Source organism: Mytilus galloprovincialis, chromosome 3 (assembly GCF_965363235.1).
Source record: "Mytilus galloprovincialis chromosome 3, xbMytGall1.hap1.1, whole genome shotgun sequence".
NCBI lineage: Eukaryota > Metazoa > Mollusca > Bivalvia > Mytilida > Mytilidae > Mytilus > Mytilus galloprovincialis.
In genome coordinates, this window is record NC_134840.1 from 53,159,420 (window position 1) to 53,231,508 (window position 72,089).

A 72,089-nucleotide genomic window follows, 5' to 3' on the forward strand; every position below is an offset into this window, starting at 1 on the left:
TATGTGTATTGGTATACATACTATATTTTTATGCTTTTACATTTTTCTCACTGATACACATAGTTAATATGGCTTCTACTAACGAAAGCTCCATTTGGAGTTAATGCGTTTAGAGAATACTTATGTCAGTACACCTTTCCTATATTGCCTAAATTCTATAATGTTATTTGTAATTTGGATTGTTTTATTGCTGACTGTAACCCCATTTAGTGCCACATTCAAATATTTTAATACAGCATTTTGCAGAAACGATTTATTCATGTCATAACTTTATTACTGGGAATAATGTGCCTAGGTAAGTCAACTGGAATTTTGATTTTATTTGATACATAATATCATTGCAGTTTTTTGTGAAATCAAAATAATTTAAATCCATTTTGTCCATTCTTTAATAATTGCAATAATAAATACAATACAGTTATCTCCTTAATATACAGTACATGTAATGTTTTAGAAATTAAATTTCCTGCTACTGTCTTAAGTCTTGAACCTTGTTAGCACATGTAGTTCTTGTATGTAGTATTTGAATTGATTTCACTTGGAGAAAATTAACTGTTTACGTCAGATCTATGATAGGTTCTGTAAATTTTGTTTTCATCTTTTGAGAATTCTTGACGACTAAGAGCTAGACATATTACCCAGACACTTGTTTATTGTTGAAGACTGTATGTTGCTCTCTAGATGTCTTTTGGTGCATTTTGGGGTTATTGTCTCATTGACTTATACTAATTTATATTAATTCTAATTTAGAAACATGTCTGCATTGAATTTTCTTTTTTACAAATAATTTTTTTCTAGAAACATGTTGTATTGAATTTTCTTTTTTATATAGCATCTTCATTGGAGGTAGGACTATTGCAAAATTTGGTTTTTTGGTTGCAGAAATCTTAAAACTAGTCCAGACATTTTCTCAAGTTTGTCTGTATCCTTTTGTCTCATGTACATATCTCAAAAAGCTGCCCAATATAATTTTTCTAGTAAGGGAATGCTATGAACTTTCAAACTAAGCAAAGGAAAGTCATCATAGTAGTTTTATTCTTTTTGTAGGTATACATATTGCTCAGTAAGTTAGTATATTCAATGTATACCAGAGTGAGTTAATAAATTAGAAGGAAAAATACACAAAATGTCTTACTCATTGCCAGAGCACTATCTATTTCTTCATTCTTCTACAATAGAAAAAGTTTAATAATAAAATATTTTCCTAGACCCTTAGTTCTAATTGCTCCTTTAATCCATGGCTACCATCACATGTTAAACAATTTTAATACAGTAGAATCAATAGTTTTGTAAATAAAGGACATACAGAATGATATCAATAAAAATAAGATTTGGTATAATTGCCAATGAGACACCTCTCCACAAGAGACCCAATGACATAGAAATTAACAACCAAAGGTCATTGTACAGCTTTAACAATTAGCAAAACCAATACTGCATATTCTGATAAGCATAATTTGACATGTTTCATTAAGAGAAAACTTATTTAATATGAAATGTTCTGCAAATCTGAAGCAATAAAGTAAGGTTTTATAAGTCTCCCTTCTTTAGCGATAAGAAATAAAAAAACTTATTTTCCATTAAGTCCTTTATAATTCAGGTACAAGTACCAGTAAATTAGTCTACATATATACATGTATTACGTAGATCCCTCTCTTTTTCAGAGCACCATAAGATCAACCAAGGTACAATAGAAACTGTACACTCCCTATGAGGATAAATAGAGATGTGACACCACTTATATCAATTGCCTTTTTAATCCAAGGAAAATTCCAAACCCACCAGGGAGTTATAGAACACTCAGATAAATGTTATTATGGTGGACGACTCAGAAGTTCTAATAGAAAACCACTTGGCTCCTTGGCAGGAAGAGATGAACTGAAGAGATATCTGCAGATTGATCTCAAGGTCAAAGTCAGGGACCATTTTTACCAACTGAGACCCAAAAAGTATACATTCTAGTTTAAACTTGGTTTTGGGTACCAGAGATGTATGTGGGAGGGTGAAAATAAACCTACTAATGTACTGAAATTTCTGTCGAATGCTAGGCATGGTCAAACCCAGGAACTTCAGAACTGTATCAATTGGTCCTAATGGTAACCACTTAATAGTTGAAGAATGATATACATCAATGAAGTTTGGTTATTACATCTTGTCTATTGACTTAATATAAGAATTTTGCCTGGATTTTGAAATGGTATTAGACTAGTTTGTGGGCAAAGCAAATAAATCCAACCATATGTCACAAACAGATATTAGTCAGGCTGTTAGGGGTCTTTCTTTAAAAGGACCCACAAAAATGTTGTTGAATATATTCTTTTGGCTAAACTATTTTGTATATATTATTTTGGCTAAACTATTTTGGCTAAACAGTAATCCAGGATTCATGCTCCCTGGGGAACATTATTTTACACATTGACATCATAAGTAGATATGGTATGAGTGCCAATGAGATAACCCTTCATCCAGTTATCACAACTGTATAAAGAGTCAACAATTAAAGGTCTAAGTAAGGCCTTTAACATAGACCCTTGGCCAACACCAAACAGCAAGCTATAAAGCCCCCAAAATGATAGAATGTAAAACAATTCAAAGTTACAGTATTGTAACAATATAGTTTTACTTTGGTAATGTTTGGTCTCAAACACAATGATAAATATTGTCTTTATAATCATATTTAAAATGTTAGAAATGGAAAACAAAATATTAATCACACATAAGAGAAAACTAAAGAAATTTTTCCTGGTCAACAAAAAGGCCATTTATGAGGTCATGTATATTTACACAGTTAACATGAACTACATCATCTTTAAATCATTTTAACCTTTGAAATTATTAAAATGAACTGTATTTGATTTATTGAAATATTGTTATAAGAAAAATGAAGAGTAACCATTGTACATTTTTTTGAAAATGTCATGTCAAGGAAATATATGTGGATCCACATTACAATCTTTGCTTTTTTGAAAATTCACTATTCTATAAAGTCCTTACCAAGTATGCCATAGTTATATATGACAATATATCACCACTGCACAGCTCTTTAACAAAAAAAACTGGAAGCTACTGAAAAGTTTGCGTCTATTAAAAACTATCAATCAACCCACAAGTTTCGGTTTCGCTATAAGTTTCAACTCTTGGAATTTTGTTAAGGGTATTCCCCTTTGAGGTGTGTAAACAGGATATAAGCAATGCGTGAACGTAAATAATTTATTCAGTGCAGGTTGAACTTAAACACGATTAGAAATTATACATTAAATATCTATATTTTATTAATTGATTACATCAAGTGTTTTCACAATTTTAAACTATCGCTAAAATATTTGTTTATTTGAAACCCTTTCTGGCCTCGATTTGATCTTTTTTTAGGTGGAAAATTCCCAAATGTCGTAATTGAACTATTTTTAGCCCGTAGGCGAAACCGACTACGGAGAGGGACTGAAATATTCGGGTAAGTTTTAAAAACAGTCTGTATCTGGCAATGTATTTGTTCAAAGTCTTAAACAAAAATGATTGCTTGGCAATATCATAAAATGTACTTTCTAAGATTTTAAGTGCTATTTTGTTTTGAATAATTTTCTGGTAGTCACAGGCGATTTTGTACAGGTTTGATATTTTTTTCATTGTTTGCTCTTAATTATTCATTTCTCCTTAAGTATGGGGACTATAGTCTCAGTTATGGATAATAAAATAAAGGATATTTTCACTAATTAGAGTGGATAATTTTATTCTCAAAAAGGTAAGGCAAGCTTTATAGTTGAGTTCTGTATGTGTTATCCAAATTCTGTATGGTATTTATCCAATGCAATGGTCATCAGTCTATTTATCTGCTGTTTTTAAGTCTGGTGATCCAAGTAAACCAGATAATTATCGTGGCATTGCCATTAACTCTTGCGTTGGTAAATTGTTTAACTCTGTTTTGAATAACAGACTAGATAAATTTTTGGTAAAAGAATCAGTGATTAATCCATGTCAAATTGGATTTTCAAAAAAATGTAGACCATCTGATCATGGTTTTGTTTTAAAAACCATTATCGATAAATATATAAGTAAAAAGGGGGGTAAATATTTGCCTGTTTTGTAGATTTTAAACAGGCTTTTGATAAAGTGATCCATGAGGGTATCAGATATAAGCTTTTAACAAACAATATTACTGGAAAGTTTTATTCTATCATTAAAGATATGTATAATAAAAGTGACCTCTGTGTTAAAATTGATAATGAAATGACTCCATGTTTTACATCATTTATAGGGGTTAGACAAGGTGATGTTTTAAGCCCAAATATTTTTAAAATATTTATCAATGATCTACCTGACAAGTTTTTATCTTGTCCTGATCCAGTAAATATTAATAACCGTAGAGTAGATTGTCTTATGTATGCTGATGATGTAGTAATTTTCTCAGAAACACAGGAAGGCTTGCAAAAGAGAATTAATATGTTACATGAATATTGTTTAGATGGTGTTTGATGTAAATTTAAAAAAGACAAAAAGTATAATTTTTAACAAGCCAGGAAAATTTTTAAAATGCTGTTTACATTTTGGAGGTAAAGAGATCGAAAGTGCAAAATTATATAGATATCTTGGAATCACATTTACATCTAGTGGTATATTTAAGCAGTGTAAAGATGAATTATACAACAAATCTTTAAAAGCTTGTTTTAAGCTACAGAGATGCTTGTCATCATCTAACCCTAGTATTGCCACTTTTTTACATCTTTATGATCATACAATTAAACCCATACTATTATATGGCAGTGAAATATGGGGAATGTTTAGAACGGATTCAGCTACTTAAGTGTAAAAAAGATAATGATTATATATTAGAAAAAGTCTTTGGTCAGGATTCTTCTGAAAAAGCTCATACCAAATTTATGAAATATATTCTTGGTGTAAACAGAAAGTCAAGTAATATAGCTGTAATGTCAGAGCTTGGTAGATTTCCTATGTATTTTACTATAATTTTATCAATGTTAAAATATTGTCATAGACTGGAACATTTGAAAGAAGGATTATTATTTGATGCATTTATATGTTGTAAACAATTACATAGCTCTAATGTAAATACATGGTATTCTAGTATAGATTATATTCAGAGAGAGATTGAATTACCAAATTTTGAACAATCAATTGGTTCTTTATGTCAGTATGTTAAAAATAAACTATGTAAAAGTTATTTCACATTTTGGAATAAAAAAGGGAGGCTTGTTACTTATTTTTCTATAAAAAATTGTTTTAAAAAAGAAAAATATTTAGAATTGCAGGACTTCAAAAAAAGACAGTCAATTTGTAAATTAAGAATAAGTGCTCACTCTTTAAAAATTGAGACAGACAGATATTCAAAAAAGCATATAGAAAGATCTGAGCGTCTTTGTTCTAATTGCTCACTTGGTAAAGTTGAAGATGAGCTTCATTTCTTATTATAGAATGCCCTCTTTATGATATTCAAAGGGACGATTTTTTTCAAGACATTTCTAACAATTGTTGTAATTTTGTAAATTTAAATAAATCTTCTAAATTTTTATGGCTCTTGACCCAAGAAAATGTTACTCTTATGGAAAAACTGGGCTGTTATATTTGTGACTGTTTTGAATTAAGGAGATCATGTATGAACACTGACACTAAGTCAAGTAAATAATTTGAGAATAAATAGATATACATGTATAATCTAATTTTATTATTCTTTTATTCACAATATATATGTGGTTTTTAGCTTGATTCTGACCAATGCTTATATTCCAAATATATATATGTATATGCCTCTATTGTTGTTGTTACCAATTATGTAAATCAATTGTATCTGATTTTATGCCCTTTATGGGCCCTGTAATTTGGGAAATAAAAATATTCTATTCTATTCTATTCTATCCAAATAGAAAATTATATTTAAATTAAATATTCAGTGCAAACAATGAGAAAAAAATCTAAATTCTAGACCCATGTACCCTTGAGTGCAGAAGACCAAGAATTATATATGTACTTTTATATAACTCATTGAGTAGTCCAAATTATAATGACATCATTATTATTTGGATTACTCAAGTAGTTATATAATATTCCCAAATTTATTTAGAAAGCTAGTATTCATTTTGTTTGCTTTGAAGTTTTCCTGCAATGATGGATAAAAATAGATAAATACCCTCAGCATAATTATCTGTATTAGACGTAAAGATGAACAAATTTAAAATTGGTTTCAAATTATGTAAAAAGGTTTAATCAGATCAAGTAATATATATACCATGGTTCTTACGAGTTAACACATTTAAACAAACGAATCCGAAGGATGAGTTTGTTTAAATATGTTAATGAGTAAGACACATGGTATATAAAATTTGTAGTCCCTTTTGCGCCTCTTGCTTGTATGCCATAAGGGAGCTACCATTTGATTTTTATGGGGGGGGGGGGGGGGGGGGGGGGGGGGGGGGGGGGGCTAGGATGAAAAATTTTGTCCTGCATTTTTTTTAGCGGTAATCTCTGTCCTGCTTTTTTATTTTTCACTCTGTTCGGTCCTGCCTTTTTTTTTTTAGTTTATCCTGACTTTTTTTTACCTAAATTGTCGTCCTGACATTTTTTTTTTGCAAGTGTCTCATCCTGCCTTTTTTTTTTACTGAAAACTCCTGTCCTGACTATTTTTTTCAAATTTCATCCTAGCACCCCATAAAAATCAAATGGTAGCTCCCTAATAGACCCCAGAAATTGCAGACAGTAAAGAAAATGTCGGATTTTCCCGATTTTTTAGTTTTGCGCCCCGTGTATGATCGTATACGCAGGTAATTTCATTAATTTTTATATCATCAAAGTGAACAAAAATGTCGGATTTGGCGACAAGGATTAAATAATTATTCTAATGACGGTAAGAATTGTTTTTTTTCCCTTGGTTTTCAAGGTATCATACAAATTAATCATATTTTACAGGTTGTTTATCTCATTGAAATTGCATATTTATCATGTTTCTACTTTTAAGGTTTTCGTACAAACTGCTTCTTCCGTTATTTTATTAATCCAGATTGTTGGATTATTTATTCAAACACAATTTTAAAGATAAAACACTAAACAGTGGCGGATCTAGGGAGCGTAGATAGTGTACCCTATTTGATAGCAAAAAGAAACATGTTTTTTTTCCACAAATTTGTATAGCCGATATTTATTCCTATTTCTTTAATTAACCCCCCCCCTTTTTTTATTCGCAATTTAATTGAATTTTGACAAAGGAAATGTTAGTACATTGTTATATTACATTTTAATTAATTTTTTTTCAGAACTGAAAGAAGAAACTTTTAGTAATTTTCCAAAATTAAGGCAACTCGTAACAATCCTATATAGTTTGAAAAAGGTTCTTAAGATGTGGTACACATGATTTATTGTTTTTGTTATAAATGAAAACAAATGAAGATCTTTTGACCTTTTACGTTTTTCGGTTTCCTAAATATTTCAGAGGCAGATACCTTTAAAAAAAAAAGGTGGAGCTTCAACCATGGAATAACATGAACATGAATACTTTGTACCATAGCTAAGCTCCGCCTTCGTTCCTTTAGATTCTAGTTGAGTTACATATTTAATTAGCAAAGTATGGTACAACATCAATTTGCATATAATATACCATGGTTTTCCGTAAACACACTTTTTAAGGTGGTATGGGAGTCTAAAATAAAAATGATAGAATTTGTTCATACTTTGCCAAAACGTAGTATCTATTGATATATGTTGAAAAATATAATAAAAATGATAGGTCACCGTGCATTTTCTCAAGCTACAGGACGTGACAAAATGACACATTTTGTATGGATTATACAGAAAAAAACACCATTTTGGGATTAGAAACGATACAAAATGATAGAATTGTTAAATACGTAAGGAAAAGATAGCTTTCAGACAATGCTTTGAGAATATCAAAAGAAAAGATGGGGTCACCATACGTTTTTCCCGGCTAAAACACAAAATCGGAAAATTCCATGTAGATTCCTTCAGAAAATACACTGTTTTAGAGTTCCCTCCCCTTAAAATGCCAATTTAAAAAACAATTAAAAACAACAAAAATTAATCAACATTTGCAAAAAAAATTATATTTATAAGTTATATTCTTATAAATTGGTTCTTTTGAATGAAAATTCACACTAAATATCTGCATTCCTGCATCAAATTTTGCTGACTTGATAGAAAATCTGGACCTTTGATTCTCTGTTTTTTACAATCCAAGATGGAGGAAGACACCCATACCACCTTAAGCGAATTATTGCATTAAAACATCAAAAGAAAAAATACAATTTATGTTACAAGAATGTATAACTAATCCTTGACCAGATGTATGTAAACAATGTATTTGTCTAAAAGTTATATTTACAAGATTTTGTTTTCCTTATATTGACCAAAAGCTGATGATTTTATAGTATTCCCAGGGGTGTCTTACATTGGATTTTATCTTATTTAGTACCCATTGGTTTAGACTGGATAGATGGCTTAAATAAAAGTTTGTTGGGATACCGACCTTGAAAATGTATAAAATATTTGCCAATAGATGCAATCAATGATCAATCCAGTGGCATACCCATGGGGTGGGGATTCTAGGGGTTATAACCCCCTTTTTTTGTGATGATCAATCCATTTGAATGGGGACATATGGTTGGAATATTTTCAGGGGCAGAATTGGGGGAGGAAGAGGGGGCCTTATGGAGCTAAATATATGACAAATGCATATATTTTACAAGCATCAGTCCAAATGTTGGCCAACTTTTCAATACTGAACAAATATTTTTTTTTTAGATAAACTTCAACTGATTCAAATGAAAGGTTTGATTACCTTTGCAATGAAATCTATTTCAACATTAAAGTTTTGATGAATATAATGTCACAATAAAGCAATGTAATCATATACACAAATACTATTCGGTGCATGATTAATCTACAAACCCGACATTGCATTCAGGCAATTAGTCTCAATAACAATAAATTTTCTATACATGTATTGTTACCTTTTCAACACAATCCTATAGTCAGACCCTTTCATTTTCATCATATCAGTTAAAGATAAAGGAAACTGTGCTCCAACATGTAAATGTTGCAGTCCAAAAACACGAACTCTCAGTTGAGATCATACTTTATTTCCATTATATTTTTGTTCACTTGGAATTTTCAGAGTCTGTGTTGATTTCCTTAAAAATTTGACTAAAACTCTGGTCATTTTAGAACTTAACAAATGTTACTGACACTGGTGTAATATTTGATGTTCTACCCTAGTAATAGACTACCTTAGCTGAATTTGGCAAAATCTTTATGAATTTCAGGTCCTCAATGTTTTTCAACTTCATTTAGCCTTTTAAACCTTTTTTATTCAAGCATTACTGATGAGTCTTTAATAGACAAAATGTGAGAGTTGAGATTTCACAATACCCTGTTTAACCCTGACGCATTTTGCGCGTGTCCAAAGTCAGTATGTCTTGTATTATTTTTAATTTTAGTTCAGATATATGTTATGGAGTTTAGGATGACGTCCATTTTCACTGACCTATACAGTATGCATTTTTGTTTAGGAGCCAGCTGAAGGACGCCTCCAGGTGTGAGATTTTCTTGCTGTAACGAAGATCCATTGGTGGCATTCGGCTGTTTGTTTTTTCCTCTTTGGTCAGGTTGTTGTCTCTTTGACACATTCGCTATTTCAATTCTCAATTTTAAAATGTGCATTAGATGTACAAAATTTTAATCTTGGTATCTATGATGAATTGCATTTGTTCATACAGCATTTTTTTTTGTAATGGCATGCTGCAACCTTTCATAATTAAAAGTATTCAGACATTAACATTGATTAATCTATTCTGTAATTCTTTTAAAATTTTCACAACCATTAAAAAATAAACATGAACAGTGAATGGGACACTTTATTTCATTCCAGTTTATTCAAAAATATCTCTCAGCAATTTATAAATTCGTTCTTCTAGTCCATGATTATATAAATAGATATGGTAGAATATCAACATTTTATCTGCATAATATCAGAGATAAAAGACGACAAACAATACATGTCATGATGATAGGCTTAAAATGAGTCCAGTTTTTATGCAAATGTTTTACAACACAGAAGGTTTTTTTGTTTGCCAGCTTAGCTGAAAGCTTATTGAACAAGTCACATGATACATTTGAATTAGTCTAATTCTTGGTTTATAAATGTTGGTGCACCATTGGATGGTGTAAATAAATCACACAGTCCCATATTATGAGGTTCTACAGAATCTAAAGGCAGGTGCTTCTTCCTGGATACAGTGAACAATGTTGGAAGATCTCTGTAGTGAATTTCTCGTTTGAACATCTGTCCAATACTTTTCTACAACATAAATATATATAATTAATAATACAATTAGCTCATCTTTCCTATAATTCAATTTAGTATTACTAAAATAGAGATCCTGTGTACCTTCTGCCCTCACAAGGATCTGTTTTACTTTCTGTTCTAAAGACCTTTTACAGAATCCTCTGGATTTGCCAAAACGTTTGCATAACATAAATTATTATTTAATTTTTTATTAAAATTAATAAACAGTGCAACACATTTTTTTTCTTTCTAAGTGACAAAGATTCTAGACTTCAATATTTAGAAAAAAATAGTTATTTCAAAATTGCATACCCCTATAATATCAGCTACTAGCTTTTTAAATGCATCTTTTTTCTTCTTTTCATTAAACTGTTTCTGGTTATTTGGTTGTAAAAGTTTTACATCAAAACCCTGCAAAAGAATATAAATTGTAATATTAAATAAAAAATATATAACTAATAAAAAAGGAAATAAGAAGAAAATCAATCTGATTTCAATAAAAATATGTTTGCTTTGACTTCTTTTAGAGGGTCAATAGAACATTTTTGTATTTGAGAATTTGCAACACTTGAACCGAGAATCTGTGACTTTGAACTATTGATGTCACACAACAATTACTTTTCCTTTGAGCTGTCAGAAACTTTCTATTGTGACATCAAAATTTTACTGGAACCTTTGTGATGTGCAGTAAAAGAGGACAAATAGTGATAAGGTGTGTATCCTCATACATAAAAGGGGGAGTGAAGAAATCATTTTTATACTCCCTTGAGTAAAGATAACCTAAGACAGTTTAATCGTTCTTTTAGGCCATTTTGATTTTGATGTCCTCACATATTTTGTGTAAGCATAACCAGTACACTTAGAAGGTTATCACCTTTAATAACTATAGTAGAGTCAAAAAAGGTTTCATAGTTCTGTAATTGTAAAATTGAAGTCAGATTAGATTAAAAAATTTCAAGAATTTCCATTCTACAACTACAACATGTACTGTCTTTATCCTTTAAACTAACAAGTACCGTCTTTTACCCTTTAAAGGCCTACTGAAAATAACTATTCTCGCTTGGTTGACACCTCAACCAATAATTTTTTGTGAGGGATATATACCCCTGTTACACAACCAGAATGCATTACTTTTTAAATTTTTTCAAGTTTGTTTTATTATTTCATCCGAACAATGAGGATTACAGATGTATTATTTTAAACTCAATATATTACACAGGCTTGTATAAAATACTGGTAACATATTTACAGTTATTTTACTGAAAACACAAACATGATATATAAAGAGTAATTATCCATATTTGTGTCCGTCGTTTTGCATTTGCACCGATCTTCATTTCATTTGCGCTGATTTTTTACAGGTAAATTACAGGTGAATATATATAAGAAGAGGTGGAATGAGTGCCAATGAGTTTCATATATCATTAAAGGTTGTACATATGTTATGAATTATCACTTCTTACATCTATATAACTGTTTTGAACTCTGAAAAGTATTGAAAAAAGTTCAATTCTAAGTGATGAATGATGAATTTAATAATGATAGAGCATTGCTCTGATTTAACTTCTGTTGGTGTAATGTATCACACAAATTCCTAGAACTGTCGTTTGAAAGTGTAGAACCCATTAGTTTTCTGCAGTAAACAATTAATTGGCTTAATGTTTCTCTATTTTGAAAATTTATCAATCCCAACTCTATTGATTACAGACTGTTTAAATGGGGCATAAAAAGTCCTTCAGACCACTCCCAGGGATGGACATCTAGTTTGAAAATGTTGAATGTTTTCTTCCTCAAGTTTGCATAGCAGACAATTTGGGTCTGTACTTCCTATATTAAATATATCTTTAGTTACTTGTAAAAGGTAGGTCTAAAATAGTGTATTCTAGCTTTTGTTATGGCTTTTTTTGTATTCCCTGGAATTTACATGTAAAAGTATTAACTTACCTGTAACTTACCTGTAAATTTAATTAGGAGAAAATATAAATCGGCGCAAATGAAAAAATGAAATTGGAGCAAATGAAAGAATGAAAATTTTCAAAATCGGCGCAAATGTCATACGCCCTTTGTGTCTAAACAATGTAGATTGGGGAAATATAATCTTAAACTCAATACATTGTACAGCTTGTATAACATATGTGTAATATATTTATAGCTATTTTTACAGAAACAACAAACATAATATTTCATATAAATTATACCTGTATTAAATCTTCTGTACAATTAGGCACTTGTAAAAGTACTTGGGTCAATTCTGGATACTGAGGTCTCTGTAAAATAAAAGTTGTTTTTGATTAATGTAGTATAAGATAATCTCTTGCCATATTATATCACCAAACCCTCCCAAAAAAAGCTATACATTTTTGACATTAGTATCTTGAAAACCAACTAAAAGACCAATTGAAAACAAGCAGTTTAGTATCTGGTATTCATTTTATCATATTTCTGAAAAAAATCTGATGTAAACTACATTTTAACAAAGTATTTAAAATATTGCAATAAATACAATTATAAATCTAATCTACCAGTAATTCATAAGTCTGTAATCCCAGTAATAACAATGACGATTGAAGTTCTTCATGTTGTCCATGTGTATGTAAACCTTTCAGGACTGATCTAAAGAAGTATAAAGCTAAGTCATTGGTGATATTCTGATCCGCATGAAACTGAAAAAAAAACCAACATAATAAATGTTTGTTACAGTAATTCATCAATTTTTCCTTGCTTCTTCATATATTTTGGTTTTTTGTAAATTACTAAAGCTTTGGAAAATAAAAAAAAATTATATATACAAAAACACCTTGATTGATTGATTGATTGTTGACCTTGAGAAAAGTCTATAAACTGAAAATGGTACTACATTAGTTTAGACCCTTTATATCTTTGTTTCACATGATATTGTGGGAAAACAGTGAATGACTCATAGATATATACCAAAGAAGTCCTTTAATTCCTATCAGTTTACATAAAAAGTCACCTTTAGCATTAGACATGTTGTGTTAAGTACAAAAAACCAAAATTTTTCAATTGGTAAAATGGATGAAAAAAAAACACAAATCATTAAACTTCAATATTTACTTTAAAATTACTTATTAGCCCTGCTGCATTTTTGCACTTGTCCCAAGTCAGGAGCCACTGGCTTTTGTAAGTCTTGTATATTTTTTTAATTTTAAATCATTTATATGTTTTGGAGTTTAGTGTGATTTCACAAAACTAATACAGACTTTTATTTAAGGGCCAGTTGAGGCCCAACTCTGGGTGCTGAATTTTAATGCTGCGTTGAATACCCATTTGTGGTCTTCGGCTGTTATCTGATCTGTGGTCGGGTTGTTGTCTCTTTAACATATTCCCCATTACCATTCTCAATTTTATCTGTTAATACTTTGAAGTCTGATCTTGAAATTTGTTTCCTCATAAATGGGTTTTTTTCACACTTGTGTTTTTGTTCCCACTTAAAAGTTTTTAAAATTTCATAGGTTACCTGTTTTAATGTAGAATAACACAGTCCTGTAGCTCTATTTGCCACAGAAGTATCACTCCATGATAAACAGCTGTATACAAACATCAATAAAGAGGGATAGATACTCTGAAAAAAAAATATACAAATGTTATAATAAGAACCTGTAACTTTTTTGTCAACTAATCAACAAAAATTTATGGAATATTAAAGTTTATATTTAGGAAGAAATTCAATTATTTATTTTACTTTAGATGTCTTTAATACATAATTATTAACTATAATCTAGATGTTTTTTCATATGAAAGTCAAAAGATTGAATGAAGTTATATTTGTAAGGAGTTCTGCAAACAAAACAAACTAATGCAAAAACAGAAAAAAAAAACTTAAATATTTTTAAATGAATGTAAAGAATTTCAAATATATTATAAATTAACTCATCATAGATACCAGGATTAAATTTTGTATTTACGCCAGACGCACGTTTCGTCTACAAAAGACTCAGCAGTGATGCTCGAATCCAAAAAAAAAAATTAAAAGGCCAAAAAAAGTACGAAGTTGAAGAGTATTGAGGACCAAAATTCCAAAAAGTTTTGCCAAATGCAGCTAAGGTAATCTTTTCCTGAGGTAGAAAAGCCTAAGTATTTCAAAAATTCAAAAGTTTGGTAAACAGTTAATTCATAAATATGACCATATCAATGATAATTCATGTCAGCACAGAAGTGCTGAATACTGGGCCGAAATAAGTTATATAGTTTGGATAATAAGTTACATGTTATAATTTCCTGGGTATCAAGTACTAACCTCATTTTTGAGACACATTTGACCTAGGAGAGACAGAGTTTCTTCCCTTGGATTAGCAGGTGTCTGTATTACTTCCTCGTCCCCTATATCGTCACTTGATTCTACTGTCTTTCTGTCATGGGTTACATTAACTAAATCATAAAAAGATAAATATAAATAGATAATTGGTAATGAAACTGTAGGATAAAGAGTGCCAGATATTATAATTAGTTCTCTTTAACAAATACAATATTTGTAATCTATCTTGTAAGACAGTCCCTACCATACAGATATTCATTGGTAGGTTGCCACTTGAAATAGTCTTTATCCAACAGATATCCCCATTCCTTGGACAGTTGCTTTGTGAGACATAGACCAATAAATTTCTTGGTAAGTTGCCTTGTCAGATGGTCCTTAGACTCCTTACCTTTCATATTTAAAAATTCTTTGGTAGGTTGCCTTGTGGGATGATCTTCACCCAATAGATCTAAATACTTCTTGGTGAGTTGCCCATTGAGATGATCCTTACCTAACAGATATAAATATTCCTTGGTAAGTTGCCTTGTGAGATGATCCTTACCTAACAGATCTTAATAGTCCTTGTTTAGTTGCATTGTGAGATAATCCTTACCTAATATATCTAAATCGTCCTTGTTTAGTTGCCTTGTGAGATGATCCTTACCTAACAGATATAAATTTTCCTTGGTAAGTTGCCTTGTGAGATTATCCTTACCTAACAGATATAAATATTCCTTGGTAAGTTGCCTTGTGAGATGATCCTTACCTAACAGATAGAAAAACTCCTGGTAAGCTGCCCTGTGAGATTGTCCTTACCTAACAGATCTTAATATTCTTTGTTTAGTTGCCTTGTGAGATGATCCTTACCTAACAGATCTAAATATTCAATGGTAAGTTGCTTTATCAGACGATCCTTACCTAACAGATCTAAGAATTCCTTGATAAGTTGCCCTGTGAGATGATCCTTACCTAACAGATATAAATACTCCTTGGTAAGTTGCCTTGTGAGATGATCCTTACCTAACAGATCTAAGTATTCCTTGGTAAGTTGCCTTATGAGATGATCCTTACCTAACAGATATAAATATTCCTTGGTAAGTTGCCTTGTGAGATGATCCTTACCTAACAGATATAAATATTCCTTGGTAAGTTGCCTTGTGAGATGATCCTTACCTTACATATCTTAAGTCCTTGTTTAGTTGCCTTGTGAGATAATCCTTACCTAAAATAACTAAATCGTCCTTGTTTAGTTGCCTTGTGATATGATCCTTACCTTACAAATATAAATATTCCTTGGTAAGTTGCCTTGTAAGATTATCCTTACCTAACAGATATAAATATTCCTTGGTAAGTTGACTTTTGAGATGATCCTTACCTAACAGATCGAAAAACTCCTGGTAAGTTGCCCTGTGAGATGGTCCTTACCTAACAGATCTTAATATTCAATGGTAAGTTGCCTTATGAGATGATCCTTACCTAACAGATCTAATTATTCCTTGATAAGCTGCCTTGTGAGATGATCCTTACCTAACAGATATAAATACTCCTTGGTAAGTTGCCTTGTGAGATGATCCTTACCTAACAGATCTAAGTATTCCTTGGTAAGTTGCCTTATGAGATGATCCTTACCTAACAGAAATAAATATTCCTTGGTAAGTTGCCTTGTGAGATGATCCTTACCTAACATATATAAATATTCCTTGGTAAGTTGCCTTGTGAGATGATCCTTACCTAACATATCTTAATAGTCCTTGTTTAGTTGCCTTGAGAGATAATCCTTACCTAAAATATCTAAATCGTCCTTGTTTAGTTGCCTTGTGAGATGATCCTTACTTAACAGATATAAATATTCCTTGGTAAGTTGCCTTGTAAGATTATCCTTACCTAACAGATATAAATATTCCTTGGTAAGTTGCCTTGTGAGATGATCCTTACCTAACAGATCGAAAAACTCCTGGTAAGTTGCCCTGTGAGATGGTCCTTACCTAACAGATCTTAATATTCTTTGTTTAGTTGCCTTGTGAGATGATCCTACCTAACAGATCTAAATATTCATTGGTAAGTTGCCTTATGAGATGATCCTTACCTAACAGATCTAAGTATTCCTTGTTAAGTTGCCTTATGAGATGATCCTTACCTAACAGATCTAAATATTCCTTGGAAAGTTGCCTTGTGAAATGGTCCTTACCCAACAGATCTAAATACTCCTTGGTAAGTTGCCCTGTAAGATGATCTTTACCTAACAGATCTAAATAATCCTTAGCTAGTTGCCACATGAGAAGATCCTAACTCATAAATCTAAATATTCCTTGGTAAGTTGCCTTGTGAGATAGTCCTTACCAAACAGATATAAATATTCCTTAGTTAGTTGCCTTGTGAGATGGTCCTGACCTAACATGTCCCAATATTCTATGGTAAGTTGCCATTTGAGATGATCCTTACCTACAGATCTAAACATCCCTTGGTAAGTTGCCTTGTGAGATGGTCCTTACCTAACAGATCTAAATATTCTTTGGTAAGTTGCCTCGTGAGATGGTCATCTACAACTTCTTGTGATTCCTTATTGTCATCTTCTTCACTGACAAAAATAAAGAAGAGATAACAGACACAATTAAAAAAAAAAAAATTTAATTAATTTCTGAATAACAATGTGTGGATGGCTACCTTTCAACAAGAGACAAAAAGACATATTGTGCTTTTAATATTCAAAAATACTTTCTAAAATTTATTCAATTTTCAGAGCTGAATACAATATATTTACATTGTAATATCCTAACATTTATCTTAAACATCCATTGTGAGCTTGTACTCAGTGCAGGCGTAAAATTTGATTGGGTTAATCCAGTCTAACCACCCTGTCTATCTAGAACATATGTTGTATAAGTAAGACACCATACCTTGTTCTTTGTATGATAAGCTGCCACTTAGTACTTAATATCTGAAAACAAATCAATGAAATACATTACCATTACCATATGTTTTCATTATGTTACACTAAAATTAAAAGAAAATAAGAAATTCCCCTTCTGTGTACACTTGATGTATAATTTTGTAGTTTTTAAAAAGAAATATAAACAGATCATTTAATTATTAAGATTTCACTTAAAGGTGGGTAGTGTTTTATTAAAATATTAAAATTCAAGGTAATCTGCTCACACTATCCTTTCATTAAAACATTACCAGCAAGTAGATTGAAACAGCAAATTTATATGAACCAGTGCATAAATTGAAATTATTAACACAGCAAATTTATATTAATTCTTCAGGGCAGGTAAATATTTCTTGTATTATTATGGTATAATCATAAAAACAAAGTAAACACTGCAATACATGGTTTATACTGGATTTCAGGAAATCATGATTAAATGCATAGATAAATACAAACCTGATAAAATGTTGGACAAAGAACCTCTAAGATGGGTATAACTGCAGTAGAGTAACAATCCTTTGGACAATGCTGTACATAAGGTTTCACAAATACTCTTATAAATGGTTAAGGATAAAATGTTGGACAAAGAACCTCTAAGATGGGTATAACTACAGTAGAGTAACAATCCTTTGGACAATGCTGTACATAAGGTTTTACAAATACTCTTATAAATGGTTAAGGATAAAATGTTGGACAAAGAACCTCTAAGATAGGAATAACTGCAGTAGAGTAACAATCCTTTGGACAATGCTGTACATAAGGTTTCACAAATACTCTTATAAATGGTTAAGGATAAAATGTTGGACAAAGAACCTCCAAGATGGGTATAACTGCAGTAGATTAACAATCCTTTGGACAATGCTGTACATAAGGTTTCACAAATACTCTTAGAAATGTTTAAGGATAAAATGTTGGACAAAGAACCTCTAAGATTGGTATAACTGCTAGAGTAACAATCCTTTGGACAATGCTGTACATAAGGTTTCACAAATACTCTTAGAAATGTTTAAGGATAAAATGTTGGACAAAGAACCTCTAAGATGGGTATAACTGCAGTAGAGTAACAATCCTTTGGACAATGCTGTACATAAGGTTTCACAAATACTCTTAGAAATGTTTAAGGATAAAATGTTGGACAAAGAACCTCTAAGATAGGAATAACTGCAGTAGAGTAACAATCCTTTGGACAATGCTGTACATAAGGTTTAACAAATACTCTTATAAATGGTTAAGGATAAAATGTTGGACAAAGAACCTCTAAGATAGGAATAACTGCAGTAGAGTAACAATCCTTTGGACAATGCTGTACATAAGGTTTCACAAATACTCTTATAAATGGTTAAGGATAAAATGTTGGACAAAGAACCTCCAAGATGGGTATAACTGCAGTAGAGTAACAATCCTTTGGACAATGTTGTACATAAGGTTTCACAAATACTCTTAGAAATGTTTAAGGATAAAATGTTGGACAAAGAACCTCTAAGATTGGTATAACTGCTAGAGTAACAATCCTTTGGACAATGCTGTACATAAGGTTTCACAAATACTCTGAGAAATGTTTAAGGATAAAATGTTGGACAAAGAACCTCTAAGATGGGTATAACTGCAGTAGAGTAACAATCCTTTGGACAATGCTGTACATAAGGTTTCACAAATACTCTTAGAAATGTTTAAGGATAAAATGTTGGACAAAGAACCTCTAAGATTGGTATAACTGCAGTAGAGTAACAATCCTTTGGACAATGCTGTACATAAGGTTTCACAAATACTCTTAGAAATGTTTAAGGATAAAATGTTGGACAAAGAACCTCCAAGATTGGTATAACTGCAGTAGAGTAACAATCCTTTGGACTATGCTGTACATAAGGTTTCACAAATACTCTTATAAATGGTTAAGGATTAAATGTTGGACAAAGAACCTCTAAGATTGGTATAACTGCAGTAGAGTAACAATCCTTTGGACAATGCTGTACATAAGGTTTCACAAATACTCTTAGAAATGGTTAACGATAAAATGTTGGACAAAGAACCTCTAAGATAGGAATAACTGCAGTAGAGTAACAATCCTTTGGACAATGCTGTACATAAGGTTTTACAAATACTCTTATAAAAGGTTAAAGGATAAAATGTTGGACAAAGAACATCTAAGATTGGTATAACTGCAGTAGAGTAACAATCCTTTGGACAATGCTGTACATAAGGTTTCACAAATACTCTTAGAAATGTTTAAGGATAAAATGTTGGACAAAGAACCTCTAAGATAGGAATAACTGCAGTAGAGTAACAATCCTTTGGACAATGCTGTACATAAGGTTTCACAAATACTCTTATAAATGGTTAAGGATAAAATGTTGGACAAAGAACCTCTAAGATGGGTATAACTGCAGTAGAGTAACAATCCTTTGGACAATGCTGTACATAAGGTTTCACAAATACTCTTATAAATGGTTAAGGATAAAATGTTGGACAAAGAACCTCCAAGATGGGTATAACTGCAGTAGAGTAACAATCCTTTGGACAATGCTGTACATAAGGTTTCACAAATACTCTTATAAATGGTTAAGGATTAAATGTTGGACAAAGAACCTCTAAGATTGGTATAACTGCAGTAGAGTAACAATCCTTTGGACAATGCTGTACATAAGGTTTCACAAATACTCTTATAAATGGTTAAGGATGACTGTCTAGATAGATTTAAAAGACCTTTATAACATAACTTCAATTTAGCACATTTCGGCTCATGTTTTATTTAATAAAAGGAAAGAGGACAAAACACTCAAACTGCTGGGTTTTTTTTAACACTGGAGAATAATCTATAAAACATTTAAATATTTGATACTATAGAATAATAAAAAAAAAAACCAGGTGCTCTGCAGGGCACAGCTTTATACGACCGCAGATGTCGAACCTTGAACAAGTGGGGCAAGTATGGACACAAGTTTCTGACACAAAACAAATGTCAAGATCTTACAAATCTATTGCACAATATTATATTGTGAAATTAAAAGATTTCTTCTTCAAGCTTTTCAAAAATTTGGAATTTGAGAAATTAGGGTAAAAAAATTGACAACTACTACCACGCCCCTTTTTTTGCAATTAATCCAAAACCTGACATTCCTTTATACATAGTTTACAAGAAGTGTAAGGGAGGTATATCTGAACATACCCAACATTGCATGTTAAATATTTTTGAATAACCTCCCTTACACTGCTTTTAAATTGTCTTAATTGTCCATTGACAAGAAAAACCTAGTTTTTCCTCCATTTTGCCACTAATTCCAAAACATTTTGAGCCATAACCCCCAAAATCAATACCAACCATCCCTTCATTGTATGGAACCTTGTGGAATAATTTCAGATAGATTGATACACTTAAACACAAGTTATTGTTTGAAAAACTGCAAAAATGCTCATTTTGGGGCCCCTTATTACTTAACTATTTGGACCATAACCATCAAAATCAATCCCAACCTTCCTTTAGTGGTATTGAACCTTCTGGTAAAAATTTATAGAGATCCATTCACTAAAACTAAAGTTATTGTCCAGAAACTAAATGCGTCTTCGGACGACGACAAAGACATGATAGCATTATACGACGCAAAAAAGTTTTGCGGTTGAATAAAAAACAATTATAAACAAATCCATAATTGAAGGTGCACTCGGTTATAGACTGTTTTTGGACGTCGGACTATACATAAAATGACAACAAACATATATGGTGAAAAGGAATAAACACAAAAGTGATTTTTTACAGGAATTGTTTTCTTTCCCAAATCATTACTAGGAAAACACACAATATGGGTTTCATTGAAACCCTTTCACAAACACTAATAGATTTATGAGGTGACAAACAACTGATTACATAGAAAGGATATTAATAATAAGTTTTGTCCTAAAATCTGGCAGGTTTTGTAAGTTGGTAAATACTGTATTGAGTAGTAGTTGTGAAAGGTTTGGTTCTTTGTAGAACTCATATCCTAAACACTGACCAGCATTTCCTAGGATATGGCAACTGTAAAATACAAAAATATTATTATTTTCATCATGTAATTTGTTGAAAGAGAAGTTTTATACCTCTCCCTATATATGGAGATTCTGCTTAAATAGTGAATGCAAATTACTTTAATTAAATACAAAAAAGTTAATTTTTAAATACAACACTGAATGTGTCCTTCTGTTTAAGGGCATACGATAAAGTTTTGATCCCATATTGAAAATTTGCTGACAATTTGCATATAGGTGATATTTTTGCCTGATTAAATCAAATATGTAATGAAAAATATACCTTCTTGTGCTACTTTTTGAGTAAAATGAGGTCAAAATTTTATATATTTCCAAAATTCAGATTTGTGGACATATTTTTCCTTTCAACAGAAATACATAACTTTTTTGTTTTAAAAGATTAACATAAGCTGTTTTTTGTTAAATTATTTGTAAATTCTGTTTTATATCAATGTCCTTTAATTTTGTGCAAATTGTTTTTTCAAATAGCTCATATTAATCAAATGTTCAAGAATGTAGAAAAAAATCAAAATTTTTTGCTGTATATTTATCAAATTTAAAAAAGAAAATGCACTATTGATGTTTTTGGCAGACATAATCTTCTTACGTAATGAAACCAAATGGCATTTTAAAAAAGAGGGGTCCATGAACTTGTTTTCAAGTTAAATAAGTTTGAATGATAAAAATCAGTTGAAAACTGAATCTTTTCGCGATAAGTCATAGTTTGATGTCGCGAAAATATCAATTTACGTTAGCAACGTCATTACCTCCCCTGTAACTGTATCATATGCCCTTGAAGAAATCTGAATGCATCAATCTATAAAAATTGTACAAATGTGATGTATTAAATGTAAGAAGTGATGTTTGAAAAGTAAAGACATATAGTATGATGATACAACTATATACCAGAATCCAAAGGATGTCTTTGTAAGTAACCAAATGTCACAATACAGCCTTCAACAATAAGCAAAATACATACATTGTAGTCAGCCAAAAAATTACTTGACTTAATCAGATTGGCACAATAAAACAAAATTATAAAGACAAAAAAACACAAAGTACTGAGGTAAGAGAAACAACAAAAACTGAAAGTTAGGTGAAAGCCATTTACAACTTATAAACAAATCATGTCATCCCAGACTAAAGTTACCTATTATCATGGGTTGTGGTTAAAAATATTTGCATTCTGTCTACCGGCTTCTTTGAGTCTACACTCTGTGTTAAATCTGCACATGGAGGTGGTATACCTGGAAAATACATACAAAATAAAACATTGTCATGGTTAGATTTATTTACTGTATAAGAAATGACGTAGGTGGTATACATAAGAACAATACAAAGGTCAGGTTGATCAAGAACTACACTAGATCTTGACTTGGATGTGGAATGCAAGATAAAAAGAAATCAAGGCTCAAACGTATGGTTGGATTTGTTTATAAGGTGCTTTTGCCTATGTCGTTAGGCAACTTCCATTTATCTGATTATTCTGTCTCTTAACAGATAGATCTAAGAGTTAAGATTGTTAAAAGTAAAACTGGCAACAGCATATAACTAAACATAACTGCAATCTATTTGTTGGTTAACTTACCAGTATGCTACAATGTAAAGAGATAATAGTTTGGTCAGACTTCATTTTACTTGCCTATCTAGACTATATTGAAATATATACCATTTTATATTAATCAAAGTTAGTATGCTATTTCCTTATACTCTTCGTTAAGTAAATTGAAGAGGAAACAGAAATTGGTAAATATTTATCTATACAATACACCTTATTGCTATTTGTCTGCCATTACTTGACATCACACAGGTTCCCGTAAAATTAATACAAAATATCTGACGCCACAATGGAAAAAGTGATTGTTGTATGATGCCAATAGTTCAAGCGCGACTGATTCCCGGTTCAGCCGTGAATAGCGATAAGGTGTATACAACAAGCACTGATACTGTATAGCAGGTTATTTTCATGGGGTGGAAATTTTCACAGATATAACAAAATCGCCAAAATAAACTCCGCCAATTTAAATCTGTACATGCAAAGGTAATGATAAAAGTTTTGATATGCAAAATATTTTGTATACCTTATTCAATGAAAATCGTGAAATTTTACACCTGCGATAATAAATGCTATACAGTATTTGTTCACTTACCTAATATGGTTAGTTTCTCAATTTCATTCATCTCGTATGATTTGGTAAATTCAGGATGTCTTCCCTGAAGGTAGTCTGGATGATATAATGCATTCATGGTTCTGTAACAAATCAATTATTTCATTTACCTCCAACATTGATTGTTAATAAATTTACAAGGTCAACATAGAATTAGATCTTTTTCATTAAAAACTAGAGGCTCCAAAGTGCTAGCATGGCTCACCTTTAATCTATGCATAATGTCTTGAATGGTTAATTTTCAACCAAAAAAATCAATCTACTTTCTTAAAGTTGTGATCATTTGGTTTTTAACAAGATATTTATCAAATCTAATTTACAAAATTTAATTGAGAAAATATTTTTCATTTTTGTTAACTTTTTGTGAAATTTTCATTTTTAGACTCATCTTCAAGTGGTTGTAATTAAAAAATGTGAAGTGTATATAATTTATCTCTAAAAGGTTGTCTTAAATAAAGGGGACACAATTTATAAACATGAAAATATGATACTACATTTGTTATATTAATATTTAAGTTACAAATTATAGAAATACTAATGGCACTAAACAAACATTCAAAGTTCATCAATTAACTCAAGCAGTACTTTTAAAAACAAAGAACAACCTAGATTTATAAACATGAGCAAACACTTTTTGAAAATTATTCTGACACTGTTTTTGACAAAACTTCAAGTAGAAGTTTGCAATCATAATACAAAAGTATCAACATTAAAAGTACACCAAGTACACAAGTTACTGAGCATGTGTAAATATTCATAGGAAGATGTGTTATGAGTGCCAATGAGACAACTCTCCATCCAAGTAACAATTTATAAAAGTAAACCATAATAGGTCAAGGTACAGCCTCCAACACAGAGCCTTGGCTCAAATCAAACAGCAAGCTACAAAGGGCCCTAAAAATTACTAGTGTAAAACCATTCAAACGGGAAAACCAACAGTCCATTTATATAAAAAAAAAGCAAGAAACACTTATGAACCACATAAACAGATGACAACCAGGATAAACAACTTATTACTAAAGGACTCCCACTGAATATTGACTAACCTGACAAAAACAAATAACAAAACATCATAGTATGACACTGTTGTAGGTTTTTCAAGATTCTATCCAGAAAACATTGTTTTTGTAGAGACATAGCAAAAATACTCCATATTTAAAAAAAGTTGTAATTACTAAGAATTAAGGATATTCTATATAACAAAACAGCTGACATTGTAAGGGTTAAAATATACTAACTTCATTAGATATAACAAATTTTCCAACAAGAGGCTGACATGTGAGGTAGCTGGGTTCCGATACACTACAGTTCCATCTTGTAATGAACACATTACAAATCCACCATTGCTGGCCTCCTGGAATGTAAAGGGAACATTAAACATATGTAGAGTTCAGTTGTAATCGTGTGTAGTTGTATATTATATTTACTTTTCCCTTTTTTTTTTTAATTTGTACATAAATCAGGTGGTTGGATTTCTATTTTCTTGGGGAGAGTTGATCCCCATTCTGTTTACCCTAAGCACCATGCTTTAATTGGTAAATAATTTACATGTATAAGGTAGTTTGAAATGGCCATGTGTTAGAACTATAGTAACTTCTCATTAGCCAATAACCACAATATTTTCACTAGTTTTTTAACCATTTTTTTAGCCCACTGGAACACTTAAAAAATATAAACAGAAACAAATTAACCCTGTAAATTACAGGATCTTTTATAAACAATGTAAAAATCAAACCTGTGGATTATCTGGCCATTTACTTCTTTTCATAACAGCAAGTATTGTATTTATACAGCATGATATCTGGGAAGAAATAAAATACACTCAGTTAATATTTTTAGAAACAAGTATTTTTAATTTCATATTACAAACAAAAAAAACCATTTTATAGTAACAAAGAAAATAAATAAATAGGTTCAAATTTTACTAAACAAAATAAAAATGACAATATAAATATTTTTGAATTTTGGAAATCTAAACTGAAAGGAGCAGAATTCTTTGGTTAATTTTCAAATTATGTTCATTTTGTTAGTTGATAAAATATGGTGCAAAATATTGCTGAAAGTAGTGTATACTGACATGTGACCTATTTATACCACATGTATCAGCAGAGCTAGGTTCTACAGGAGCACGGTCTACACCAATGTAGGACATGAACTTTTCTGTGGACCAAAAAGCTCTGAAATAAATATACAAAAACTGTAACTTGATAACAAAGAATCTTAGCATGAAATAACTGTTCTGTCATGGAAGTATTATTCCACAGGATTAATATCTGACTTTAAATTGATACTTTTAAAAAATTAGAAGCAGATAATTTCATTTACATGTCTTTAAAAACCAGTTGAATAAAAACTACCAAAATTGTTATTTTGTCATATAATTTCATTCTTACAACCAAGATAGGAATAACAATTACTTTTTATTCATCTTTATAAAGAAAAATATCTATAAGGAATTTCAGAAAACTTACTCTTTAAAATCCTGAGATATCCATAGATCTTTGACAGGTTTCAACATTTCATCTATAAATGCACTCTGTTTTTCAAAATTACAGAATTTATTACTGTAAATCAAATAAAGAAAAAAAAGTTATAATCAACCACAGTAAAGAAATTTAAAAAAATTTAAACAATCTATTATCTCACATTTAACAAAAATAATGCTTTTTTGGTAAAGACTTTCATTCATGGATTTAATAATCAAACAATTCAATCTTAAAAAACTTAATTTATTGTAAAATAAAGAGTTTTGAAATCATGAAGTTGAAATCATCCTTTCATCAATTTAAAAGACCCCATCACTAGTTGGTTGACAATAGATTTAGAATTGATATTGGATTTGTACAAACATGAGTAACACAACATGGAGTAGCATCTTTGTCCCTTTTGGAGATCACCCCCTAGTTTGGGTTGGTTACGTGTTGCTTAGTCTTTAGTTCTCTATGTTGTGATATGTGTACTATTGTGTCTGTTAGTATATTTTCTTTTTTAGCCATGGCATCGACTTATGAATTTGAATGTCCCTCTGGTATCTTTTGCCTCTCTTTTTAATAAAATACCCCAACCACTTCATTCTAAGTTAAGAGGTAAATGTTTCTGAGATTTAAGAAATACCACACTTATTCATACACACCTTACTAAGATCAAGGCTTCCATCAATATACACTTTTCCATTTGAGATAACTGTTCTGAATCCCTTCCAATCTCCCTGATATGAGTATATAATTGATCAAATACTGGCTGAAAAAAATCACATTAAATCTTTTAAATACATGCAATTTATGTACAAATCTGGACATTTCTTGCCTGTTTTGATGGGAAAGTTAACAAGTGTGCACTTGTCAAAATGTCTAGTCTGCTTTACCAACCATGATTGATTTCATGTTAATAGTCCTAAAGATAAAGTTTAACTAAGAGAATCACATAAACAACTGAGAAAGAGGTCAAGATCAGATGAACCCTGCACGACAGACATGTACACTAAAATTCATTTCATACTTCAAATAAAGTTGACGACATATTGTTTAAAGTATCTATGAAACAGACTTAACCAGGAAAACTAAATATTCTGATGTGATAATAATTTCATGAGGATATCTGATTGTAGAACGTAATGCATACATCCCTATCATACAAGATTTCAAAACAAAACCATGATTTCTGTTTCACTTACAAATATGAGGTCTGTATACTGTTTGGAAATTTTAACTACAATTGAACAAGCATGCTGGCGAACATTTTTTACAGCCCGGCTCCTAGTAGCTTTAGTTTGACCATCTTGTGAAAATGTAACTGCTGAAAAAATCTAGAAAAGAAATAAAAACAATTTTCATTTAAATCACAGTTTAACATGAAAGAAGAACATTTATTGCATATTTATTCAGTATACACCTACAAATTTGTTCAATTTGTGTGTTTTAATTTTTTCCAAGTTAAACTAAATTTGATGAGTTATTAAGTAAGAAATGATCTGTCAAGTACAACTCTTGCAATGAAATCCATGTTTAAACTCTATTTAAAATTTGATGAAGACTGAATTTTAGACTTCAGCAGCTGGATATATCCTGGCCTTCCGGCAAGAAGGATTTTCCCCTAATCTTTTTTTTTGTCCTCCTGAATGAAATTTAATGTTGATGGCTATTCTTTGATAATTGTGAATTACATACCTTTTTGAGAACTACAGGTAAGGTTTGTGGAGTCTGTGATAAATAAGGAAATAATGCTGATATACAGGACAATAAAGATGATAAAACCAGAGGATCCTGAAAATACAGTAAGAATGGACTATACAGTAAAACTTGTATAAACTAAATATTGCATTATCTTGTAAAATTCCTCAAATAAACTCTTGTATCAGGAAATACAAAATCTCATAATATATTCTAAATGAACAGAACACATGGCCAGTAAATACAAAATATTTAGTTTCAGTGTATTCCTTTTGCAGCCTGAATACTTGACCAGTTTTGATTTCTAAGGATTCTTTGATTTCATGAGATTGATGGTTTATATTAGAACAGATTTATTTTTATCTATTAATTCATTTTTTATAATTATATCCATCTTCAAACTAAGGAATTCATCAAATACATGTATAACCAATTGTGGTAGTGAAAAAATATATAAACAACAAATTCTGAGAAAATTTTCATGACCAAAAAAAATCTCACATTTGCTTCAAAGTTGAGGACACTGTGAAGAAGATCAACTCCTAGGTGAAGTTCTGGTTTGTTTTCTGCCTTTGATACAAACAGTCTGGACATAACACTTTCTAGAAAACAAGATGCTGCGTCCCACTCTAGGAACGATGGAGAAGACAGTGTACAATGATTGGCTGCATCTATCAAAATATAAAATATTTAACAACAACATAAACTGACATTTTGTTCAAGTTATGATTTGGTTTATTTTACACATTTAAGGTCTTAAATCTTATAAAGTAGATAGTAAAATCATTTATATAAGTACAATTCAGATAAAACTAGATGTGTCAAAACTACATGAACGGCCCGTCTCAAAAAGTTGAAAAATCTGCAATTTCAATAACACATGTGGACACAAACATGATAGTAGTCTTACATATAAAAAAATCAGCTGAAAATCTGGATGCGTATAGAAAAAAAGTCTGTAATATGTGATTTTCAACAATTTTCAAAGTTGTAAACCCTTAATTTTTGCAAAAATTAGCGGAGCGGAACAAAACTTAAAATTGATCTGTAACTCATCATGAGTAACTCACATACCAAAAATCAGCCCAATATCTGAGAGCGTTTAGAAAAAAACTCCGTATAATGGTTTGTTGCGGAATTTCGGTATTTCGGAATTAAGGAATTTCGGAATATCGGACAAGGGTAAAACTATATGGCACCGACAACTTGGTTGCGGGGCCATAAAAAGTAAAGAAATCTAAATAAACATAAATATATACCATTCCCACTATCTATCCCCTTGGACAGAACACTCTGTAACCACTGGTTGGCGAACTGGAAAGCAACGCCAGGATTTAATATTGTAGACAGACGTAAAACATTGCTCCATTCAGATCGGTATTCTGCAAATACATTACAATTATTCTATAATGAAATAAACAAGTGGTGAATGTGTCCATGAGACACAGATAATGCCCCTGCTTGCATATTATGTTATAAAGGGACATAAAAAGAAAATTGTAAAAATGACGCCTTCAAATTCAAACTTGATCTGTGTTTTATGGTTTTAACCATTGTGTATAAGTTTAATGTTATTTAGTTGAGGTAAACTTTAGTTACAAAGAGGAAACGAAAAAATTTTCTATTTGTAAATTGGCAGTATCCAGTACTCTAGAACGGTACAAGTGACGCCACCCTAATTCAAATCTGATCTGTGTTTTGTGGTATAAAGCATTGTGTGTAAGTTCAGTAACATTTGTTTGATGTAAACGAAAGTAAGAGAACGGAAACTTATTTTTGGACGTCTGGATGTATGTACAAATACAGATAGGGCGAAAACTTAATGCTTCCTCCGCTGCAGTATGAACATAAATAGTAACACATGATGCATTGAAGTTAAACAACACTATTTTTTCATCTGCTACATTATTTTTCTCCATTTGAACAATTTTTATGTTTTCATTCATAATTAATGTTACTCATTTACTTCCACAACTTTACTTTTTTTATGAGTTATTGTTTCCTCCACTAAAGTGTTTATTTTGAAATATAATTGTATACTTTTTAAATAACTTAATTATCACGAGGTCTGACAAATGTACTATAGAAAAAAACATTGAATTGCTTGCATAGATATGCAGAAGCAATAATGCTTTCATAAACGAGCATTACAGAATTACATATAACAATGAATAATTTTGCACAGAGCTGCAACAACAATTAATAAATTTAAATGTCTTACTGGCAAAAAACATATTAAATTCTTCATCACAGTCAAATTCTAATCTAGAGTAATCACAGCTTGGTGAGTTGTTCTGTGATGGAAATCCTACCTAAATAAAAGTTACAAATTACCAAAAATTACAATACATGTTAAATCAGAAAATAAAGTAATACAAATTTATCATAAATTTACTACAAGTTATTTTAACATCAGTTCAACATATGGCCAATGTCATGAAAAAAGATATCAACCATTTCCAGAATTGGACACTCGTATAAGGAAAAGCGGCTTGTTTTCTGGCACACAATAAAAAATCAAACTTTTGTTTCAGAAACTATGCAGGTCAGCCAACAAAGAATACAAAACAATGAGAGATTTTACATAAAAATACAGATAGGGCCCAGGGTAAGCACTTCAAAATCTCATCGATGTGTTGGTGTAGTAGAACATGTATAGTGAAAGTGTAAGAGGAATTTTCAAATTGCCTTTAAAAACAGTTACCAATTGTGGAAGTGTCTTCACTGGGCGCATGTTTTTGTGTCAACATTTAGTACTTTTTTGGTGGTTTACAATTATTTATTTAACCAACACTATTTTTTATTTTTTTACTTGTTTCATTGTATCTGCTCTGGTCTTGTTTGTCCTTTCTTCTTCACCTTCTTAGACTGATTTTAAAACATCAAAGAGAATGCATGCTTTTGTCAGAAAATTATATGCAAACTCTCTTCAAAACAAAATGAACAATAACCAGATGCTCCGCAGGGCACAGCTTTATACGACCGCAGAGTTCGAACCCTGAACATTAGGGCAAGTATGGACACAACATTCAAGTTTGATACAGCTCTGAATTTGGATTGTGATTAAATAGTTGACACAACACAGGTTTCTGACACATAATGAATGTGGTCTAAGAACTTAAACTTTAAATTTTAAATTGGACATTACCTATTATGGTCCAATATCCAAAATCTAAATACATGGTTAGATTAAGCATATCAAAGAACCCCAAGAATTCAATTTTTGATGAAATCAAATAAAGTTCAATTTTGGACCCTTTAGACCTCAATGTGGACCAATCTGATAACCGGGCATAAACATGAAAAATCTATATACATGGTTAGATTAAGCATATATCAAAGAACCCCATATATACAATTTTTGTTGAAATCAAACAAAGTTTAATTTGGGACCCCAATTTGGACCAACTTGAAAACTGGGCCAATAATAAAAAATCTAAGAACATGTTTAGATTCAGCATATCAAAGAACCCCAAGAATTTTTCTTAAAATTAAACTTAGTTTAATTTTGGACCCTTTGGACCTTAATGTAGACCAATTTGAAAATGACACCAACAATTAAGAATCTACATACACAAGTTAGATTCGGCATATCAAAGAACCCCAATTATTCAATTTTTGATGAATTCAAACGAAGTTTAATTTTGAACCCTTTGGGCCCCTTATTCCTAAACTGTTGGGACCAAAACTCCCAAAATCAATCCCAACCTTCCTTTTATGGTCATAAACCTTGTGTTTAAATTTCATAGATTTCTATTTACTTATACTTAAGTTATGGTGCGAAAACCAAGAAAAATGCTTATTTGGACCCCTAATTCCTAAACTGTTGAGACCTCTACTCCCAAAATCAATCCCAACCTTCCTTTTGTGTTCATAAACCTTGTGTTTAAATTTCATTGATTTCTATTTACTTAAACTAAAGTTATTGTGCGAAAACCAAGAATAATGCTTATTTGGGCCCTTTTTTGGCCCCTTATTCCTAAACTGTTGGGACCTCAAATCCCAAAATCAATCCCAACCTTCCTTTTATGGTCATAAAGCTTGTGTTTAAATTTCATAGATTTCTATTCACTTATACTAAAGTTATAGTGTGAAAACCAAAAGTCTTCAGACACAGCCGCCATCGACAGGCGAAGACGATGACGACAACGTGATACCAATATACGACCAAAAATTTTTCAATTTTTGCGGTTGTATATAAACTTCAACTATTTTGGCTAAAACTCACAGTCTTACCTTGTAAAGTGTTTTTGAAGCTGTTTCAAATAGCCGGGGAATGAAAGACAATAGAATTTCATCTTGGGATATGACATTATGTTGTAGGAAGGAACACCATAATGACAATGTATAGCTACTGATCATCTGAAAAATAAAAGAAGAATCAGGACTAAAACTGTGAAGGAGATTTCTGATGCACTGTCCAAGATTTTTTGGGTCACAATGCCTTCTACCTTGATACTTATATAATGAAACATTTATTTTCAAGAAAGAAATATTACAGAAAAATGCTTAAAAAAATAAATGCTTGCATAAAATATTGAACTTATCCAGGTTTTTGGTAAATTTTTCTAGATATTAAAGACTCAGAAAGATTTGATTTAAAGAGAAAGTACTTACAATAAAAAATCACTGCCTTTTGTGCAACATATGGCATTTATGAAAAATTACAAAACAGGATAGCAAGATCCATGAACTATCTAATCAAAAACTATGAACCCAGAACTTTCATGCCCAGTAATTTAACAAGATGTAGTGTACATGGATTTGAAGTTTTAAAAACAAGAATGTGTCCTCAGTACACGAATGCCCCACTCGCACTATCATTTTCTATGTTCAGTGGACCGTGAAATTGGGGTAAAATCTCTAATTTGGCATTAAAATTAGAAAGATCATATCATAGGGAACAAGTGTACCAAGTTTGAAGTCAATTGGACTTCAACTTCATCAAAAACTACCTCGACCAAAAACTTTAACCTGAAGCGGGACAGACGGACGGACGAACGAACGAACGAACGAAAGGACGCACAGACCAGAAAACATAATGCCCCTCTACTATCGTAGGTGGGGCATAAAAATATGAAGATATGTGTTTTTTTCTACATTTCCCGCATATAAATTCTACATTTGCTCACCTGGCCTGGGTGTTGTGTAAAGGCTAAAACAGCTTCCAAATATTTATTAAATGTATCTGGCTGTTTAACATCCACAACTGGACCCTTCAATAAAATGAAATTTCAATTATTATAAGAAATAAAAAGATTCTTACCCTTTAACCTTGAAGAATATACATTCAAAGACAATTTCAATAGAACATAAATCCAATACATTTTTCAATTCAAGTCAAAGTATATGTTGTGTTCAATTAATGATATCTGACTCTATACAACATTACCTTAATAAAAATTCCGACACAAGACTTTCAATGATAATAATAATTGTTCATTTTCAACTTAAATATATAATTTAAAAGTGTTTGTCAAAAGTGGAGCAGTTGTTACTCTGTGATATTAATTTATAATGGCAAAATGGAACCCGGAAGGGATTGAAAAGAATAAAACTGGCATTTCTTATTTTGATACAGGGCTTCCAAAACGGTCATATATTCCGGACATTTGTGTAATGTCCGGTAAAAGTCCGGTTGGGCAAAGCATGAAACAGTCATATACATTTTAGTTTTCAAGGCTTTTCGGTCATTTTAACATAATTCACGATCTTTTTGACCCAACCTTTTGCCTTTAACATCCACACATTTCCGGTCATAAAAGTGACATGATGATTAATTACTATCAAAACAACCCTTCTTCAATACTTTCTAATTTTAATCAAGGCTAATTAGTTGTTGGACAGGGGATATCTACCTGTTCAGGTGACAGGTAAATTATGTTCAGTACCGGACATCGTATAAATTGATCGGTCTATTCACAATTTTTTTCTTACATTTCAGCGGTTTGTAGCTCATTGATTTAGTCCAAAAGATTAAAATTATAAGAAATTAGTTTATCTACATGATTTGATGGAAAATTTTAAACGGTTTAAATGAAAAATCGTCAAAACTACGTTGAATGAACTCGAACACGTGTGCGCATGTGCAAAGGTGGGAAATTTAATTATGCATTCTTTATTTCTTCAAAATGCTAAAATTATCATTGATACCTGTAACTAAACGTTCATTTCAAGTATTTTGTTGAAGAAATAACGTGGAAAGGGCTTCTTCACTCAGTCATGCTTTGTAAACGTACACGGATTTCACATATCCGTTTATGGTCCATGTTTTACCAACAACTAATTAGCCTTGATTAAAATTAGAAAGTATTGAAGTAGGGGTTGTTTTGATACACGGATTTTACGTATCCGTTTATGGTCCATGTTTTACCATTGTCAAGTCAACATCCGGTTTTAGAAAAACGTGATTTTAAAAACGAAAATAAAGTTTTTGACATGTCTTTTTGCACAAATAAAGAGTCTATGGCAGATATGAGCACGCTGATGTGAACACTTTGAATGATGCACTGCCAATTTAACAGTTTACATCCAAGCATCAAATTCATAGCAAAGTAAAAATTTAAAATCGTTTTTTAATCTAATGTCATTATCATTGGAATGGCCATCTGATTACCATAATTGCCTTTTGTGACTAAGTCTTAAGGGATTAAAATCGGGATCAGATATAAAATGTCCGGCTGGCTCAAATGTTTTTTGGAAGCCTTGTTTTGATACCATGAACAATATGCATCATATTCATTTTGAAATTTTTACATTAAATGAAGAAGACAGTGAATGATGATATGTGATATCATTATAGTACATTTAAAGCAAAGGGAACTTTAAGCTTAATAAATTAAGTATTAAGTAAAATAACAAAAAAAAATTAACTTCAAGGAAAATTCAAATCGAAAAGTCCCTTATCTAATGACAATAGCAAAAGCTCAAGAAAGCCACTGTTATATTCCTGACTTGGTACATACATTTTATTATGTAGAAAACGGTGGATTAATCCTGGTTTTATGGCTAGCTAAACCTCTCACTTGTATGACATAAAATTTCAATATATCAAAAAACAATGTGTGAACAAAGTATCTGAATTATCTACAAATAAATTCATCAGAACATGTCACATAGTACTGGTTTAGAGAAACCTTACCCACATTGCACAGAGTTGTTTGCCAAGTTCAATTATTACTTGACATAACCTCTTCAGGAATAAATAATAATGCTCCTCTTTGGATGTGTGATCAGCTTCACTAAAATAGAAAATAACAAGAATGTGTCCCAAGTACACGGATGCCCCATCCACATTATCATTTTCTATTTTCAGTGGATAGTGAAAATGGGGTAAAAACTCTAATTTGGCATTAAAATTAGAAAGATCATATTTTAAAGGGAACATGTATACTAAGTTTTACTTCAACTTCATCAAAAACTACCTTGATCAAAAACTTTAACCAAATCTTTAACCTGAAGCGGGAGGAACGGACGGACAGATGAACGGATGCACAGACCAGAAAACATAATGCCCATAAATGGGGCATTATTAAAATATTATAAAATTGCTGTGAGTCATATTTGTTTTTCATTTATTGTTTTGTCATAAATTAGGCCTTCTTCATCTTGTTAAATTAGTTGGCAATCAAGTTGGCAGTGGTGGTACCTAATTACCATTAAATTCACACTTTCATCTTCAGTAAAACTACTTTGCTAATAACTGAATCTGGAAATACTTAGCATGAAAGCACTTTAAATCTCTTCTTTAATTTTTGTTTTGATGAAAATGAGTCATTTTCTATTATGATTTACTAGTTAAAAAAAAAACACTGCCAAATGATTTGAAACTTTACAACGTTGATGATTGGAAGACTATTAAAAGATCTTAAAAATGTCAGTCTGACATGAGGCAACCATTGCCAAACACATATTTACCATTCATAACTAAAACAAAATAACCCTTTTCTTTTCTTTTCTGATACTGCGCATGCTTGCCCATCTTTTAAAATACTGTATTTATCTAATCTATTAGCCAAAAATTGTAATCTACGGTAAATGCAAGAAACTCAAAGAATGATTGACACCCTTACTTTCATTGTCTAGAAGTAGAAAAAATACTTATAAAATTTAAAAAAACAAATGTCTGTATAATGTAAAAAGTTGGAGATAAACAATCTTTTTCTTGGTTGTTAATAATTTAGTATTGTATTTGTATATCATTGACATGAAATTCACAATGCAAATTTTATTTTGGCTATATGGCATCTAACCTACCCATACAGTGTTCCATACTAGTGATGTGGTATTGTACTTACATTGCAGAATTCCATATCAGAGACATGGCATTTTCACTAAACAGTATTAATAATGGCTTTCTCTCTTCAACTTTTCCCTAAAAATAGCAAATTAAGCTGAGACTTTAAAACTAACAACAAAATAAGAGAGGAAAACTTTAGGTGCGTTTCTGCATGGTGTGATTTAAATATGGGGGATGGTGTCTTAGAACCTGCATGCATGTACTATTTGTTTGGTTCTATTTATTAATTAAAGACAAAATAATGTAAAATATTTATGAATTTATACATGTAGCATGTTCAACATTGAAATTGAATTGTGTAATTGCTATTACATGCACATAATATAGCTGGAAATTAGAAATGCAATCAGTTCAACAGTATTCCTTCATTTTCCTTGTGAGTTCATTCCACATTCTTGGGTCCAACATACTCAGTCTGGAGCATACATGAGTACAGATGCTTCACTGAACAATCATATCATCAACCCTAAGATCCAGGGTAGAAGGCATATACCAACTTATCATAACTCTTACAATGAAGCATATCAAAAGTCAAAGGATCTTTAAAGTAAACTCTGTAGGTTTAAAACTTTCAGATTTCTAGAAAAACAAGTGTTTCATGTTTGATTATTCAGAAAAAAATACATGTACCTTTTTTCATTTTGCACTTAAACATATTATACTGATTAGAAAACAATGATGGCATGTGATGTTGTATTTCACTTACTTTTCGAGTAACTATCAGCAGCAAGCATTCTGCAGCACTCAGTTGTAGATGTTTGTTACTTAGCATTAAGCACAGCCTATGTAGCAAGTCTTTACTGAAGATATGACTCATATTCACCCAGTCTAGGTAACCAGTCAAGGTAGATAACACAGCTCGACTGACCTCTAGGTTATTATGATATTGTGTCCACTGTGCACCATCACTAACTATGGGCTAAAAAAAAGAGTCATGTATACATATTTTACTGCACATAGGAATGTTGAAAATTGCTGTAATACCTAACAAAGTAAACAAGCTGTGAAACTTTATATCAGTATGATATTATACAATTATTGACTTTTAATGAGGTTGATACAATGATTTATCAACCTCAGAGATATAATATTCACCAAGGTCAACAGCCAATATTTTCTAGTATTTGATCAAGATTCTTTTAAAATCTGCTCCCTGTTTTTATACTAAATAAACATGTGCTTTTGTAGGTAAAAATTTTTGAAAGTTGAAATATTCAATAAAGTTGACTAAAAACAAATACATAAAAACAAGAAGAAGAGAAAAATTACACCAAAAACAAGTAAAGAAAAAAATATTTTTCTGCAATAAACCTACATTATTGAGGTTGCTTTGAAGAATCTATATTTAGGTACAAGGACGGAGTTCCAAATTTAATATTAACCTCTCGTGATTTTTGACATGGTGAATATAATGTTTTATCAAAGAGGAATTCCTATGCTTTTAACCAATGAGAATAAGGAAAATTTATGGTCCTATACATGTAATAACATCATTTTAAGATTCAAAATCTAAAGGTACATGTAATCTATCCAAATTTCATTGTTATAATCCAAACACTAAATTATGTAAGATCATTGATTGAATTTCCATGGTTTTGGAAGTTGTAAGTAAATCATGTCTTAAGGGCATACGATACAGTTTTGATCCCGTATTTACATTTTGATAAAAAATTCCATATAGACTATTTTTTATCTGATTAAATCAAATATGTAATAAAAAATATACCTTTGAGTGCTACTTTTTGAGTAAAATGAGGTCGAAATTTTGTATAATTGCTCAAAATTCGGATTTGTGGCTGTATTTTCCTTTTCGAAAAAAAGACATAACTTTTGTGTTTAAAAAAAGGGGTCCATGAACTCGTTTTCAAGTTAAATAAGTTTGAATGATAAAAATCAGACGAAAACTGAATCTTTTCCCGATAAGTCATAGTTTGACGTCGCTAAAATAACAATTTACGTTAGCAACGTCATTATCTCCTCTGTAACTGTATCGTATGCCCTTAATGTACACTTTTAAAAACAATTACACAGTATGCAATGAAAAATAAATATACACTGTTATATAGTAATCATTATTTGGATTAAATTCAGGCTATATTTTGATAGTTTTTATTTCATAGGATATTGACCATATGCATGGACCACCATAATCTCACACATATGTATTTTTGATTTTTTATATTTTGTTTGTAAAGGTATGGTTAATCTTTATTAGAAAGAAACAGACCTTAGATTGTATTAAAACATGGTTAAAAGTAAACTATTATTCTTTTTTAAATTTTCAACTCAAATCTCATTAACGTAAAACAAACAGAAGATAGAAAAGTGTTAATCTGATCATAATTTGCATATTTCAAATAAAAATTTATTTTTTTAAATAATTTTTTTGTGTCAAATTTAGGCTTTCTCAGTCTTACTCCTTTTCCTGGAATCCATTACATGCTTTTTTCAATGTAATTAATTAAATTACCATTACATGTAATTAAAAAAATGCTCAATTACACATTACATTCAATTACATGGAAAATTGTAATTTATTACACTTAATTACCATTACATTTTCAATTACTCCATCCCTGTCCTGGATAATGTTTTTTTGTTTTTTCACAAGATATTAAAATTTGATTTGAAATCATGACTGTATGATTCTTTATAAACTATAAAAATCCACAGCTATATAGAGTAGTATAATTTCACACACCTCAGTTTTGTAGAAGTCAATTCTATATTTTTCTAATAAATTCAGGAAAAATTCAAATAAATCCTCCATTTTTCCTGTAAGTCCTTGTAAAACTTCTCTTCTGCGTGTAGTAGGAAGATTCATAAAGCTGACAACATCTTCTACCAAGCGTAGGTATATCTTTAGTACTAACTCAGTCTGTGTTGCCTATTACAGATCAAAACAACGGTAAATAATTCAATTGTGGTTCATTATTATTTTAAATATAAATTATCTACTACAGACTGAAGACACTGTACCTCTCAACTGGCATCTAAACAAAAATAAAGCCATCTTAGTACCATCAAGTTTAAACAGTCTTCCAGAGTCAAACATCATAATTATAAGAAGTGATATTGAAGCTGTATACATTTGATATGATTTCTGCTTGTAGAAGTACAAAATTCCGCATCTTATGCATGTTCATATGACAGTTGTTTTCTATTCCTTTGATGTGTTTGAGCTTTTGATTTTGGCATTTCATAAGAGACTTTCGGTTATAAATTTTCCTTGGAGTTCATTACTTTTGTTACCGGCATTTAACTTTTCCCCAAACATTTGCATTCTAAATGCACTTCAAAATCTATGAAATATCATCCATAGTTATGAAGGATTAGAATAATTCTCATAACAGCATGGACAAGACCATATCTTGGCCCATTCAGGTTATCAATTGACTGGGTGAGATTAGATGAACATTCGTCTTTAAAGCCTTCTTGTCATATCGTAAGTGTTATAAACATTTTAACTGAGAGTCGCCAAGGGTTATAAACACCTAAATAAAAAAAATTAAAAAATAACTAGCAGAGGACTTAACCTTGTGTGTTGATTTAAATGTTGAATTCTAAAGTTATTATTTATCTTCACGTACATCTGCATGTCTTTAATCTTTTATTCTATCTAAATCTCCACTGGAAGGCCTTTGACAGAATGAGTGAGCATAAAATCACTGTTATCGCTAAACGATGACAAACAAATTAAAGGTAAATGATTCAGTATTATTACCAACATATATATTGCTATTGTCCACGCTGTTATAAAAATGATTCTAATGTTACACAACTCACATCTTAACAACATATAAAATTCTATATCAATTACCATGACTACTGGAAATTTCCATTACCATGATTACATACCCCATGCTGACAAAGGTTGTATAAATCTGCTAACAATGTTGGCCACAACTGCGGCCACTCTCTCTTAATGATTTCTACAATTATTCTGGATATCACATCCTTTATGTATATTTGTTCATGAATTATACCTAATGTGCCCTGAAAAAAACCGAACTTTTGAGCATAAATATAGTCTATATAGATTAATTCTAATATAATGAATTGAAGCTCACAAATTCATATTTAATACATTTTTATAAGATTAAAGGGGATTCAATAGCTCCTTGAAGGGAACTGATTGTTGCTAGTTTTGTAATAATATGATGCCAAAGAAAAAAAACATTGAAAAAAAGAATACAGTAAAAGATAAACCACCAAATAATTTAAAAAATAAAACAAATACCAAATATGTGTATTCAATATATGATTATAGTAGATCACCTGAATTAGCCAGAGGACAAATTTTCTTTGGTTATATCAGAAATAATGATTTCAACTGAAATATATAAGTTAAGTCAAGATATGTGCTTTATACTTTATTTAGAGTTTAAAATGATAGATGCATTCACAGTAAAAAATTACAAGAATGGAAGTCTGGGTGAAATGCACTTTAGAGATTTGTCAGGAAAAGTGAATTGCAAATATTTCACTATACACGATTTTCTAAGCTAAATTCTATTTGAATCTCTGTTTAAAATTCTGAATGAAGAAACTACACTTTTGATAGATGAAGTGATATCCATTCAGTAATTACTAACTTATATATGGTTTAGAAAAAACATAGCCTAGCTACTATGTAAAAATGTGGGGACATATTATATACTTCCTATTGCTAGCTAATAAAATAAAATGAGTAAAAACAATGAACAGCAACCTTTTCTATTATTTCTAAAGAACTCTTCTTTAATTGTTCTTTCTCTTCTTCTGTGAAAGAATTCCATCTGAATCTGAAAATCCAAAAATCAGCTGGTTACAAGGTTTGTTTAACAGTTAAAAATATGTGACTCTGTTTCACAATTTCTGACATATGTAACATGTTAAAATAAACTAAGTTTTGAAAATTAAGTTACCATTATAAATTTGCTACATGGTACACTCTGATGTTTTCATTTTTTAATAAATAAAAAGAGGGGTTATATAATTAGTGGGGCAGAAACAAAACGACACAAACAATAAAGAAGAAGTAGATACCCCAACAACAAACAAACTCACATAATACATGTAATATGTTAAGCAGCTTCCTACATGTATGTCCAAAACAAAAAAGTTATTGTAATATGGATTTATCTTTTTTATTTGGTTGGTATAATTTTTCATGGATTTAATAAAAATTAGTTTAAACTTATTTATTTATAGTGGATTGGGAAACAAGTTTTGCAACTTAAAATAAATAAATCCCTTTCCACTTTGCAGGTGCAAGTGCTGCCTTGCATTTTGATGCTTATTTATTTTTATTAGTTTTGCCAAAGTCTGAATACTAGCCTAAAGAAAATGTGCACTTCTTTGAACCTTCAAATTCATGGTTCATCTTTACCCTATAAATAAATTTAAACTAGAGGCTCTTAAGAGCCTGTGTCGCTCACCTAGGTCTATGTGCATATTAAACAAAGGACACAGATGGATTCATGACAAAATTGTGTTTTGGTGATGGTGATGCATTTGTAGATCTTACTTCACTGAACATTCTTGCAACTTACAATTTTCTTGATCTGTAACAAGCTTGGCCGATTAATTACAGAGGAAAATATTTTGTAAAAATTTACAAAAATTTACCAAATTAATGAAAATTGTTAAAAATAGGCTATAAAGGGCAATAACTCCTTAAGGGGTCGACTGACCATTTTGGTCAAGTCGACATATTAGTAGATCTTACTTTGATGAACATTATTGCTGTTTACAGTTTATCTCTATCTATAATAGTATTCAAGATAATAACCAACAAGAGGCTCTCAAGAGCCTGAATCGCTCACCTTAAATTTTTTGCTTAAATCTTCCATGAATGATTATTTTGGGTTTTCAATTTATATAAATGATTCTTCGATTCTGTCATATCTTCTTCAAAAGCAAAAACAAGAGTGGACACACTGAAATGTCTCGTTTGTCTTGTGTTCATAATATAATTTATGATGAAAGTATAAAAAAACATTGTATACCCCAAGCATTACATTATTGCTGTTTACAGTTTATCTACATCTATAATAATATTCAAGATAATAACCAAAAACAGCAAAATTTCCTTAAAATTACCAATTCAGGGGCGGCAACCCAACAACGGGTTGTCCGATTCATCTGAAAATTTCAGGGCAGATAGATCTTACCTGATAAACAATTTTATCCCATGTCAGATTTGCTCTAAATGCTTTGGTTTGTGAGTTATAAGCTAAAAACTGCATTTTACCCCTATGTTCTATTTTTAGCCATGGCGGCCATCTTGGTTGGTTAGCCGGGTCACCAGACACAATTTTTAAACTAGATACCCCAATGATGATTGTTGCCAAGTTTGGTTCAATTTGGCCTAGTAGTTTCAGAGGAGAAGATTTTTGTAAAAGATAACTAAGATTTATGGAAAATGGTTAAAAATTGACTATAAAGGTCCATAACTCCTAAAGGGGTCAACTGACCATTTTGGTCATGTTGACTTATTTGTAAATCTTACTTTGCTGAACATTTTTGCTGTTTACAGTTTATCTCTATCTATAATAATATTCATGATAATAACCAAAAACAGCAAAATTTCCTTAAAATAACCAATTCAGAGGCAGCAACCTAACAATCGGTTGTCTGATTCATCTGAAAATTTCAGGGAAGATAGATCTTGACCTGATAAACCATTTAACCTCGTGTCAGATTTGCTCTAAATGCTTTGGTTTTTGAGTTATAAGCTAAAAACTGATTTTACCCCTATGTTCTATTTTTAACATGGTGGCCATCTTGGTTGGTTGGCCGGGTCACCAGACACAATTTTTAAACTAGATACCCCAATGATGATTGTAGCCAAGTTTGGTTCAATTTGGCCTAGTAGTTTCAAAGGAGAAGATTTTTGTAAAAGATAACTAAGATTTACGTAAAATGGTTAAAAATTGACTATAAAGGGCCATAACTCCTAAAGGGGTCAACTGACCATTTCAGTCATGTTGACTTATTTGTAAATCTTACTTTGCTGAACATTTTTGCTTTTTACAGTTTATCTCTATCTATAATAATATTCATGATAATAACCAAAAACAGCAAAATTTCCTTAAAATTACCAATTCAGGGGCAGCAACCTAACAACGGGTTGTCCGATTCATCTGAAAATTTCAGATCTTGACCTGATAAACAATTTAACCCCAGGTCAGATTTGCTCTAAATGCTTTGGCTTTTGAGTTATAAGCTAAAAACTGCATTTTACCCCTACGTTCTATTTTTAGCCATGGCGGCCATGTTTTTTCATGAAATGGGAATTAAAACACAAACTTTATTCTAGATACCCTAGGAATCAATCAGATGAAGTTTGGCTTGAATTGGTTCAGTAGTTTCAGAGGAGAAGATCTTTGAAATAGTTTACGACGACGACGGACGGACGGACGCCAAGTGATGGCAAAAGCTCACATTTCCTTTTGGAAAGGTGAGCTAAAAACGGCAAAATTTCTTTAAAAATTACCAATTGGGGGCAGCAACCCAACAACCAGTTGTCCAATTCATCTGAAAATGAAAGCCAGATAGACATTGACTTGATAAACAATTTTACCCTGACAGATTTGCTCTAAATGCTTTGGTTTCAGAGTTATAAGCCAAAATCTACATTTTACCCTTATGTTTTATTTTTAGCCATGGCTGCCATCTTGGTTGGTTTGCTGGGTAATTACCACACACATTTTTAAAACAAAAAAAAAACCTAATCAAGATTGTGGCTAAGTTTAATTAAATTTGGCCCAGTAGTTTCAGAGGAGAAGATTTCTGTTAAAGATTATTAAAATTTACGAAAAATTGGTAAAAAACGACTATAAAGGGCAATAACTCCTTAAGGGGTCAACTGACCATTTTGGTCATGTGGACTTATTTGTAGATCTTACTTTGTTGAGCATTATTGCTGTTTACAGTTTATCTCTATCTATAATAATATTCAAGATAATAACCAAAAACAGCAAAATTTCCTTAAAATTACCAATTCAGGGGCAGCAACCAAACAACCAGTTGTCCGATTCATCTGAAAATTTCAGGGCAGATGGGACATCATCCCTTATGCGCCTCGAAATGAGGAACTCAAAAGTCACGTGTAAAGAAAAATCTCTGTGTAGTGATATTGGACATGTTTCTATTTTTTACAAATGACTGAACTTAACCATTTGTGGTGATTAGGAAAGTAGAGGAACATAGAATAAATGTTTAAAAACTATGGAGCTATTAAATGTGTTCAAAGTATTAAATTTTCAAAGAACTTATTGTGTTAAAAAGGGGACATTTTACCACAAGGAGCCGCATCACAAAAGGATGTTCAGGGTATGCTAATTTACAGAAAAAGTAATCTCACTTTGTACCCCGAAAATTTAACCACATATGTGAAAATATCACAGCTATGAAACGAGCTATCATACATATCCAAGTTTATGATATGGACTGAGCTACAGGAATAAACGTTACCATTACCGCCTATGTAAAAACAATTAAAGATTTTGACTTGATAAACATTTTACCCCGTCAGATTTGCTCTAAATGCTTTGGTTTCAGAGTTACAAGCCAAAATCTACATTTTACCCCTTGTTCTATTTTTAGCCATGGCAGCCATCTTGGTTGGTTGGCCAGGTCACCGGACACATTTTTTTAAACAAGATACCCCAATGATGATTGTGGCCAAGTTTGTTTAAATTTGGCCAAGTAGTTTCAGAGGAGAAGATTTTTGTAATAGTTAACGACGACGGAGGACGCCGATGACGGAGGACACTGGACGATGGACACCAAGTGATGAGAAAAGCTCACTTGGCCCTATGGCCAGGTGAGCTAAAAATGGATATATATCACAATCATATAAATGAATCCACAGTAATTTTTTGTTAATTTTCTATGTCTAAATATTCAATAAAAAAATAAGAATTTGAAACCTGGTATTTTTCTGACATTATTGCTCTGCATGTAAACCTCCCAAGCTATATGCAGATTGCTTACTTAATAGAATGTTCTAATAACTGAAGTCCAAAATGTCGAGCAACTGGATTATCATAATATTGTGACAACTTCAATCCACATTGCACACAGTATGGAGAGGATTCTTTAAATTCTTCCAGTATCTGAAATAGAAAAAATAAATGTATCAGCATTTATCAGATCTAATACAACAGCTCGGATCATCCAACTTTTAGAGATAAAAAATGTTACATGTGTGCACGAAGGTTGAAACTTTCATTTACTGTCGTTGTAAAATCATCTTACAAAACTGTGGATACTTTTTTTTACAAAAACACATCTAAATGAACTGAAACAGACTGCACTTAGAGCATAACATATTGTCCTCTATTTCTACGTCTGTGATGTAATATGCCAAACAATGACGTCATTCGATAGTCATTCAATATATGACGTCACGAAATAATGACCATTACATTTGAGACCCACTGGAGAAAAATATAACACTGTTTAATCTTCGTTCTTTTAATTGAAAGAGATACAGCCATGATGAGAAGCTTGCATAAATTTAACCATGGACATATGTGTCCCTCTGGTACAGCCGGTATTGACATATGTGTCCCTCCGGCAGCAAGTGGGTTTAGGATACATGTCAACACGTACTTTCGGCAACTCATACTTAACCAACATTGACCAACTCGTACCTAATATTTTTTAACATTATAATGCTTCATTTTATATTATTCTGTAGGTGATCTTCTGATATGATTTTTACAATGTTTAAGCCATGCATGTTCTTTTCGGTGAGGATGCATGGTGATTGTTCAAGTATAACTCAACAGCCTTTGATTTTCATAGTGCCGCATATACATGTATATGTTACAGGCATTTTGTAAAATGCCTTAATTTTCAGGCAATTTAGAAAATGCCTAAACTTGATAGGCATTATACAAAATGACTAAAAATAGCTAGTCATTTTGTAAAATGACTGAAATTTTGAGGCCAAATTCCACAAATTGCCTGTTGAGATTCAGGCAATTTGTAGAAGGAGGATATCATTGAGATGCATATGGCAAAAGTTGACAAAAACACAATATCTTGCAAAGAAAATAACTAATGGTTCGGAAGAACTAATTTATTCTCCAAAAACCAGATTGGAAGTTTTTGTTATGCCTTATAATACCTGTATGTAATTTTTAGTGAAGCTACGCTAAGTACGTACTCACTCTGTATTTCAGATACCAGCAGTGAATTTATGATTATTTTGTCAAAATGGCAGAAAGACAAATTATTCTGTCATAAGAACAAAATAATACGTATGGGTTATTTCTACAGTGGATTGACCTGGATATGGGACAGAAATTTATACTGCAGCTTGCAATTGAAATGAACCTATTTTGGACAGGAACAGAAAATCCCCCTGCAAAACAGCCATAATGTTCTCAACTGGTTGGTCGATCGTATAAAAATGTCAGGGCTGATAAATCTTAACCTGGTGAACTTTTTAACCCCCATGTCAGATTTGATCTAAATGCATTAGATTTAGAGATATATTCATCCAAAAACTGTATTTTACCCCTATATTCCATTTATAGCCATGTTGGCAATGTTGTTTGGCAATCAGGGATTAATGGGACAGATTTTTTAAACAAGATACTCTATTGATGATTGTGGCAAAGTTTGGTTAAATTTGCCTAAGTAATTCTAAACAATATATTTGCAAAAAATCGGGACAAATATTGTGTACAGTTCTGTCGTGCAAACATTTTGAGAAATTGAAAAAAAAGTGTTGAGTTCTGTGCTTGTGTGAATTGTAATAATTCAGTCAAATGTATTCTGGATTATTTAAGCTCTTCTTTTTTAATTTAGTAATTATCATAAATAAAACAGCTTTTTATTCTATAAAATAATTCCAGGCATTTTGTAAAATGCCTTTCAATTTTTCCAGGCATTTTGTAAAATGCCTAGAAAATTTAGTCATTATGTATAATGCCTGAATTTTGCAGGCATTTTAGAAAATGCCTTAAGTTTTTAGGCATTTTACAAAATGCCTAAATTTAGAAAATGCCTGTAACATATATACCAAATTTTTGTTTACTTTTCATATACTTCTCTATGTTTATTCTAATTTAAACAAATTAATTTTATTTTTATAGGTCTATAATCCACTAATGACCACCAATTAGTATATTGTGTACTCATAATAATTTTAATATACATATCAAATAAATTTCCGTCCAAACGATTTCAAACAATCAAACAATTTCATATAATCAAAAAGTCTAAAGATTAATGATTATAATGATTAGCATTTGATAAGCTTTGATCATGTTGATATATTTAAAACAATTATGATTGCGTCTTATTAACAATGAAAGTTTTTTTTTATTATTAATATAGACAATAGACAATATTTTATTCGCACAAACACATTTACATTAAATGGTTATGGCATACAAAATTAAGACAATAAACTGACAATAGTTAAATTGATTATAATTATATTAGAGTGACAGTAGTATTCACAGGGAAGAAGAAAAAGGCTATAAATATCAACAGTTAACACATTGTTAATGTTCATGAACAATTAAAAAAAAAAGAACACAAACAAAAATTAGGTTGCATATTAAAAAAAGTTATACAGATGTTCTTAATAAAAGACAATCATTAATATACTTTATGGTGATTTTTATAATGACTGGTAGACTGCTATTTAAAAGTACAGTCAAATGATTTAGTGTTATAGTGGACTGCAATTTAATAAACTTGAAATTAAGATTTTTATTAATATTTTGTATATAGGTATCCCTTAATGATTTATAGCATGGATAGATTCAGAAGAAATGGTATTCATCCTCAATTTCTTGTCTGTTACAGGATAAGCAAATGCGTTTACTTCTTTCAATGTTGGTATAACGCCCTCTTTCAATTGCTAGGGAATGCGCACTTAGTTTAAATTTACTGAAAACTGATTGGTCGGTTTTGAATTTACATATATCAATATATGGGGGCCTTTTTCTAATTCTTTTAGTATGACAAAAGAAATTTAATTTTTCACATTTATTTAATAGAACAATTCATAATTTGATAAGCCCTGACATAGATTCTTTGTTGGATACTATTTATGTGATATTTTAAATTAAAAATACTAAAAGTGAGATGACCAAAACCTAATTTATTTAACAGTCTTTTACAATGTTAACCCATTTACATGTTTTCTCTACATTATTATATATTTTATGGACTAATATATGTCATGTATGTTGCTATATAATGATATATGAAAGAAAGTTACAACTATGTATATATAAATAATATCAAATAAATCATGGGTAAGAATTGGTAAAAATAGGGTACGAGTTGGTTGAGTACGAGTTGCCAAAAGTATGAGTTGTCGTGTATCCAGGCCACGAGTTAAAGAGAGGAAGGGTGCCCAGCCCTCTTTTTTTTTTTTTTTTTTATTGTTTTGGTTAATTATATGAAGCCAATATAGGGAATCACTTAAGCATGACTGGTGTAGACCCCTCTTAGGCAGACAGTAGACCAACTTAACGAATATTGTGTATTCGCCACTAAGAACAAATTATGAAAACAGTATGGCCGAAAAGGTTATACATGTGGGCGAAACGACCTGTTGACGAACTAGTAGTGTGGACGAAAAATCTTGAAAGCTGCTACAACGAACCAACGAAGCAATGTGAAAAAATAGCCTTTCAAGACTTTATAAATAACTTATTTGGGCTATCGAACCGTATCCATGTACATGTACCTGTTGGGCAGACTGTCGATCCTGTTGTGCTGCTGTTGGATTCATGACAGTTTCAACTGCCGAAATTAACGTCGGCACCATAACTGAAACTTGGCTTTCCATGCTTTATTTTCAGTCCAAAATTATCACATTATTCATTACAGCAATCGCCCTGAAAGATGAGCTCGAACGATTGGAACAGAACCCGCCGGTATTATCACCGGAAGTATAGTAATCTCCCTTATCAACTTCCGCTTTTGTGAAGTTAAAAAATAATCGCTGCTTTGTGTTCAACGTCGTATTGAGAGTTCACTATTCAACTTATAATGACTTTGGTACAATACTAGAATTTGAACGACAGTAGGTAAAGTTTGTTTAAGTCTAAAGACGCACATGACACACGACAAAGATAGAGGCACACACACATGCATGAACATTATGAAGAAGAAAAAAACAACATAAAATTTAAAGCAAACGATTCTAATTTAATTTTTATATTCTAAACTCATTTGATTACAAAACATGTCTTCCTATTTACTGTCACCTTTACGTAAGGCAACATGTCTTCCTGCAGACTGTCACCTCTGCATAGGTAACATGTCTTCCTGCTGACCGTAGCACTAAAATGAGACTCATTGTGGTCGTTCAAAGTTCATGTAGGGTTTAAATCATATTGCGCTAACATATTGAGAAAATGCATTTAATTTGCCTATGGACATTTAAACAAGAAGGGGGTAAGGCCAAAAAAAATATGTCTGTTTACAGTTACCTGACCGACCCTATTTTGAGCGCAGACCCTAAAGCCATTTTATTTCCGTTATAAAGGGAAAAATACACTGAACTCATGTCAAAAGTGAAGATCGTGTTGCTCGATACATTCCAATGTTCATAATTGTCATGATTGTGAATATGATAGCTGTTTTAAGGAAATTCACGATTCTTGTGATGTAATAAACATTTTGCGGCCATTTTTTTCCAATCAGTAACAAAGGATAATAATCCAATCATTAAAATTACAGGTAAACTTGGCCACTGATCAACTCGGACCACGACAAAACGAATCCGCACACTCAAAATCATGTCACAAAAAATAAAATGAAAAAATAAAATAAAATGGAAATACTGACCTACCTACCCTATTTTTTTTAAAGCATGTAACCTTAAACAGACATATATTTTTTTTTGGCCCAAAGGGTTATTTTCGTGCAATGAGATCACTGTTTTTTATTTGACGTTCAGTCGTGCAAGACAGGTTCAATGTGTTCTGCTTATTTCATTTTACGTGTATCATGATTTTCAAATGCTTTTTTTGTGTGGTCCGTATTTTTCAGTCAGAGCTCAGACATACATGACATATAAATAAGCCTAAATCTGCTTTTGACTCATAAAGGACTAAATTTGTAGATTTTTAAAGATTTGTCTCCCTTTAATTTAAGACAATTTATGACTTCAATAATATTTCTCATTTCCGAATAAAAAAGAAAATGCCTATCTTCCTTCCCACTGTCCCAACCTTAAAATATTTTAAGTGTTGCCTAATCTAATTCTATGTTTATATTGTATATTGATGTGCTGGTTAAGATTTTGATCCTTTGAACCTGCTTAACCGGTTTATCAAGTTGGTTACCATTATAATTTTGCTCTTGTTTCCTCAATTTTTTTTGCCTTCTACTTTGTTCAATAAAGTTGCTCTTTTTGTATGTGGATAGCACATTCATTTTTTCATTCATTAAGATAGCAGGTTAGGAGGACTCAGATTAAATCATTTAAAAATGATTTATTATTCAGCACTTAAGGTGTTTCGGGCATTTTTTGTTTACATTAACATCCCAGTGTTCTCCCCAGGCCCTTAAAGGACCACGGGCCCGCGATGTATAATTTTCTACCGCGGTGGTATCGTTCTTGCCGCGATGTATAAATTTTCTCCGTGGTGCTAAAGTTTTCGGTAAAAAATTCGTATTAAAATCGGTAAAGTTTCAAATGACTTCAACTTTCAGTGAGGGTTAAAATTTTACATGAAAATTGACCAGTTCTAACCAGTTTAATCCAGTATTGACAGGTAGATTGTTTACACCACGTGATCGATTTACCTGTTGAGGTTAACATTGATGATTGGATTTAATCGATGTACATGATTCTCTTGTGTTTTAATTAATTAAGAGATCATAATTTTAATAACAGACTTGTAATAGGGGACAAGCAGACATTTGTGAATGAACTCTTTTACGCCAGTCTTTAGTCAAAATAATTTGACTGTTATAGAAATTAATTGTGGAGTTATTTCCCCTGATTTTGCTTATTACAAATAAATGCTCCTCACATATAATTTCTCATTGAAAATTAAAATAAAGCACAAATTAAATGCAAAATTATATTAGAATGTTACATTAAGGATAAAAAAAATTCTTAGAAGATACCAACGAAAATGTTTTGCAAATTATTTTAGAGAATGATACCTTTATTGATACACAGACATTTTGTAATTTTATATTAAATAGACTTTTGCTCCACATGGGTCATTGATAAAAAAGCATCTTGTGCCTAAACTTATTTATAAACTTAAACTTTTAAAATAATATTAACCAAGATGCATAAAAAATATAAAAAAAACTGTTGTTAAAAAGAATGGAAAGTAGGTTTCAATTTACTGATGGTTCTGTAACAAAAATTAATCTTGTTCAAAGTTCATTGTTATGGTCAAATCTAACATGGGGAATGTGTAGTGTAACTTCAAGTATTGGGACAAAATGGCTTGATCCAAATATAAGAAGTAAGATATTAAAGTATAAAAACTGTTATATTGATTTACTTTTTCTACCAATAATGTTCTGACCCAAAGTCCATACAACACAGTACCACAGTAAACAAAACAAAGGCAAAAAGGTAATGACAAAAACCAACAAGAAAAAAATAAGCGACGCAACGCTACACAAAATATTGTAAAATTCATTTCGTCACGCGTTACCCTGGTGCTATCCAAAAATCCTGGGGAGAACACTGCATCCTTTGGTCTCTAGTGTATAGTTGTCTCATTGCCAATCTCTTTGATTTAAACAGTACTCGATGCACATAGTTTAAAAAGTAACCGACATCAAACATTTGATCTCAAGCATTTGCTGGGATCATAAACCATGTCCCTCTATGAAAGTTAAATGCTGAAGTTAATTAGCTGGTGGCAAACTAGATGTGTAATATATTGCTACAGGTGTTAACATACATTTTGTATCATCACCTGGAAAGTTACATGTGTGTATCTACAAAATGTATGTAATACTAGAGTTATTCCCCTTAGAGCACACACTTTTTTAGCTCACCTGTCCCGAAGGGACAAGTGAGCTTATGCCATCACTTGGCGTCTGTCGTCGTCCGTCGTCTGTCGTCTGTCGTCGTCTGTCGTCGTAAACTATTTCAAGAATCTTCTCCTCTGAAACTACTGGGCCAAATACTTTCAAACTTTAACTGAATGTTCCTTAGGGTATCTAATTTATAAATTGTATCCGAAGTTTTGATCTATCAACAAACATGGTCGCCATTGCTAAAAATAGAACATAGGGGTCAAATGCAGTTTTTGGCTTATAACTCAAAAACCAAAGCATTTAGAGCAAATCTGACAGGGTAATATTGTTTATCAGGTCAAGATCTATCTGCCCTGAAATTTTCAGATGAATCAGACAACCCGTTGTTGGGTTGCTGCCCCTGAATTGGTAATTTTAAGGAAATTTTGCTGTTTTTGGTTATTATCTTGAATATTATTATAGATAGAGATTAAACAGGAATAATGTTCAGCAAAGTAAGATTTACAAATAAGTCAACATGACAGAAATGGTCAGTTGACCCCTTTAGGAGTTATTGCCCTTTATAGTCAATTTTTAACCATTTTTCGTAAATCTTAGTAATCTTTTACAAAAATCTTCTCCTCTGAAACTACTGGGGCAAATACTTCCAAACTTTAATTGAATGTTCCTTAGGGTATCTAGTTTGTAAATTGTATCCGAAGTTATGATCTATCAACAAACATGGTCGCCATTGCTAAAAATAGAACATAGGGGTCAAATGCAGTTTTTGGCTTACAACTCAAAAACCAAAGCATTTAGAGCAAATCTGACATGGGGTTATATTGTTTATCAGGTCAAGATCTATCTGCCCTGAAATTTTCAGATGAATCAGACAACCTGTTGTTGGGTTGCTGCCCCTGAATTGGTAATTTTAAGGAAATTTTGCTGTTTTTGGTTATTATCTTGAATATTATTATAGATAGAGATAAACTGTAAACAGGAATAATGTTCAGCAAAGTAAGATTTACAAATAAGTCAACATGACAGAAATGGTCAGTTGACCCCTTTAGGAGTTATTGCCCTTTATAGTCAATTTTTAACCATTTTTCGTAAATCTTAGTAATCTTTTACAAAAATCTTCTCCTCTGAAACTACTGGGCCAAATACTTCCAAACTTTAACTGAATGTTCCTTAGGGTATCTAGTTTGTAAATTGTATCCGAAGTTGTGATCTATCAACAAACATGGTCGCCATTGCTAAAAATAGAACATAGGGGTCAAATGCAGTTTTTGGCTTATAACTCAAAAACCAAAGCATTTAGAGCAAATCTGACATGGGGTAATATTGTTTATCAGGTCAAGATCTATCTGCCCTGAAATTTTCAGATGAATCAGACAACCTGTTGTTGGGTTACTGCCCCTGAATTGGTAATTTTAAAGAAATTTTGCTGTTTTTGGTTATTATCTTGAATATTATTATAGATAGAGATAAACTGTAAACAGCAATAATGTTCAGCAAAGTAAGATTTACAAATACAATGTAAGTCAACATGACGGAAATGGTCAGTTGACCCCTTTAGGAGTTATTGCCCTTTATAGTCAATTTTTAACCATTTTTCGTAAATCTTAGTAATCTTTTACAAAAATCTTCTCCTCTGAAACTACTGGGCCAAATACTTCCAAACTTTAACTGAATGTTCCTTAGGGTATATAGTTTGTAAATTGTATCCGAAGTTATGATCTATCAACAAACATGGTCGCCATTGCTAAAAATAGAACATAGGGGTCAAATGCAGTTTTTGGCTTATAACTCAAAAACCAAAGCATTTAGAGCAAATCTGACGTTGGGTAATATTGTTTATTAGGTCAAGATCTATCTGCCCTGAAATTTTCAGATGAATCGGACAACCTGTTGTTGGGTTGCTGCCCCTGAATTGATAATTTTAAGGAAATTTTGCTGTTTTTGTTTATTATCTTGAATATAATTATAGATAGAAATAAACTGTAAACAGCAATAATGTTCAGCAAAGTAAGATCTTCAATTATGTCAATTTGACCAAAATTGTCAATTGACCCCTTACATGCCTTAAGGAGTTATTGCCCTTTAAAGACTTTTTTCACAATTTGTTCATCATGTTGACTTACTTTAAAAAATCTTCTCCTTTGAAATTGCTGTATCAATTTCAGCCAAACTTAGGCTAAATGAGTTTCAGAGTATCTAGTATAAATTTTATATTTTATTTCCTTGTATGTCAAGAAACATAGCTCCTATGGCTAAAATAGAACATAGGAGAAAATGATTATTTTTTTTGGCTTTTGAAGAAAATAGGACGATCCAAAAAACATTTAAATAAATTGAAAAGCCAAAATAATCATTGATGAGAGATTTAACCAAAAGAATTAAGGTGAGCGATTCAGGCTCTTGAGAGCCTCTTGTTTTATACTTGTTTAGTATAAATTGTAATGAGATTGTTTAAATGTTATTCTTTGTTTTATGTACATGTATGTTATTATTGACTAATGTTCATAATTGAGCTTTCTTTAATAAAATATTTTGTATTTTATATTTCATCTTTGTTGCGTCTAAATCGGTTTCAATTTACAGTAGGTTTGATTAGCCTTCTATTTGCGCTGTCAAACAGCATGAACAGGCCTAGGTCTGAGCTAGTTTTTAACCAAAAAAAAAGTTAGCTATTTTACATTGGTTACTTGAAAACCAAAACATTTTTGCCTTACTTATTAAACCTCCTCATGCATTGTCATGTGGTATGAGCAGTTTAACAAGCCAATACATGTATCAGAATTTCTCATTTGTTTCATTACTGATTATCAGAAACACTGTAAATTGAAAATTGTTTGACTTCAACAATTACGACTTAGTTAAATACATATTGACTTGTTACAGGTAATCTTTGGTCAAAAACATGTCATGCAAATGTAGTATATATGTCTTTTGAGAAGAAAAATCAATAATACAGGAAATGGAAAGTAACAGCTTTTGTATAATTGACCTATTTCTTTCCACAGTATTTCTTCAAGTAAAGGCATGAACACTAATATATTTTTCATTTTCAAAGCTTCAGGTCAGCTTTTTGTCGATTTTGTTATTGCGAAAAATTTGCACCCCACAAAAATAACCCGCTATACGGTAACAGGTTGGAAATGTTACCATAATGGAGTCACTGACATTACCTTTGTGTATACATTTTTAATTTTTTATGTATTGTCTTGTAGATATTAAACAAATTTAAATTTCTATTTCAGATTGATTTTCCCCATTCAGAATGGCAAAACGTAACTACAGTGGTTCATTTAGAGGCAGACCTCAGGGTAATAGATTCCAGTATGGAGGACCATATCCACAACAAGAAGTACTCAATGCTAGACATAGCTTTTCTATGCAGTTCTATAACAATACCAATCGGTCTATTAGGAGTCTCAAAATGAAAATGAGTAATAGCATTAATTTCTTTCACAGAGAACAAATAGAGTCGGTAATTCCAGAAGCATTTGGTGCATTCCAGGCAGACTCAGATCATGAAGAGGAAAGCAGACCAATAGAAGGATGTGAATCTGTTCAAATGAATGAAAGAAAGATAGATATACACACAATAAAGGAGGAAAACATAGGTAAAGAGTCTGAAAATAAGGCATTGAATGTATCAAACAAAAACAGTACAATCCCTAACCTTATAAAATCACCTAGCAGTACAAACTTAAATTCTTCCAGTGAACCACCAGTTAAGAGACAGAGATTATCTATTGACAGTGAAACATCAAACTCCAATGATAATCAGCCTTTGTCTAATGTTGACCCGAATGGCAATATACAAAATGGTTCAGTAACCATTAAAGAATCAGTAAGTTTTATAGAGAATGCGTCCAGCAGCTCTCAGAATAACAACATATGCAATGGTAGCTTTGGCGATATAAATATTGTTATATCAAGTGATGATGAGGAAGAGGAAGAGGGAAAGTTGTCTGACGAAGAGGAAATTGACCTATGTTTGATGTGTGACCTCTGTTTACATGTCATCAGAGGTTGTGACAAGGTTAGCGAACAGCTGATGAAAAGCCATTTCGTTGATGCACAACATAATGCTGCCAGTCTTATAGAAGCCAAAATAGAAAGCGATAAAATAATTCCTAGGTATGTTGAAGACAGACATTGTATGGCTAACAATTCTATAGATACTGATATAATACCACTATGTCCTCAATGTGATATGATCCATGGAAGCATATGGACTTGTGCTTTGCATTTTCAACAGAAACATGATGAAAATGAATGTGGTGTTTATGGATTAGGCAAAGTTGTTAAACGGATGGTAGTCGAGGTGTCTCCTGTACACATTTGTCCAACATGTAAACAGGAATTTCCAAGTGGTAGCAAATTGCACAAACATTGGAAGACTAAAAAACACTTTCCATTCACAGAACCAACAAAGAATCAGATCACAGAGTTTCTATGCAAAGAATGTGGGAGGAAGGAGCAGTCTTTTATATTTATGAGAGGACATATGCTTGGTGCACACACAAGTAAACATACCGGTACTGGAACAACAGCATTAATGCAGATATTATATATAGAGAAAACATCTAGGCTCTGTCTTCTGCCATCCAAGCCAATGTCTGTAGATAGACAACTTGCTGAGAATAAACGATTGTTTACAAAGACTGTAAAAGGTATGGGTAAAAGAAAGAGAAGCCGATTAAGGAGGTCAGTGTTGCCATCTAAGGCAGATATTATATATTACACAACAGGTGTAGATGAGCACAAAGATAGATATGAAAAATTTGTCAGTAATCACTTACATTATAACAGGTATCACTATACTGTACACCAGTCATGAGGGCGACATCTATAATTAGACATCTCTGTAGATACATATAAGACAGATCATTTTGGGGTTTTGTGGGTTTGCTTTTATGTCGAGTGTTTCCCTTATAAACATTCCTAAATCTTAATACAGATGGGCATAACTACCAGTAACTGTACGTGGTGCATAAATTTGGCCTGTCATTTATCTTTGTTTAATGTTTTAAGACAGTATTGAAAAAAGGGTACAAAATAATCTTAATTTAAAGGAATAAAAAATATCATCTACATGTATCATGTGTATTTAGTAATTACATGCCTAGGGATTCTTATACATTGCATTTTCATACCTCCTTAATGGTTTTTTTTTTAATGAACAAACATTTTTTACCTTGGGCAAGCCACTTGCAGTGTAAACTTGTTTGAGTAAAATAAAAATGAGATAAACATCTAGCATTTTTTTTTTTAAATATCTCAGTTCGAAATTTGCCTTAATCTTGTCAATTTCTCAACATTTGCAGTTATATAGTTATATAATGGTATGGTGCTGTTTCTGCTGTAGACAAAATTGTTTTATATTGAAATCAGATTTTGTTTTAAAGCAAGTGTTGATCAAAAGGAAAGGGGGGTTAGAAGTCATTTTAATACCAAAAACTTGTAACATTATAAAAAATTAAGTTAACCTATCTTAGGAGTGCCTTTATATCATGTATATCCAAATAGGCTTAATTACTGTAGGAGTGTAAATTTTCTAGGGCATTTCTGGTTTTTATCACATAAAAAAAAATTAAACAGTCTCCTTAAATTCATAAATTTAATGTATGAAAGTCATAAGTACAATGTAGTAATTGAATTATTTATCTTCCATCATAAAAACATGAAAATTAAAGTACTTGTATTTACCATGAACACAATTATTGAGGTTTCAATTTTGTTCAAAGTGATTTTTGTGGATTTGTTTGTAAAGGTAAATGAATTAAAGAGTTCAACCAAATACAAATTCCTGAAAGTTTGTATTTTTATGCCCTACCTTCGATAGTAGAGGGGCTTTATGTTTTCTGGTTTGTGCCTCTGTCCGTCTGTTTGTCCGTCCATGCGTCTGTTCTTTTCAGGTTAAAAGTTTTGGTCAAGGTAGTTTTGAAGTTGAAGTCCAATCAACTTGAAACTAAGTACACATGTTCCCCATGATATGTTTTTCTAATTTTAATACCAAATTATAGTTTTGACCCCAATTTCATGGTCCACTGAACAAATGATAGTGCGAAGTTCAGGTTAAAGTTTTTGGTCAAGGTAGTTTTTGATGAAGTTAAAGTTACATCAACTTGAAACTTAGTACACATGTTCCCTATGATATGATCTTTCTAATTTTAATTCCAAATCAAAGTTTTGACCCCAATTTCAGGGTCCACTGAACATAGAAAATGATAGTGTGAGTAGGGCATCCGTGTACCATGGACACATTCTTGTTAATTAATTAAAAACCAAGAAGAATAAAATACAAATTTCCCTCACCCACCAAAAATTCAGTTAATTCAGTAACATCTGTTCAGTAATTATTATATTTATAAATGATAAAACACACCTTCATGTTTGAACCACTATTCTTTCATTAAATTATTGCAGAACTGTTGAAATTTAACCAGTTGGTTTGAAAAACATTTTTATCTTATTTCACCTGAGTGATTTAGATTCCAGCAGCTTAGATTTTTAAAAGAAGATCTAGAAACAATCCAATTTTAAATTTAACAAATTTATAGATACCAAATTTTCTCAATCAAAATGTACCAGTAATTTCAGAGAGAAATGTCCCTTTCACATACAGTTTCCAGAGGTATATATGTATAGAGACTTTTCACAAATAATGTCCCTAAATATGACAAAATTGCTTGCCTATTTTGTATTCAAACTTTTGTAAATAGTATAAAACATGATGTATAAAGGTTATTGAACATTGAACTTTGATAAGAAAATAAAGTTAGTTCATTTATGCTTTTCTTGTATTATTTCTGTGCACACATTCAAATAAAAGTGTTGACCAGATGAAGTTGCTACAGAGCTTTGACTGTCAGTGGTGGTGTTCATTTTTACATGAAAAATCTACTTTTGAATTATTCAGATGTGAACCCAAAATACTACTAAAATTGAGAGGCAGCTGAATATTGTTACTTAGGTTAGATTATCCAATGACAACTTCTTTGTTGGTTTACATAGCATTGCATTTCACCATATACAAACAGCATTATTTCCATTACAAATCGCACATAACGTTTAAATAAGAAAATTAATCACACTGACAAGGCATTATGTTTTAATGACTGTCCAATAAATGAAGATACAACATTTATGTGATCTAGTGTTAGTTGATTCAGTGACTGTTCAATACAGGATGACACAGTCGTTAGATGGTCTAGTGTTTAAAGATTCAGTGACTGTTCAATAAAGTATTGAATAGTGTTAGCTTGGACCTATGTTCTCGGAGTAATTGGATTTTCAATAAAAGGATGAAACAGCATGTATGTGGCCTAGTGAGAAATTCAGTTACTGTTTAATAAAGGATGATCCAGCCTTTGTCAAGTTCATTTGGTCAAGTGTTGATGGGTTCAGTGACTAATTAATAAAGGACGATCCAGCCTTTATGCGGTAGAGTGTTGATTGGCTTAGTGATTGTTCAATAAAGGACGATCCAGCCTTTATGCGGTAGAGTGTTGATTGGCTTAGTGATTGTTCAATAAAGGACGATCCAGCCTTTATGCAGTAGAGTGTTGATTGGCTTAGTGATTGTTCAATAAAGGACGATCCAGCCTTTATGCGGTAGAGTGTTGATTGGCTTAGTGATTGTTCAACAAAGGACGATCCAGCCTTTATGCAGTAGAGTGTTGATTGGCTTAGTGATTGTTCAATAAAGGACGATCCAGCCTTTATGTGGTAGAGTGTTGATTGGCTTAGTGATTGTTCAATAAAGGACGATCCAGCCTTTATGCAGTAGAGTGTTGATTGGCTTAGTGGTTGTTCAATAAAGGACGATCCAGCCTTTATGTGGTCAAGCGCTGATGGGTTCAGTGACTGTTCAATAAAAGATGATCTAGCCTTAACATGGTCTTTTGCTGATGGGTTCAGTGACTGATCAATAAAGAATGATTACGCCTCATCATGTGGTCTATTGATGAGGAATTCATTGACTGTTGAGTGTTCAATAAAGGTTGACCCAGCATTCGTTCAGTTTTATTCCTAAGCGACCTTCCTCTCAATCAGGAAGAAACAATATTGAAGCATATAAAATAAAGGCAGCAGTAGTATACCGCTGTTCGAAAGTCATAAATTGATAGAGAGGAAACAAATCCGGGTTACAAACTAAAACTGAGGTAAACACATCAACTATAAGAGGTAAACAAAGAAACAACCGAAACTGTGAAGTGCAACAAACAAAAAAAAAAAAACCAAACGACAATGCAACACACACAGAAACGAACTATAAGATAACAACTGCCATTTTCCTGACTTGGTAATCGACATTTTAATAAAATAAATGGTGGGTTGAACCTGGTTTTGTGGCTAGCCAAACCTCGAACTTCCATGGCAATGTTGAATATAACACTAAACTGGCATCATTACATGGCAGGACTACAGTACAAATAAATGCATGAACATTATGGACAGAGAACTACACAAATTAACATTACAATAGGGCATTTCGACATGCTAATTTTTATCAAAGGTACCAATCTTACAATATAATACACCATTCGCGCGCATCGTCTACATAAGACCCACCAGCGACGTCAAGATCAAAATAAAGAAAGCCAAAAAAGTACAAAGTTGAAGAGCACCGATGACCCAAAATTTCAAAAAGTTGTGCCAAACATGGCTAATTTTATCTATACATGGGACAAAGAAAAACAAATTTGCTATTTAGCCGGCGCCGGCAAAATAGAAAAAAATGCTATTTTGCCGGCTCTGATTAAATTATATTTCACTGGAATTAAAATGTAAGAACAATAATTAAATATCAAAATTAAAATTTATATTTAAAAACTTTTGTAACTGTTACTCATATAAACACTTAAACTTCTAACTATCAATTTGAATATAGTCTATACACTGATATGCAACTCTCCTTTCGAAGAAAAAAAAAACATCATGTATCTGTATACAGGTCAAATTGTTTGACCCAAATTGTCAATGGTCTTCCAAAAAAGAGTACTAAAAAATACTGGTAAGCAATTGTTTACCATTTCATAAGAAAAGTTCCAAAGAAATTGGATTTTTTATATAAGAATGGTTTGTTGGAAGCGATTTAGCAAAACATGCTGTTAATAACAACATTTTAATAACCGAGGAACAAGTTGAAACAAGACCTGAACTTTTAACTGTCTCTTGTTTGGACTCAATTGTAATTAAACATTCAATTTGATTTAATTAAAAGTATTGTCAAAAAGATGTATGGGAAGCTATTCAGAGCGTATTTAAAGAGAAGAAAAAGAATCCTATATATGTAACATATGCAAACATGACGCAGATGCAAAGGAAGCCAGTGTAATGTGTAGTTCCTGTTTGGAGTAGCAACATTTATCCTGTGCTAGACTAAAACAATTTCCAAAGGCAAACAATTGGTTTGGTAATAATTGCAAATGTTAAATTATGTGTCCAATTGAAATTCGTAGTAAACAACTATTAAAATTGTCTGATTCATGATGTAGTTTTACAAAGCACTATTTTTTTATCACATTGCAGGATATTTAAACCATAGATTTTACACAGATTTGAAAATAAATTTTTTATAAATATTTTTGAAAAAATATTTAATAATGTATATAAAAATGTGTTTCATGTTTTTAATTAATATTATAAAGTTATAAATTATTAATTTATGAACATCTTCAATGTCTTATTTTTATTGTACTGCATTTTTTTTTATTGCTTGATATTGCGATAAATGATTTTAAATTATTATTTAGCTTTTTTATTCTCTACTAATCACATAAATCAACAGATTTATTCAGAGCCGGCAAAATAGCATTTTTTCTATTTTGCCGGTGCCGGCTAAAGAGCAAATTTGCTATTTTGCCCTGCCGGTCAAATAGCCCCTGTCATTAGACAAACAATAGTACATAAGACACATCATAGAAAACCAATTAAAGACTAAGTAATACGAACCCCACCTAAAAATGGGGATGATATCTGGGGCTGGCTTTGAAATCCAATACATTGATTTTTTTTCAAATTTTAGCAACGTGAGAAATACGTTTAACTATGAAACTTTAAGCACATTTAAGTTTTGTGCCTTCTTTGTCAAATTTGAGGACAGGTCTGGTAACTTCTCCACTTTGCCCCTCCGTAAGTCCGTCTCTCCAAAACTTGTTAATGTCATTCTTAGCTCGAACATGTTTCTTATATTCAAACTTTGTAAACTAATTGTAAACAGTTGAAAGATGTGAATCATCTGAATTGAAAACAAGTTTTTTCCCCAGGTTTCCAATATATGTGGACTTTGAATATTTGTTTTCACTGAATGCTGTAGAGTTACCTTTCCTTTGTGCCTTGGGCTTGAGAAAACCCATTTGGTTTCGATAACATTAATCAAATTTTCCCTTGTGATTAAACACAGATTTATGCGGTTTCATTTAATTTCTGATGTCTATGTGTTGATTTTATTCATTTAGGAACTAAATGCCATAATGGCGTGAATGACTTCAACATGATTTATTTCTCCAAAATTTTCGGGGATTTTTTCACATGACATTGATTCATTTGCATATTTTTAAATTATAAAGTTGAACATTATGGGGAGCTGCCATTCTTCCCATTGGATAACTTCATCTTAAGCCCCAGTCCCACTAGACCACGATCGCACCACGCTCACCGCGATCTAAAATAAATTTAGATCGTGGTGAGGTCGCGGTATGAGCGGCATGAAAATGTAAATTTTCGTTGCTTTCACGATGCTACTACGTCCTCTCTACGCTTCTACAAAGATCCCGCTACGATTATACCACGTTCTCACCGCGCTTATTCTGCGACCTCACTACGCTTATCAAGATCTTTCTACGCTCTTCACGTTCTCACTACGACCATACCACGAGTTATCCGATTGCAACACGATCTTACTGCGATTATTACACGTTCTTACCACGATTATACTACGTTCATAGCGCGATCTTACTACGTTCTCAGCAATAACGTCAACATCGTGTTCCATATCAATACAGTTCAATTCCTTCTATTTCTGATTAAATCGTAGATTTCTCGGAAACAATACAGTCATGCCACCAAAATCTACCAGAACACGTGGGCATGGTGGTAGGAGTTGATGTAGAGGCAGAGGGAGCAAAGTAACGAATCCTGATCAAGCAGAGATGTCGGACCGACCAATCCAACCTAAATTACAACCGATTGCTGGTCCATGAAGCTCAATGACGATATTTTAGTGAACGATAGCAGATATGACATAGATGTATCAATAGATATAGGAAGATGTGGTATGAGTTCCAATGAGACAACTCTCCATCCAAGTAACAATTTATAAAAGTAAACCATTATAGGCCATGGTACGGCCTTCAACACGGAGCCTTGGCTCACATCAATTAGCACGTTATAAAGGACCCAAAATATTACTAGTGTTAAACCATTTAAACGGGAAAACCAACGGTGTAATCTATATAAAAACGAGAAGCATGGTCGAGCCGTTAGAGCAAATGGATAATTACATTTAAACAAACAAAATCTAGGGAGCATTTTTTATATATTTTATGTGAAAATGACAATGAGAATGATGGTCGTAGTGTGAACGTAGTCAGGTCGTAAGAAGAGCGTGATGAGGACGGCAAGGGCGTCCTAGAATCGTACTATGGTCGTGAACAGCGTGATATAGTCGTAGTGGAAGCGTAGTTGGGTCGCAGTGAGAACGTGATGGTCGTAGTGAGGTCGTGATAACGTCGCTGTGCGATCGTAGCGCAGTCTCTCCGAATAGAATCACGCTTTCGCTACGCTCTCGCTACGCTCTCGCTACGATTGTACAGCGACCTTTGCGATCTTACTACGATCTTAGTGCGCTCTCACTACGCTTCTACTACGACCTGATTTCGCCACGACCGCACCACGATTGTTTTGAACATGTTCAAAGTTGGTCACGCTCTTCACGATCTTGAAGACCTCACCACGACCGTGATACGACCTTACTGCGATCTACACGATCGCACTACGATCATCAAAATTTGCACTTTTTTCACAGATCGTAGTGCGATCGTGGCCTAGTGGGACTAGGGTATAAGCGGCTGATATTTACATCAGAGAATATGTAATTATTTGACAAAATTAGTACAGTACACGTGTAACAAACATATGTTGCTATAAAAAGATGAATCTAGATTCAGTGCTCAATACATCTCTAAGACCTCCTCTAAAGATCAAACCATTTTTATTCTGAGAATTATTACTGTTTCCATAAGAACTGCTATATTATACATTAAGTTTTCTATGTTATAAACTAAAATTTCTGTATGTTGTAAAATGGCACTTTACATGGCATTGCAAAGAAATCATACCGGATATTTAAGAGATCTTTTCTATTTTTAGAATGAAATCACAGATGAAATTTTGTTTATGTTACCTTATGTCCATCTTTGTCCTAAAAAAACCAAACTTATCCTATTATTGTAAGAATCGCAACCCGGCCTAGACAGTGATCGTCAATTTTTGTTCCTTGAAATACAACTCTCTTTTCAAACGTTAAGGGCATACGATACAGTTTTGATCCCGTATTTGCATTTTGATAAAAATTTCCAATTAGACTATTTTTTACCTGATTAAATCAAATATGTAATAAAAAATATACCTACATGTGCTACTTTTTGAGTAAAATGAGGTCGAAATTTTGTATATTTGCTCAAAATTCGGATTTGTGGCCGTATTTTCCCTTTCGAAAGAAAGACATAACTTTTTTGTTTTAAAAGATAAACAAATGTCCGAAAAATTTTATACATTTTTAATCAGAAATAACTCATAGTTATTAATTGTTCATGAATGTAGAAAAACCCATCATTTTTTGCTGTATATCAAATTCAAAAAATTGCACTATTTACGTTTTCATGAAAATTGGCACACATAATGTTCTCGCGTAATCAAACCAAAATGGCATTTTAAAAAAGAGGGGCCCATGAACTCGTTTTCAAGTTAAATAAGTTTGAATGATAAAAATCAGTCGAAAACTGAATCTTTTCCCGATAAGTCATAGTTTGACGTCGCGAAAATAACAATTTACGTTAGAGACGTCATTACCTCCCCTGTAACTGTATCGTATGCCACTTAGACATATCGAGAGAGAAAAATGCAGTTTTCGACTGTTTTTCAGGATTAAAACTTTTTTACTTGGAAACGAGTACATGTACACTCATTTTGGTAATGGCATTAGGTTTGATTACGTATGAAGATTATTTGTATTAAATTTAATACAAAAACATGTTAAACATTGAAATTTTTAAAATTTGATAAATATACCGCAAAAATCGGAAACTTTGTAAAACTTTTATTGTTTCCAGAGAACTGTTGTACATTTTAAGAGCATATTAATGTAGAGAAGATCTTCATAATGTTTCTACAAAAATCCGCTTGTGTTTATCTGTTGAAATAAAAAAAAAGTTAGGTGATTCTATCCAAAGAATAGCAATGTAAAAAAAACCTAAATTTTGAGTTATGTCTAAATTTTGACCCCTTTTATCTCATAAAGTAGGAAATGAAGGTATATCTATTATTACACATTTGAATTGCTAAGGTGAAAAATAGCTTGTAATATTGTAAAATAAATAAATTTGGTGTATTTACTGTCTTCTGATTGGTTAAAATTATTAGTTTTATTTTCAATGTTGTCAATTTTGAAGACGACACGCCCACTCTGACGTTGTGTATTCATACGCCAACATGTGTGTACGTTGTTATTGTTAATATATATAATATAAAAAGTTCTTTGAGCCTTATTTTTGATAGAAATTTATTTATAATGAATTGCAATGATTTATTTAGATTTTATTGAACCATAAAAAATAATAGCCATTCATTAAATAATTATCATGGGATCGAAACTCTATCGTATGCTCTTAAGGAATCTGTCTTCAAATATCATTTCCACACAAATTCAATATTAAGAAATAAATTATTCAACAAGAAAGACGAATAAAAAATAATATCATACCATATTAAATTTACACAATAATATATGAATTTATGTCATTTTAATCTCTTTAGAATTAGAGGGAAAAAATCAAGCGATTTATACAGTTTAAAATGGAATTGAATCAAGCTGCTTGTGAGAAAAATGACAATAATCTAATATTTGGAAGGTCTTCTTCCACAAGTTTTATCACCGATGGTCTCTTGATTCAACACACCACTGTAGTGACACCTATAAAAAGTCAAAAGCAAACAGTGAAAGCGGAAGATCAACACAAGAACCAAGAAGAATATTTACTAATTACAAGGATACCAGATAGTGGACCAGTTAGGCTTGTGACTACCCAAAATGAAATCCCTTTACTGTGTGGTAATTCCAAAGTTAATGAACACGACTTTGTTTCTTTAAGTGAAGACAAACCCATACCGTTCATGATAGAAGCCGTTGAAAACAATATATTACATGAGCAGCCATTTTTTACCAGCAGAAAAACATCATAGGTATTGATAAATTAACCATACCAAAAATATCGTTTCGTAGATGTTGTTGGATATTTATTGTATTCATAGCTCCGGTCCTTACATTTACAACATGTGGAGCTCTATTGTTGTGGTGGTTTGTTCGCTAGCTAGGGCAAAGTAAATCATTTAAAACTCAGGATAGTTCATATATTCACTGTTTCATATGTTTTAGTTTATTTACATCAAATTATTTCTTCACGATGAATACTTTGAATTTCAACAATGTAAGAAAAATGTTATTTCAACATTTTTGAAAGGAGGAAGTGCAATAGGAGCTAGTATCAAGTTCTCGCAGACTGCAAAAAAACCCAACAGATACATACTGTCATACTTTCAGGATTACCTCAGTCGTTAGGATGATAATCTAAACACTTTTCACTGGAACGATGTTATGCATTGTATGTCTGTATGTATGAAAATAAAGATATTTATACATAAAACTGGATGTCGTGATGCCACTGTAACGTCATTGTGTTGAAATGACATAATTTCCTTAAAATGCATTAATTAAACACTTATAGGCAAGATTAAATATGAGACAACCCCAACGTCAGTCAAAAGATATTTTGACTAGATTAATAAAGGCAACAATAGAATACCGCTTTTCGAAATTCTTAAATCGATTGAGAAAAAAACAAATCCGGATTACAAACTAAAACTGAGGGAACCACATCAAATATAAGAGAACTACGACACAACAGAAACACATCATTAAAATGTAACACACACAGAAACGAACTATAATATAACATTTTCCTTGACTTGTTACAGGACATTTTAAATTAAAAAGAAAATGGTGGGTTGAACCTGGTTTTGTGGCATACCAAACCTCCCGCTTTTATGTCAATGTTAAATATAACATTAAAATAACAACATTACATGATAGGACAACACGAATGTATGTATGAGAATAAAGATATTTATACACAGAAGTGATGCCACTGTAACGTCATTGTGTTGAAATTAAACACTTATAGGCAAGATTAAATATGAGACAATCTCAACATCACCCAAAAGATATTTTGACTAGATTAATAAAGGCAACAGTAGTATACCGCTTTTCGAAATTCATAAATCGATTGAGAAAAAAACAAATCCGGATTACAAACTAAAACTGAGGAAACCACATCAAATATAAGAGAACTACGACACAACAGAAACACATCATTAAAATGTAACACACACAGAAACGAACTATAATACAACATTTTCCTGACTTGTTACAAGACATTTTAAATTAAAAAAAAATGGTGGGTTTAACCTGGTTTTGTGGCATACCAAACCTCCCGCTTTTATGGCAATGTTAAATATAACATTAAAATAACAACATTACATGATAGGACAACACGAATGTATGTATGAGAATAAAGATATTTATACACAGAAGTGATGCCACTGTAACGTCATTGTGTTGAAATTAAACACTTATAGGCAAGATTAAATATGAGACAACCTCAACATCACCCAAAAGATATTTTGACTAGATTAATAAAGGCAACAGTAGTATACCGCTTTTCGAAATTCATAAATCGATTGAGAAAAAAACAAATCCGGATTACAAACTAAAACTGAGGAAACCACATCAAATATAAGAGAACTACGACACATCAGAAACACATCATTAAAATGTAACACACACAGAAACGAACTATAATATAACATTTCCTGACTTGTTACAAGACATTTTAAATTAAAAAAAAATGGTGGGTTGAACCTGGTTTTGTGGCATACCAAACCTCCCGCTTTTATGGCAATGTTAAATATAACATTAAAATAACAACATTACATGATAGGACAGCACGAATGTATGTATGAGAATAAAGGTATTTATACACAGAAGTGATGCCACTGTAACGTCATTGTTTGGCAAGATTAAATATGAGACAACCTCAACATCACTCAAAAGATATTTTGACTAGATTAAAAAGGCAACAGTAGTATACCGCTATTCGAAATTATGTTCTATGTTATAATGTTCTACAATACAAATAAACGGGAGAACATATAGGACAGAGAACACACGAATAATAGCTAACAAAAGGGGCCAGGTTTAAAATTTAATACGCCATACGAGCGTTTTGTCCACACAAGACTAGACAGTGACGCTCTGATGAAAAAGTTCGAAAGCCAAAACAAGTACAAAGTTGAAGAGCATTGAGAACCAACAGTTCCAAAAAGTTGTGCCCAATACGGCTAGGGTTTTCTGCCTGGGATAAGAACATCTTTATTAAAATATTAATTTAAAACACATTGAAGCAATTGACTTTTTTTAAACCATTGGCTCAAATCTAAATATATATCATATATCATATGTTGCTGTACTGCATAATTTATAAAATTTCAATCAGACTTCTCGTTCACAAAGAATATAGAATATTAGAAAAACTAAAAATGAAAGACAATTGGATGAATATTTGATGAAATAGCATGAAACGTCGGCATAGACTTCAGATAATATGAATATTTAGCTTGGAATCAGTTTCAGTTTAAGTTTCGAGTTATCTGGCAACTCTTCATAAGAAATTTAAAAATCTTGTATATGTTTATACTTGAATTACAATACATTCAAGCATTAGTTCATGTTGTAGAATGACTTCGCTAAATGGGAATTTGTTAATCTGTTAGTGGTCTATATAGCAGGAGAATCAACTTATGATTATCCTTTCAGGTATGATATTATTGTTAAGTATATGATAGTACGTTGACATAAAGGTACTAGCTGCTTTCAGTGATAATATCAAACACGATAGAAATACGTGGTAACAATGAAAGTGAAAACATGTGTGTATGTTTGAGAGTTTTTTTTTTTTTTTTGGGAGGGGGGGGGGAGTGTTATACTGACATACATTTCAATGCCTCTGTTAATTGTAATCAAAATGTTTTAGACCTCCTACAAATGATAATGACAAAGCTTGTGTTAAAATTTGACAACCATACTGCATAATGCACCCGTTTAAATCAAATAGTGATAAAATAGTTAGCAAAGGTACCAGGCTTATAATTTGATACGCTAGACGCGCATTCCGTCTACATAAGACTCATACGCTCAGATCAAAATATTTAGAAAGCCAAACAAGTATAAAGTTGAAAAGCATTGATACCCAAAATTCCCAAAAGTTGTGCCAAATATGGCTAAGGTAGTTTATGCCTGGGATACGAAAATCCGTAGTATTTCTAATAATTCATACAAATATTAGCATATTAAAAGTATACCATTTTTGAAAGTGAAGAGTGAAAATATGCCCAACATGAAAGAATAAATAAACGGTACAAGTGTTCATAATAGAGTTGCAGAGTGCAATCCTTTTATTTTATCAAATGGTAAGTCATTCTGAAATATTGTATTACTTAGACTATAAAATATGCTGAAAGAACACCTATAAATAGCTGTTTTACATCGAGACAATATGCAGCGCGAAAGTCACCTGTGACGATGTATGGACTGTGTTAGGTAAGGGACGACATCAAAAGTTCAATGTAGGATAAAAAAAACTTAATTCATATAGTTTTTTCACTGACCCCTCTACCCCCCTCTTAACTTAATTTGGGAAATATTGATTGACCAATAAGGATATATATTAAATCGATGTCAATTAAACAAAACTTGCAGCAATGTTGCCCCCCTCTCCGCATACTATTTGAATTAAGTTTTTTTTTATCCTTCATTGATTGTCCTTAATTCATATACATAATTGTATTTTTTTTGAAAAATTAAAATAAAACAGAGTATGGAAATGGGCAATGTATCAAAGAGACAAGAAACCGAATAAAGAGCAGAAAACAGCCGAAAGTCACCAATGGGTCTTTAACACAGCGAGAAAATCCCGCAGACGGGATTCAGCTGACCCATAAATAAAAATAATGTGTACTATTTCAGTGAAAATGTACGTCATACTAAACTCCAAAACATATAAATGAACTAAAATTAAAAATCATACCAACTAACAAAGGTCAGAGGCTCTTGACTTGGAACAGGTGCTAAACTATGGCAAGGTGAATTATGTTTAGGGAGATCTCAACCCTGTCCTATATATATATAACCAATGTAGAAAAAACAAACGCACAGCAATACGCACAGTAAAATAGACTATTTTCATACAAAGCCATAACACTATATTTAACACTTTCAAGCAGCCCCAAATCCAAAACAAATTCCAAGCAAGCTCCTTGATAATTAATGGGTTCGTGCCTAAATAGAAGGAAGTTTTATTTCTTTAGTGAGGTGTCTCTCTTTCTTTCATAATTATTCAATGTCCAATGATTTCTAATTGAAATCAAAGAACAAGTATGGCGATAAAAAGTAAAATAACAAAAATACCGAACTCCAAAGAAAATCCAAACGGAAAGTCCCTTATAAAATGACAAAATCACAGGCTCAAACCATCAAAGGAATGGGAATTAACCTGCTTATTCATGACTTGGTAACTCGGAGAACAACCGTTTTACAATATTACAGTAAGTTGGTTGTTATGCAAGAACAGATTAAAAATGTATTTATAAAGAACAATACAAACATAAGCAGCCATTAAATAATTTCTATTAAACAAACTTTCGAAAATTGACCACAATCAAAAAGATCAATTGAAAATCATGATTATAGTCTCCATGAAATTAGAGAAGAAAAAGAATTTCAAATACATCCAATGTCCACAAGCATAGTGGAAATACAATTTCTTATAATACGTCAATTACATTTAATTTAGAAGGTTGGATTCAAAATGAAAACAAGAATGTGTCCATAGTACACGTATGCCTCACTCGCAATATCTGTTTCTATGTTCAGTGGACCGTGAAATTGCCACAGTGTTCGCATTCCTAGAATCTCCGCTTAATATACCCAAAAACGCAGACAAAACTCAAGGCTTTTGTTTATAACACATTCGGGTTTAACAAACTTAAGGTGCTTAAAATAGTTACACAATAACAAAATTTGTCGCCAGTTCCTGATTATTGAAACATTCTTATCCAAAATACAGTTAACTTTCTTAAATTGCTTATTTTTGATGAGTCGTGAACGTTCCTTTCTACATTATACAAATCTGATATAAAAAAACCAAAGACTTTAAAAAGACTTGGAGAAGAATAACATAAAAAGAATGGATAGACCATAGAACTCAAGTATGGTTCCAGGATACAAATAAAGAGGTTTAAAAGATTCCTGTTTATCTCCACATATATTCTATTTTCAGTAAAACTGGAGACTAAATTGTGCATGACACAGTTTTGTTGGATATAAAAAGATGCATAAACACTGGATCCGCAGCACCAGTAAGGATACAAAAATCTACAGTGACAAAGAATGGCAAATCATTTCAAGATCAGAATTCTCTAAATCGATCACGGATTATAATTTCGAGTCAAAAACAGCAGCATTAACTAATACTGGACATAATGAATTAGCAATACACAGAATAGATTCGCCAGACATGAACAAAGACGAGTTTAGTCCTTACTTAGACTCCCTGAAAAACAAGAAACTAGATACTTCTGGATTAGATG

General features: G+C 31.7%; 3 protein-coding genes across 5 annotated transcripts in view; 1 reads left to right on the forward strand and 2 right to left on the reverse strand.

Annotated features, from left to right (window-relative positions):
- The window catches only part of LOC143068299 (uncharacterized), an 11,467-nt gene extending 8,325 nt beyond the window's left edge, over positions 1–3,142 (reverse strand). For both annotated transcript variants that reach the window (XM_076242236.1, XM_076242235.1), the window contains exons 1-2: positions 2,995–3,142; positions 1,136–1,169 (exon numbers count right to left, since the gene is read on the reverse strand). In XM_076242236.1, the coding sequence (XP_076098351.1) occupies positions 1,136–1,169; positions 2,995–3,006 (46 nt within the window). In that variant the 5' untranslated portion in view covers positions 3,007–3,142. The remainder of the gene's footprint in view (positions 1–1,135; positions 1,170–2,994) is intronic.
- A 6,735-nt stretch (positions 3,143–9,877) lies between these two features.
- On the reverse strand, positions 9,878–49,029 carry LOC143068301 (exportin-5-like). The gene is made up of 32 exons (XM_076242239.1): positions 48,835–49,029; positions 45,108–45,229; positions 40,837–40,909; positions 39,984–40,121; positions 38,827–39,012; positions 36,832–37,044; positions 36,124–36,200; positions 34,968–35,067; positions 32,959–33,042; positions 32,063–32,188; positions 30,048–30,138; positions 29,086–29,208; positions 28,328–28,497; positions 27,824–27,919; positions 27,331–27,462; positions 26,791–26,897; positions 26,129–26,221; positions 25,735–25,834; positions 25,393–25,458; positions 24,896–25,011; positions 23,640–23,740; positions 22,640–22,736; positions 21,350–21,499; positions 17,944–18,040; positions 17,456–17,496; positions 17,051–17,136; positions 14,562–14,692; positions 13,782–13,886; positions 12,826–12,966; positions 12,502–12,570; positions 10,616–10,714; positions 9,878–10,315 (listed from the first exon to the last, which is right to left on the reverse strand). The coding sequence occupies exons 1-32, from the start codon at positions 48,934–48,936 to the stop codon at positions 10,136–10,138; spliced, it is 3,612 nt and encodes a 1,203-aa protein (XP_076098354.1). The 5' UTR covers positions 48,937–49,029; the 3' UTR covers positions 9,878–10,135.
- Positions 49,030–49,056: 27 nt separating this feature from the next.
- Positions 49,057–58,893, forward strand: LOC143068300 (uncharacterized). Of its 2 annotated transcripts, none has more exons than XM_076242237.1 (2): positions 49,057–49,173; positions 55,352–58,893. In XM_076242237.1, the coding sequence occupies exon 2, from the start codon at positions 55,372–55,374 to the stop codon at positions 56,938–56,940; it is 1,569 nt and encodes a 522-aa protein (XP_076098352.1). In that variant the 5' UTR covers positions 49,057–49,173; positions 55,352–55,371; the 3' UTR covers positions 56,941–58,893. The 2 variants fall into 2 exon arrangements, with proteins under 2 accessions (XP_076098352.1, XP_076098353.1); XM_076242238.1 differs by having other exon boundaries at positions 49,059–49,177.
- The last annotated feature ends 13,196 nt before the right edge of the window (positions 58,894–72,089 follow it).

What these genes read in the sequence shown, in the direction of transcription:
- LOC143068301 (XM_076242239.1), bottom strand. Translation starts at nt 48,936, where the DNA reads ATGGAAAGCCAAGTTTCAGTTATGGTGCCGACGTTAATTTCGGCAGTT. An exon ending in GTGGTATAAATAGGTCACAT is followed by an intron (nt 25,459 to 25,734) that starts GTCAGTATACAC and finishes ATTTCTTCCCAG; the next exon opens with ATATCATGCTGTATAAATAC. An exon ending in ACCACAACCCATGATAATAG is followed by an intron (nt 21,500 to 22,639) that starts GTAACTTTAGTC and finishes TGTATTTTACAG; the next exon opens with TTGCCATATCCTAGGAAATG.
- LOC143068300 (XM_076242237.1), top strand. Translation starts at nt 55,372, where the DNA reads ATGGCAAAACGTAACTACAGTGGTTCATTTAGAGGCAGACCTCAGGGT.